Source organism: Bidens hawaiensis, unplaced genomic scaffold (assembly GCF_021521415.1).
Source record: "Bidens hawaiensis isolate Kalapana, Puna unplaced genomic scaffold, B.hawaiensis_p1.1 tig00004685_1, whole genome shotgun sequence".
Taxonomy (NCBI): Eukaryota; Viridiplantae; Streptophyta; class Magnoliopsida; order Asterales; family Asteraceae; genus Bidens; species Bidens hawaiensis.
The window spans coordinates 1,519,717-1,591,805 of NW_027491287.1; the positions used below are offsets into that span (position 1 = coordinate 1,519,717).

The following is a 72,089-nucleotide window of genomic DNA, read 5'->3' on the forward strand; positions in this document are numbered from 1 at the left end:
AGGTTGTAACTTATGACTTTTCTATAAGTCATAAAAAGTTAAAAGTAAGGAATTCCAAACACCCTTCCGTCTTCTAAACGAACTGGACCTAATACCAATCGAGCCTTCATAACCCAACAAATAATTTTTATCTAGACTTAGTGGTATATAAGATCCTTGTACTCAAGGCTATTTCAAGAGTTAGCTTAAATTTTTTGATACATTATATAATAATGTTTTTTTTTTTTTTCTGTTATCTTATTCTTTCTTGTGAAAACTACAGGGTCATGTTCTTACAAACCAAAAATTGCTTAACTTGGATATGGTTAGTTCTTGACTACACCTTCACCCAACCCCACCACTACTCAGTACACACACACATAGTGACAGAAAATAATAGATACAATACAAAAATGGTTGCATTAATAATGCATGGGTATAGTATAGTATACGTATACTAGGCAAAGCTCAACGTGCATTATGTTGGTGTGTCATTGTGAAAAAGACCCCTACTTTGAAATTTGTTTTATCTAAAAAAAGTAGAGGTGTAATAAAACTTTAGATGTGATCAAGAACCGGTTTGACAAGAATCGGAACCGGTTAAAACCAGGTTGGGAACCTGTATGTAGAAACCGGTTAAAAATCACGCATGTTTGAAACGGAATCCAATTTTGTTTCACTTGAAAACGCTTTGCATCCGAAACTGATTTGAACAAAACCGATTGATTTGGAATAAAAACCGGTTTTGTACATCTCTATAGCATGTTTAGTTATAGTTAATAAAAAAACAATATTCAATTAACACTTATACATAATGCATTTTGATAACTATAAAGTTAACTTATTCATTTTTTGAAAATTTTGGTCCCTCTGGTTGAGACGGGACATAAGCGGTCCCATCCCCACCCCCACATAAAAGACCTATGTGCCTTAGACAAAGCCACAAGTAACTTTTAGACGTACAAGACATCGTTCTAACGATTTTAGACACGCTGTTAAAATCAAAATTATAAAATAAATGAAGTAAATTACACAAATACATAAATTAAAAATACTAAATTCTTAGCTTTACAAGTTGCAACTCAATTAAATAAAAAGAAGAATTGTTCAAAACCGGTTTGTAGTTTTGAAACTGGAACCGGGTTAGAACCGTCGGTTCACAAATTACATTTGATCAGGTTCCGCGTCATTCACAAACCGGTTTGGAATCGTTGCTTGGGAATCAATGTACGTATGTATGTTATGTATGTATAATATCTATAAATAATACATTTTATGTTTATAGTTACTGTTCTAACTATGTATATCTACAAAAATAAAAATAAAAATTGACGAATAAAGTAAAATAAAAGGGTGAATAGGTTGTCCTGTAAAGACAACCAAGCAATGGAAGAACCCACTATGAAGTTTAAGTGCTTTCCTTAAATAGAAAGAGTAGTTCACGTGTTCAAATGTTTGACACTGACGTTGTTTCATTTTTTAAGGTTAAATATCTGACATCATAGGACCACAATTATTTCCAACCACTCATCCTTTTTTTCTTTTCATGGTCCCCTCCACACCTAATCAATTCCCAAACTCTTGTTTTTCACACTTACCCCTATAAAGATACAAACTTTCCTATATAACCCAAACTCTCTATCCATCTTTAGCCAATATATAATTTTATACATACATATAGGTGGATGAATATTGAATATAACATCTTCTTATTTTTTACATACTTACAGGGTGTTTGGAATTCCTTAATTTAGCTTCTTATATCTTATAACTTATAGGTTATAAGTTATAAGGTGTTTGAGAAAGTTAGGTTTTGTAAGTGTATAAGACATAAGTTACAACTTTGTAACTTATACATTATACCTTAAATAAGGTATAAGGAGGTAAAATAAGGAATCCCAAACATCCCCTTAGAAATAGGTAGTCAACTTTACCACAATAGATTATCAGGGTAAAAACAAGCCGGACCGCTTTTATACTAGTCAAGATCAGTTCGTTAAAAGCTTGATTTAAATGAATGCTCGTGAAGTTTGGGCCCTAGATTTCAACACCGAGCTCGCAATTCAAGGCGAACATGTTATTTAAATAGATTTTTTTGAACGGCCAAGTGTAATTGGTTGTCGTTGCAAGAGGACTCCGAAAGGCTTACCACCTACCTTACCCGAGTTTGAATCTCCCTTATAGCTGTGATGCCCATACTTCAGAGCATGCATATGAGCCGAGAATTGAACTTGGAACCTCTCGGGCAATAACCTCACATGAGTGGGTAAACCTTCCCACCTCCAACCGGTTGAATTGGACATCATTGGTATATAAATAGATATAACGATACGATTATATACCCAATCTAGAAGATTGGTTTTTGAATTTTCTGAAATATCATATTAACAGTCGTATTTATTGCTACAATAGACATTTAGCTGCATACAATCGATAAATAGCTTTCAAGGTTTATGCCCATTCATCAAAATATAGTTAAGCATCATGTGGTTCCAAGTCAATACCGCTAATCTTATGTTAATAATTCATGTCAACTTCAATATCTTTTTATAAATAATAATTAGAAATGACAATGAGATGGGTATTAGTACTCTCATTCTCAATGTCTCATATCTAATCCTATAGCTGTGTTTCACATGCGTTTTATATTTTTCGGGTATAGGGTATTTTACGCCTTAGTTTGCTATATGTTACACGTTAGAATTTTCAAATATAATTTCACTTTTTTTTATTTTTATATATATACTTTTATTATGCAAAAAGAAATTAGAAAACAAAAATTAGTGGATAAGTTGATTACTTTGTTATCAAAAACAAAAGAAGATGCAAATGAAAAAAAAAAATACTTTAAGGGTATGGACGCATGGTTTAATTAGTAAGCAATTATATATGTTTTGGATAATCAGGTCTAATATCATCTAATACCGACTAGTCTCATGCCCTCTAATAGTTATAAAAATAATTTAATACTTAGTCTTATACATAAATATTCGTCACATATTTCAGTTTTTTGAAATTTTATTCATCACATTCGGGTCTATTTAGTATACCAAACAAAAGTACTATGATTTGAAAGCTATAGACTGCTCAACATCATGCGTGGAACCACCATGCAATAATGGGTACCCAAATTTGGTTGAGAAATTTCATCACATCCGCCACCCCTCCCCCCCTAATGATGCATTATGTATTATTTTTTATATCATTTTTTAATCATCCCCAATAGCTAGTTGTTTGACTTTTTTTTTTAAAATTATGTGGTGATTTAACTAAAAGTGAAAAACGACGTTTGTCAAGTTATTGTCATGTAAGCATAAAGTCTCAATAATTTTCTATTAAAAATGTTTAATTGTTTAACAAATAGCACAAATATTATCTTTATTTATAATTTTTATGTAAAAATTGAATGAGGTAGTGCGATTGATTAGAAAATAGGTTGACGCTACATATTTGAGCCCCTTCCCAATTAAAACACTGGTGTCCAAAGGGGCGATCTACCTTTTGACGCCCCCTTTAGCAAATGTGCAATCGTGTATGGCATCTTACATTGTTGATGTGTCAAGGGCGTTAGCCAGTACACTTGGTTTAAAGGAAAAAATGGTGAAATAAAAGAGAGATATGTTATTTTGTGTATGAAAAATCTCAAGCATTTTTTTAAGTGAAAACGGAAAAAAACGGTTACAGTTTTTTTTGTTTTTTTTTTTTCATGAGAAAGAGTGGTGCCATAATGGAGTGTTGTTAGGTGTTATGTGTAGATCGATGTGATAAATTGAGGAAAAATTCCCGACTCTTTATTGTGGCTTAGACCATCTCCAATGCGAAATGGGTGGATGCCACCAGTCACTCTCCATGTCGGTTTGTCCAGTTCTCTCCTTCTCCCTTCGTCTCTCTCTCTCTCTCTCTCTCTCTCTCTCATGTATCTTCGCTCACCCTCTCCTACATGTCATACGACATCCTTCACGGATCTCCCACGTCCTTGTGCTAGTGTTCGTTCTTACTATTATGATTTTTTTTTTGCTTTCGATACAAATTATGATATAACCTTGAAGAAAGTTCATTTTACCTAAAAAAATGTAGCATCTTTTGATATAACCTTGAAGGAAAATAGTGAGCTTATATACATGCATCTATTGTATATATTGCCCTTGTTACATTATAAAAAGGATAACAAAGGTTTTCAAATATGGTTAGTACAAAAATCTGTGTCATGTGATTGCATTCTATTTTAATGCCATAGTTTACAAACCAAAATCACATTAGAGGTTTGTAGAAGGCCAGAAATGTCGCATCAAAAGTTCATTATGGAATGTCTCATAAATCACAACTCTTCATCTTGTTAGGTAGAGACGGTCAAATAAACTGGTTAACCGAACCGATCAAAAATCAAACTGAAACCGAACTGGTTTAAAACCGATTATGTAGAAACCTGTTTGAAACTGTAGGTTCGAAACTGGCTTTTAATTTTTTTCACCAAAACCAGTTCCAAACTGGTTAACCGAACTGAAACCAGCCAAAACCGAGCAAAAACCGGTCAATAACCGAACCGTAATCGATCGCAACCTGGTCAAAAAACCGGTTTCAACCCGAACAAAAACCAATCATAAACCGATTTTGACTTTTGTTGACCAAACCTGACCGGTTTTGAGTTCTAAACCGGTTTGTGCATCTCTAGTGTTAGGTTAACTAATAGTTACTAAATGAACACAACTTGTTTTATTTTCTATAGTTCAACCTACACTAATTACGATTTTATGTCAAGTAGATAAACGTATGTTTTGATCATATTGATTTAGTTTATTTTGATTTTTTTTAATAAAAAAATCCGAAACTTCCATTTCTAGAAAATGTTTACCACTTTAATAAAGTGGCAGGCAAACGGGCAACAAGCTGCGCCGCTACCCCATTTTGAATAGCAAAGCCAATCCTACTAAAAACGAAGCTTTGAGACCTAGGAGTTGAAGATGTTCCGTGTACGACACGCTGAACCCTACTCAAAAACTTTACAGCCTTTGAGGCCAGGAACCCGAATGTATCAAAAGCAAATTGAAGAAAGACATGTTGATTCTCTAAACAAGCTTTCTCGTGTTTAACAACTTTGTCTGATTCAGCCTTCAACGCAGCCTGACCCACAACAAATCCACGGTCCATGAGAAAGGTATGTTTATTTTGATTATATCAATCTAAATATTAATAAAATGAAAAAAAAATGTGAAAATTACTATTTTTAGATACACTTATATGGTACATAATTTAATCTCTCAAACTGTATTTAACACTATCATATGAATATATATGAAAATAATAATAATAATAATAATAAATAATAATAATAATAATAATAATAATTACTATTTATCTGTAACAATAAAGTTGTCAAACTATCTAGTGCATGATTGGTCAAAGTTCATAATTGACCGATGGATAGAAGGAAGGTTCAGAAAGTAATCAAAGAACTCATGGTTTAATCTGCTGACACGTAGCACCCATTATCATATCGGTTTTAAGGTTTCCTGTTTTCATGATATCTTTGTCCGTCCGATCAATCTAATCATTCACTTTACTCCACCAATCTACAATACCATACTTTTTTTATACCAAAAAAATAAATAATAAAATAAAATAAAAATTGATAGTTTTTGTTGTAGTACCGATGTGTCTATGGGTATGTTTGGCATGAAGCTTTTAGGAGCTTTTAGAAGTTACAAGCTTCAAGCTTTTAAGAAAAAACTTATACTCGATTAAAAGTCTTGTTTAGTTCAAGGAGTTTGAAGCTTTTAGGTCAGGAGAAAAAACTTAAAGCTTAAAACTTCTACTAGTAGCGTTTAGAAAGAGCTACAAGCTTTTAGTATGTTAATTACTTAAATAACCTTCCAAAATAAATACATTTACTATTTTTATTTATAGTCATGCCCATTTTAGTAATTTTATAAATTTTATTAAAAGCTTCAGCTACTCTACCAAACATCTAAATATATCTAAAAAGCTACAGCTTCCAGCCATCAGCTAACAGCTTCCAGCTACCAGCTAAGAGCTTCTAGCTACAGTTACCAGCTAGTTTTGCCAAACATACCGTATATATATATGATAACTTCTAAAATTTTAATATGTCACCGGTAAAAAATGACAAATAAATCAGAATCAAGCAAGTTCTCTTCATACAAATTATAACACGTCAAGCAATATAAATTTTTAATTTTTGTCTAAAAACTAAAACACTTAATTATTATATAATTTCAAAATTTGTAAAAATTTTATTCAGGGCTGTAATCGAGTAGAGCTGAGCTCGATTAGGCTCGAGCTATTTTTTTAAAGCTCAAACTCAGCTTGGAAACTGTTTTTAAATCTCGGGCTTGAGTCTTTTATTATTTATTACTATATACCATTTTTATTTATTTTAAGAAACCTTAAGCAAGTTTAAGCTCAGACTCTATATTTTTAATACATAGAAGTGTAAGAGTGTGGTAAAACTTGAAAATACACAAGCTAGGCTAGTTATTGCTCGACGAGCCTAAACGAGTTTTTTATGTACAACACTCGAGCTCGGCCTCAATCAGGGACGGAGCTTCCTTAGGGCCGGTGGTAGCCCCGGGCCCCCAGGTTTTTTTCCGCGGGAGTGTAAATTGATCGTTTTTCGTCCGAAAACTTGTATACGTAGTGTAAATTTACCTGTTTTATACCAAAAAATTGAGACTGCCCCCCTAGTTTATGATTTTTACAATACATTTTGAGTCCCCCCCTCCCCGACGAACTCGCCCAAGCTTTGCCACTGGCCTCCATAACTATACAAACTTTATTTGAGGCTAGCTCGACCGAAAAAATCCAGCTTGCTTCAAGTTTTTTATCAGTCTGACTTTAAGTAGCTAGCGAATGACTCGGCTCGTCTGCATCCCTATTCAAGATAAGATAACTTTCCATATTTGTTTACCCTTAACTAGTTAATGAAATTATAGATACTAATTTAATATCAGTTACAGTCTTAATATATCATATTAATATTAACTACTTAGTTAACCAATCTACGTCATGCATATACACACAAACACACACATATACATACATACCTACATACACATACACTTTCATTTTCATTCTCTCACTTCATAACACACACACATATAAGAAGTGATACAAGGTAATGAAATCCAAAAAGGCTATACACTAAATTACCTACAAATTTTGTGCTTTAGTAATAAACAAATCCAAGTAGTAGAATATTATAATGGGAAGAGGTAGAGTTGAATTGAAGAGAATTGAGAACAAAATTAACCGGCAAGTTACCTTTGCGAAACGACGAAACGGGCTCTTGAAGAAAGCGTATGAGCTTTCGGTTCTTTGCGATGCCGAAGTTGCCTTGATCATCTTCTCTAATAGAGGAAAACTCTATGAGTTTTGCAGTAGCTCAAGGTATACTTTTGTTCGGTTCGGTTTTTTTGGTTACAGATATGGTTCGGTTAATTATTGGGGTTTTTCGGGTTTCGGGTTTTTTTGCACACGGATAATTGTAGATCTGTAGTAGTTCAAGGTGTACTTTTTTAGTCTACGGTTAGGTTTTTGGGTTACGGATACGATTCGGTTATCAATTTTTTTTAGTTTTTTGAAGGTTGAATCTGCGATTGTGTTTTTTTTAATTATTTTTGTTTGTTACGGATAAGGTTTGGTTATCGGATTTTTGGTTATTTTTTACACGTTTAATTGTTGATCTATGGTTAGTTTATTTTTTATTTTATTTTATTTGGTTACGGATACAGTTCGGTTATCGGATTCTGTACACAATTAATTTAGAATTGTAGATCTGTTTGCGTGTACACACGCTTTTCGAAGTTTTTTTTTTTGTTTACGGATACGATTCGGTTTTCAATTTTTTGCAAACAGCAAATTGTAGATCTGTTTTTTAGTTACAGATATGATTTGGTTTTCGGTTTTTTTACACAAGAAATCCGGATGAAATTGTGTAAAGGAAAAGGTGAATTTGTGGTTGACTTGGTATGATTTGCTGTTTTGGTGAATGTTTTGGTTTTTATGGAACTTCGTGCTGGTTTTGTTTCAAATTGAAAAAAATCAATCAGTTTTGTTACATATAAATATTATTATGTTTTTATGCACATATGTTTGATTACATGTTTATTATCCTTTTCTAGCTTTATAGTTGAACAATTTTAGTCAAATTCAGTTCTATTCTTTCATGGATTAAAATGGTGTGAAGCATTTTTAGGGTTTGAGTTTTGTTTTCATGGAGGAATATTTTCTCTCTCATCTTTTTATTTTAGTTTCTTTTTATTTTTTAATTTTTCTGATATGGTTTCATTATAATTTCTCAGAGTTTTTGCTAGCTCTAATTCTGTATTTCATAAAAATTATTTATTTGTCTATTTTATATTTGTATTTATATTTTGTCTATGAATTTTCTTTTAAATATGATTGATTGAAACTAGGGTTTGTCATACTGTATTAATTATTTAATTATATATTTATATGTTTAGTTGTACAAATTAATTTTCAACTGCATTGACCAGAATTAATTTTCTAACACTTTTATTGGTTTTTTGGATTTATGGGTTGTTTGGTTCATTCAGATCTAAATGAGCTCCTGTCTCATTCAGCAACAACAATAAGTCTGAATGATTCAGACCTAATTTTAACCATTAAGATGTTTTCTGTTTGAAACCAAACAGTCTGAATGAATCAAATGTTTACATCTGAATGATTCTATTCAGATGTAAAAAACAGCCCATTAATCATCTTAAAGGTCATCTTTCTAACACAAACAACGTTTCACTTTTACTTGATTGAGCATTAGTTATCTTGGTCCCATACCCGACTATGAAATAGTATCACATAACCAACCCAATACTTGCCGGGTATTGGGTATGTTTATTTGGTTTGGTTTTTAAAGTACATTTATTATCATTTTATTTTTAAATAGTATTTTATTGACCAACAATATTTAAAATAGCATATCACTCTATTATCTAAAGATAAAGCAATATAAAAATAAAAGAAAAATGTTTACATGTATATGGTTGGGTAAATAGATACGCATATTTAGAGTTTTCAGACCAAATATCACTTAATATCATACTCGTCTCATCCCAGCAATAAAACTTAAAACTAATATCATTTTAATTAAATCCTGTCCAAATATTTCGAGCTTGCTTTATATCGTGCTCGTGTACATTACAAGGTTCTCATGGAGTTTTCATAAGTTTTCGTGGTTAAGAAAGGTATCAAGGTAATTTATATTGATTACATGGGATCAAGGAATATTATGAATTCCTTGGTTAGAAATTGAATCTATATATACTAAAGTTTTTGGTTATTCTATTTGAGGCAGAACATGCTTCTTTGTATGTAGCCTAACATGAAAAGATCTGAGCTAGCTTTGAATATTGTAGGTAGCTTACCTTATGGTGAAAATGTTAATAGCGGAAGCCGTAATCATCGTTAACATCATTAGTGAATTCGTGTTGTTCATGTTGTATGTGTGTGTAAACAAACAAAGCATGCAATCGAATTCTTGTATGAACGAATGGATATTTTATTGAATATCTTGGTAGTTACATAAAGATACAGGAGATGTATTTATACACAATAAATGGCGGGTAACCGTTTATAACGGTTATAGGCAACCGCCATATTCTATCTATATAATATTAATAACAATAATATCCTAGGTGTTATAAATACAAATAATAATGATATTATATAAGAATAAAGATTAGCTTATAATATCTAATAAATGTGTGTTAAATTAGGTTGACAAAGGATTAGCCCTAGGATGACTTAAGTTGTTACTTGCTAGTTAGTTCTTGTTTTATTATCCATTGTTGCTTTTTGCCTCTTTACTAAAACAAGACATGTGGCACCATATAAGTAATTTTTGGTACACAAGTTCATGTAAACAAATATCAAAGATTGGTATATTCAAATTACCAACTTAATTTTTCATTAATGTAATAAACTGTTTTAATAAACATATTTAAATTGCTTATTATTTAAATTTATATATAACACAAACCGAGCTACATCTGGATAATGGGTAAGCGAGCAACAAGTTGCGCCGCTATCCCCCTTTTGAATCGCAAAGCCTATTTTACTAAATATAAATCCTTGGTTCCTCGGGCTCTGAGAGTCACTGTGGAGCACCTTCTGCACCCGCTCCAAGAAGCGAACCGCCTCGGGAGCTTATTATGAAAACAAACTTCTGTGTATTTAGGGGTAGCCTAGTTTGACGCTGACAAAAAAGAAAACAGACTTTGGTAATACTAAGAGTCACATAGTTTGCTCACATCAGTAATTTTTAAACAATATGTTTAGTATTATAACTAATTTTAATTATTATTTTTTTGCATATTTGTTTCCAGCATGCTAAAGACACTTGAGAGGTATAAAAAGTGCAACTATGGAGCACCTGAGATAAATGTATCTGCTAGGGAGGCATTGGTGAGTATATTCCTTTCTATGCATTAGTTGGTTCGGTTTGATTATTGACTATATTTAACTGATGACCAATGTTTCGATTTTTCGATTTTCGTAACGATTAACTTTGGTTAAAAACGGTTCGTTAAATTAGTTATTGGAAAATATGGTTCGGTTAGTTTGGTTAATAGCTGGCTTTTGATTTGGGTAGATTGAATTTAGTAAGGTCAAAAGAAAATATTAGCAATTGTTTTAGTTTATAAATAATTTGTTATTTATAAATTAAAAAAATTCATTAAAAAACCTATAACATAATATTTATAAAAATTAAAAATTTAAAGATTGGTTTTGATGGAGGTTTGATTACCCTATAGATTAATGCATGTGTTGGAAATCAGAAGCACAAAAGTATTTGATAATGAAAGGAAACGAAATGGATATTTATTGATTAATGTAAATATCTTGGTGCCGAACAAAGGGTGTGGGCCCTCACCCTTATATACACAAGGATTTTGGCGGTTAACTGTCAACAAACAAAATGGTTATGACAGTTATAATCAACTGTAATAACTGTCAATATAACCGTTATCTGTTTATAACAATATTAACCGACAACTACTTATGTTACAATGATAATAATAACAATAACCAAAGTACTAATGTTTATTTACATATGCTAAGTATGATAAGATATACAAATGATGTTTACACTAATAACATACTCCCCTAAACATCATAAATTAAGGAGAGGTCTTGTAAGTGGGCAGACTTTGGATTGCTTCTTTAACAACTTTTGTAGCTCCAGAAAAATTGAATTTTCGTCTCTTGAGTATACGTTTTGCTGCATTCCAGTCACCATTGAGATATAATGCATAATCTGACTGTTCATCGGGTGTTGTTGACAAAGGTTGAGATTCATTAGAAGTTCCGCCTTGTTTTCCGTCATGAGATATATTATTTCTTCTTTCTCTTGCAGCACATGTAATGTTGTAATTCCATTCCATCGCATCAAGATAATTTAAGTAGACATCCTTTACCCACATATCATCAGAGTATTCTAATCCCAATTCTTTGGCTATAAGTGTCCAAAGATTATATTCACTTACGTGTTTTGCCCCTCCTTCTTTCTTGACCGCGATGAATAGATCAAGTAAATCAATTTTTTTGTTGCAGTCCATCAATGGAGGAATCGGTTTTGAGAGTTTTAAATAAAAATTAAAAAACCAATCTAACATTTGCAAAAACTTTGTGGATAGTTGATCTTTATATTTGTAAAGATCATCTATACAATCGATTAAATCAAGAAGTGTTATACAGTCATTAAAAGAGTTAAACTCTACCGCTTCAATAATCAAACGTAACCAAAGTGATTCATTTTGGGACGAGTTATTCAAAGAGAGTTCTTGAAAATATGAATTCAAATAAGATTTTTTAAAGGATTCATATTCATTATCTTTTCCTAAGATCACTTTATTCTTTTCAAAACGATTCATTCTTGTTTCTTGATAAGGATCATTTGAAAAATCCTTTTCTTTTTCAAACATGGGATCAATTTTGCATTTGTGTCCCTCAAACTTAATCTTAAAACCTTGTAATCTTAATTGTTCCAAACTAAAAACATTTTTACCAGAGTCTGGAACATAGAACACACTTTCAAAAAATAACAATTTTCCATTCAGATTAAGTGAAACTTACCCAACTCCATGTATAAACAAAATTTCAGATTTTTTTATACGACTTTCTACCCCAAATGATGTCATTATTTTATCAAATTGGGATAAATCATTTGCAAAGTGATTTCGTATGTTTATATTAACATACCATATTCCTGACCAGGATCCTTGGTCAGTTCCTGATACAATGTATTCATTAGTATGATTGTTCATCGCATACTGGTCTTGTATCCCCATATTGAATGTGTCTCGGATTAGAGATGTGGCTTCATCTTGTTCTTTGAGTTTGCAATGTCGGACTTTGTGACCAGTCTCCCTACAATAATAACATAGACGTTTCTCAATGTCTCTAATTCTGCGATTCCTGCTTCTGAAAGATCCTTCCATGTTGTTTGATAAGATTTACGAATTTGTAGTGATGATCGTAGTGGCTTTGATACCAGATGTTGGAAATCAGAAGCACAAAAGTATTTGATAATGAAAGGAAACGAAATGGATATTTATTGATTAATGTAAATATCTTGGTGCCGAACAAAGGGTGTCGGCCCTCACCCTTATATACACAAGGATTTGGCGGTTAACTGTCAACAAACAAAACGGTTATGACAGTTATAATCATCTGTAATAACTGTAAATATAACCGTCATCTGTTTATAACAATATTAACCGACAACTACTTATGTTACAATGATAATAATAACAATAACCTAAGTACTAATGTTTATTTACATATGCTAAGTATGATAAGATATACAAATGATGTTTACACTAATAACAGCATGAACTTACATGTTTTGGATACAATATAGTATGCACTTTGCCTAATATTAATTGCTTTAGGGTAGATGAGTGCAGCATTAGTCAAACTACTTCTGTAAGAACGTATTTTATATAATCAAATTTTAAACTATAGTTTATTGCTTTATTAACAAATAGCAAGTAGCAACCAAGTTTGTTAATCATATTTCTATAGCAATAATTAGTAAATTGGCTAAACATATTTTTTATTAATATAAAAAGAACAGTTTGTAATTACTAATGGTGCAAATGAGCAGAGCTGCTCGAAATTGATTTGTTAAAAGGTCCTATACATGTGACCCGCTATCAGAAAAAGAATTGCAATAGCTAAATGATGGTGTGCAGTATCGGTTAGCCATAGACCTCCAGTTACGGGGTCTAATCCTACACGAAAAGTAAGAAAGTCCCCATATTTTGACCAATTCAAGGTGAAAAATGGGGCTGCTCCCTCGGCAAAACTGGGATAAAGTTGAGCCAACAGATCCCGATTCAAGATAAATTCATGAGGAAGTGGTATTTCTTTAGGATCTACTCCAGCGTTTAGAAATTGGTTAATAGGTAAAGATACATGTACTTGATGCCCCGCCCAAGAGAGAGACCCAAGTCCTAGTAGCCCCGCTAAATGGTGATTCAACATAGATTCTACATCTTGAAACCAAGCCAGTTTTTGAGTAGCTTTATGATAATGAAACCAACCAGCAAAAAACATTAACGCTGCAAAGATCAATGCACCAATTGCGGTACAATAGAGTTGTAATTCGCTAGTTATTCCAGATGCTCGCCAAATCTGAAAAAAAACCAGAGGTTATTTGTATTCCTCGGAAGCCCCCGCCCACATCACCATTCAAATTTCTTGTCAAGGAAGCATCTCGAAAGTTCCGTAATCTATGGTTGATGCCTCACTCGAACTCTATCCCATACCCTACTCGATGCTGAAGCTACTCTGCCTTTGGAACCCACAAAGAAAGCCGGGCGCTTGGGAAGCTATGCAAAACCTGAAAAAAGGAATCTGCTTTCCATCTTTGAGCTCAGAGGTTACGATCGTCTCCTCATTAGGCTATTTTAAAAAGTATAGCTGACTCATCAGCTGAGTGGTTCGCCTCTTGTCCACCTGAGTTGTTTACTTGCATAAACGAGTTTGAGCCCGAGCTCAAGCCTTAAAATAAGCTTGTTTAATAAACGAGCCCAAGCCCGAACTTGACTTACCAAGCTCGAGCTGACTCGCGAGCCTATCATACATAAAATTATGATAAAAATAGCTAAATATTGTAATTTATATTATGTTATACATCAAAAAGTATAATTAAAAATATAAAATGCAAATATAAATATATATATAAATTAATTAATAAATAATAAATGAGGCGAGCCGAGCTTGAGCTTGAGCTTGAGCTTGAGAAATAAAGGTTTCATAACCATTAAATATTTACTAAGAAAACACAAAGGTTGACAGCATGCAAACGGCCGCCATTAGAGCTCAGATATACATACAATTAATACATATATTATAATCCCTTGAACAACTCTTGAAGCTTTGATATAAACTGGTGTATAACTGGGGCATCAAATAGATTTTTAATTAATCCTAAGGTTTTTACACATTACACTGCCATATATAGGTAGGATATAATAGAAAAACAAAGTATAGGGTTAGATTATACACATCAAAATTGATCAATCATATAAATATATATCAATAATTCATCATTTTTCTCACATCACAACTAAAATGTTATCCCTAACGCGTTACAAAGGGGTTATGTTATAGCTACGCCATCCTCATATGATTTCACACCATCATCATATGGTCGTTAACAAAACATTTAGACAATCGTTTGACTGACATGGTCAAACTGTGAAAATTATTTGTCAAAGTTATCGTACGGCCAATGCCTAAACAGGATTTGATGTACCACAGTCAGTCAAACATCGAAAAATATATTATTATTTTTTTGTCAAAACAGCCATTCGATCTGACCATACACAGCCAAACTTTAAAAAATTGGTCAAAAAACGACCATCAGACCTCTATCCTGGACTGATGTTTAAAACGGTGTGAGATAAAATGTCAGACACTATGTGTATAGCTGACCCCTAAATATAGCAAGATTTGCTATGTAAACGAAGAAAAGCTAACAATTATGACCAATAAACAATGAAAAATTAAAAGTTTTACTATATAAGCAATACAAAACCACAAATTGTGTTCGTTGTCGGGTTCAGCACACCAACACGACCTGTTTAACTTGTAGGCAACTGTAATATGTTAAGGTTATGTCTTTTGGATCATAGATTTCATCTAATATTATCCCTTAAATATTTACCTGCATACTCCTTTATCCAAATGTATAATGTGCAATATCTTAACATGAGTATGGTCAGACATTGTTACAAGGGCTATAAATACTAGAAAATTAATAGCATAAAACTATTTACTTTTTACCAGCACATGACACTTTTTAATCATTTATTTACTGCAACAAGGCTTACTCTTTGTTACTAAAATATTACAATCTGTCTTCATTTGATGTAACATATTTACTTTCTTTTTTTTTCACTTCTTAAATTTTTTTAATGCTATAACTGTATAAGTTGATAGGAAATTACAAGCATGTTACATTAAATTATAAAAAAACAACTTATATATAAATATATGGTAAAAATAATTAAATTAAGTGATCTACAGGAGCTAAGTAGTCAGCAGGAGTATTTGAAACTTAAAGCACGTTATGAGGAACTACAAAGAGCTCAGAGGTAAACCTGAAAATATAGAAATATAATATGATATGTATATATATATTTGATGTAAATGGCTGTTATGTAATTATTATTAGGAATCTCCTGGGTGAAGATCTTGGTCCTTTGAGCTGCAAGGAGCTCGAGTCACTTGAACGACAACTCGACACATCTTTAAAGCAGATCAGATCAGCCCGGGTATTATTTATGAACCTACAATATCATACACAATTATATATATACACACATGTGTACATTAAATGCGTCAACGGATTTATAGACTCACTTAAAATCTTGTAACTAGAACATGATAAATGTGTCAAACAGATTGACGGGTTGAACTTATAGTTTTTTTTATTCTAAATTTAAGTAGGCCATGCTTTTTAGTTAAAGAGGTTAAACATGTCAGCCTGTTGTTTGTTAAACATATTAGACATCATCATCGTACTCAGTATATCCCACCAATAGCAATGCTATGGTAGGGTCTGAGGAGGGTAAGATGTAGACAACCTTACCTCTACCCCATAGGGATAGAGAGGCTGCTTCCGATGAGACCCCCGGCTCGATAGTAGTTTTGCATCAAGCCTTGGACATAAGGCACATAGCACTCAATCATCGGGACACCGGCTGATTGATGCATGTGCCCTTGTCTTTCGGCTATCAACACCACCACATGATGCCTGATTAACCTTCCCCCACTTTTAACGTTATTTTCACGAGATTAGTAAAATAACGTCAAAATTAGTGCAATTTTACTTTTGCCCACCCGAGAGTTCACACATATATACATTATATGCGTGCACCGCCAGCAGGGCATGTTAAACATATTAGACATAACAGCTCAAAATCTAGCGCGTCACGTTTAAAAAATGTTACATAAATAATCTAACATTTTTAAATATAAACGATGTTAAGGCCCGCATTTTTAATTAAAGCAAAGCTTAATGTATATGCCTGTTTAAAGATTAAACACAAGCCAAATCAAACCGACTTGATTATAAACAAACAAAATGAAATTGTCACATATGTTAACGCTACGATTTTATATTTATAGACTCAGTTAATGCTGGATACACTTACAGATCTTCAGAAAAAGGTAAGATCATAACATTTTAGATATATATTTAATGTTCAAACAAATATTTTGGATATATCATATTGTTTTATCAATATTCTTGGTATTGCAGGAGCATGCACTAAATGAAGCAAATTCAACCTTAAAACAAAGGGTATGTATATATGTACATATGCATTAAAATTCCATTATTTTAGTATCTATTTTAATTTCAACTATTTGGATTAATTTGCACTAATAGTATTTGCAGTTGATGGAAGGAAATCAAGTAAGCACACTCCATTGGCTTCCTCATGCTCAACACGAAATCGGATATGACCGACAACATGAACCTCAACAACATCAATCTCAATATCAAAACGGTGAAGCCTTCTTTCATCCCCTCGATTGCGGGCCCACTTTACAAATGGGGTAATTCCTCGTTATTTATTTTATTAATAAATTAATAAAAAAACAATTTTAAGTAGAGAACTGTAATATAATTGATATTCTGACGTATCGTGAAATGAATATTAGGTATCAAACGGATCCAATGACGGTAGGAGCAGCGTCAGAAGCAGGGCCGAGTTCGAGTAATTACATGTCAATATGGTTTCAGTGATCATATTTAAAATTAATAATTTAACAATATTAGTTTGAGATTGACGGTCTTGTTTTACTCATAATCAGGCGATGTGTGTTTAATCTTTATTGCAACTCTTTGAACATATATATAAAGACATAATTATAACATACACACATTTTCAACATGCATGCATGTATGAACACACACATATATAGATGTAAATGCATAGAAAACACATTTTACATATTCATGATTTATACATATAAAACATATATAGATTTTAACACACAATTGGAAAAATAAAAAAAACATAACATAGAAAAATTGTATAGAATAAGATTTTCTTCGGTTTTAGTTAACTGATGTAGAGATGGATCTTAACTGCGAACAAGAAGAGACAAATGAAACCAAAGAAAAGCAACGAATGCATCAAGATGGCCGCTCCACTCGTCTGAAAGCTACCAAACTCAACCCACCGTCTATGTCCTGGAAGCTGAAACAGTAACCCTGGTGTGAATAACACGAAGAGCACCACCGGCACAAAAACCGGGCCCCAATCCAACATCTTGATTTGTTATCAAAGACAACTTAATTATGTATAATACTTGTTTTGCAACTTTTGTGTTTTTGTTAGAGTGATTTGAGTTTTAATATAGGATAGATTGGGAGGCATAGACTTTGGTGAGAAGCAAAGGGGTTAGGCTTGTGGTAGAGAACCTAGTGAAGCAAGTAATGTCGGATTCACTACTAAAACATATGCATGCACGTGATAAGATCTTGTTTTAAACACAACTAGGTTTTCATTATTTATAAAACAACGAGTTTTTTGACCCCCCGTGTTGCGGGGGAGCATTTGATAAAGAAGCCAGTTAACATGTTGAGTCACAATATGTATTCACGTATTTGTTGGTGTGATTTTGTCCAAAACCAAGTGTTATCAATGAACGTTATTCTCCAGCAAAACCAAAAAAAGTCTGGTGAAGACACTAAAAACACATTATCAAAGTTATAATACAACGGACTTACTTGTTGGGTTCGTAGGCCTTGTTGGCCCGGTTTATTATATGAAGTCAAAAGAGGAGACGGGTGTGGGCGGTCGGGCCCAAGCCCGGCCCGGTTTAGATTTCTTGCATAATAATTTACTAACCCTAGTTCAGTCTCTATATAAACAACATTATGTACTTGTAATATTGGTCACTCAATAAAGATATACCTAGTTGCCACCCGTGGACGTAGGTCAGTTTAGACCGAACCACGTTAAATCCTCGTGTTCGTTTATTGCTTTCGTGTCGTGTTCGGTTTCGTGTGTGCGTTTAATCCTAGCAAGTGGTATCTAGAGCTTAGGTTCGGGGTCACACGAAGAACACGATTGCAGACGAGTTGGTCGATTAGGGTCGGTCGCTGGCAGCCATAGCCGTTGTACCCAGACATCGATTGAAGTTAAGTTTTTCTTTCAAGGTTATCCGACCCCGTCTAATTGTGTTATTACATTGCAATTAATATTTGAGGTTTATGTCTTGGATCGCACAGTGTTGGTCACATTGAAATTGTGAATTTGTGCTTTGTTCGTGAGGTTTCATCGCAGCCGCCAAAATATATTATATTGTTTTTTTTTTTGTGTTGAAGTAACCTACTACCAACCACTAGATATTGCAATTGATGTGTTTTATTTGTGAGATTAAATATCGTTGACACATACAAATATTAATTAAAACACATTAATTTGTGTTTTGGGAAGCAGACCAGTTTTTTATGATTGAGTAACCAGTTGGTTTATTTTTGAGTGGTTCGGATATGGTTTGGGCAGTGTAGCTTAGTGATAATTATTTTCGTTAAGATCATCTTTGAGCGAAGAACGAGGCAAGAACAGTCGAATCAAGATCCTATTTTTGTTTAAGAACAGTCGTCAAAACAGAAGAAGCGTTAAAGAAACCAAAAACCAGTGCCAACCTCGTTTGTCAGGTTTTATCGTTTCAGTTTAAAGTTTCAGTTTTCTGATTTACAGTTTGTTATTCCGCTACGTTTAAATAGGTTGATTATTTAACAGAGTTTAGTAAAACAGTTGTTAAGTTCAGGCCCGTGCGATTGCTGTGTTTGTCTCTGTTTTATCCAGTTTTTCGTTTTAGTCATTGTCATGGCAGAAGACGGAAAAGTTTCGATACAGAAGTTTGACGGACAGAAGTTTGGTTGGTGGAAGATGCAGATTGAGGCACTACTTTGTCAGAAAGACTTGGATGTAGTGCTTGAGGATGAAAAACCAGAAAAGTTGTCAGAAGCAGATTGGAAGAAGTTAGACAAGAAAGCTAGGGCTTGTATTACTTTGTCGTTGTCGGAAGATGTGGCGTTTAACATCATGAAAGAAACCACAGCACGTGGTATGATGGAGGCGCTATCCAACATGTATGAAAAGCCTTCGGCAGCGAATAAAGTCTATCTTATCCGAGAGCTAGTGACAACAAGAATGAAAGAGGGTGGGTCAGTTACAACTCATATCAATAATCTTAATTCGATCTTGTCCCGCTTAGTGTCAGTTGACATTAAGTTTGATGATGAAGTTCAAGGCCTCTTGTTATTATCCTCTTTGCCCGACAGTTGGTCGCAAACAGTGACTGCAGTTTGTAGTTCGTCTACAAATATTACTTTCGATGGGATTCGAGATCTGATTCTGGGAGAAGATTCAAGACGCAAAAGTTCAGGTGAATCATCAGGCAATATGCTAGTCAAAGAAGGTAGAGGTAGGGGAAAACAGCGAGGCAGTGGGAGCAGGAAGAGGAGTCAGTCTAAGACTCGTAAGGATATTGAATGTTGGGGTTGTAAAGAGAAAGGACACTTCAGGAATCAGTGTCCGAATGGTAAGAAAGAGGTGAACGTTACAGAAGACGACACAGATGACGGGGTCAGTAGTGATGAGGCTTTGGTTTGTAGTGTTGAGAGTAGCGTTGATGCTTGGGTGATGGATTCTGGTGCATCGTATCATGCCACTCACTGTAGTGAAACGATGAAGAATCTTAAATTTGGGGATTTTGGAAATGTTCGACTAGCGAATGATGATATTTTAGAGGTTACGGGTATGGGAGACGTTGATTTGATAACTTCAGCCGGTACTTCTTGGACTTTGAAAGACGTGAGGGTTATTCCAAGTTTGAAGAAACGTTTGATATCAGTTAGGCAGTTGGATGACCAAGGGCACGATGTTAAGTTCGGGAATGGGCAGTGGAAAGTAGTCAAAGGGAATCTCGTGGTTGCTCGTGGCAAGAAAATGGGTTCGTTGTATATGGTCGATATGTCACCGAAAGGAGTGGATCCAGTTTTGGTGAAAGACAAAGTCCGGTTCACAGAATCTCGTGGGCAGAAGAAGGTTCGTTTTGCAAGTAACAAACCCAGAGCCAAAGTGAAGATTCAGGATGAACGAGCTAGGAAGGTTAAATCAGTTGGGGGACATCGTGACAGTGGGAGCACAGGTCGTGTTTCAGTTACAGTCCCAGGTCGACAGTGGATTAAGAAAACCAGTATTCCAGCTGTAAAAGTCTCTCCAATGAATTACTTGCTGAATATGGAGAGTGTTTGTTCTCAGGTTATCTCAGGATCCGGTAGTTCGTTACAGTGGGAGCCGGTAGGGACAGAGAACGGGTCAGGGGCAGTTTCAGCCATGACTGACGTGTTGGAGCTCCGGGGAGCTTCAACGGGCCTTCAGGTTAATTGATGAGAAGGCGGTGGCAACTAGAAGAAGTTTAATGTTCAGATTACAGAAGTACAATCAGGAGTGCAGACGAGAGTACTCAAGGCCTCCGAGTGGGAGATTGTTGGGTTCGTAGGCCTTGTTGGCCCGGTTTATTATATGAAGTCAAAAGAGGAGACGGGTGTGGGCGGTCGGGCCCAAGCCCGGCCCGGTTTAGATTTCTTGCATAATAATTTACTAACCCTAGTTCAGTCTCTATATAAACAACATTATGTACTTGTAATATTGGTCACTCAATAAAGATATACCTAGTTGCCACCCGTGGACGTAGGTCAGTTTAGACCGAACCACGTTAAATCCTCGTGTTCGTTTATTGCTTTCGTGTCGTGTTCGGTTTCGTGTGTGCGTTTAATCCTAACATTACTATCCAAAACCATAAACTACCAAAGAAAGCATACCAAATGGACAAACAATTGAGAAACATGCACAAATAACATAACCAAAGAAAAACAAAGGCTCAGATTTGTAGCAACAAAATTTTTCTTACCCAAATCCACCATGGCTGCAATCCAGTTGCATAACAATTGCCATCTGGATTGCCAAGCCAAGATGCAAATAAAATCTACAAAGACCAATTTTTTTGCTGACCCTATACATTTCATCATCGCCTCGTATACGAAACAAATGAAACCTGACAACAACATAGACAAATCAGCCACTGTCGTAAACATTCACCATCGTGAATGTTTGCCAAACCACCGCCAACACCAAACAACCACCACCAAGGTGCAAGAAAATGAACCATGTAACAATTACGAATAATCTTGTGGTGGAAGTTCACCTCCAACATTCCAAGTATTAAAGTATTAGCAGATACCCTTTAACAACAATAATAGTAATAATCAATATATGATGTAAAACCAATAAATGTGACTCAATGAGTGGCTTGTGAAACATATATACCTGAGCTCCTTTGAGTCAATAAGTTGTGCTCTAAATGTCTTCGATTCCCTTCTTCTTAACCTGTGAAAATCTCCTAATATAAAAAATGAATCAAATTATTGCATAATTCTGCAGGTTTTCTTTGCAAATTCAGCACTTTTTTTGTTTTGCTTAGAAAGAAAATAAGATTACATCATAAAAGATACAATGTTGGATTAAACCAATCTAGTTCCTCTATTTATCGGTTAAGTTGCTTCATTTATCTCCATAAGTAGAAAACACAATCAATTATTCTACGCGATTCCACTACATAATACTTGAAACATAATTTTAAATGGCATATCATCAACATATTTTATTTTTGGATTTAAAGTTTTTTCAACCCTAATAAAAGCTATCTTCAAACTATAGAGTCTCATACACGCGTATGAGATTATACAGGGTTTGCTGTAAATGGGTTCGGGTCGACCCCGCAAACTCGTTTAGCTAAATGGGTCTGGTTTGACGAACCGCCTAATTAGTGAGACGGTTCGTCTAAAAGCATACCCAATTTTATGAGTTTGACGAACCACCTAATTATTGTGGGATGTTATTTCATTAAATTAATATAGATGATGAGTTTAACGCGAGCCGTCAGAATTAGACGATCAGTTTGACATGAACTAATGTCAAAAAACAAAACAAAAAAAACTTTCAGGTCAGATGGGTCGTATTCTTATCAAATTTTCAGGTCCGTGTGGGGTTGGACCAGCCAACCTGTGAATACGACCTGCTCAAAAACAGCATCTGCAAAAGCAAAACTTAATATATTTTACCAAAAATCAAATTAAACTCTAATTTCCAAAATTAAATGCACAAACAACAAATTAACCGGTGAATCTCACTTGGGATCATGGAAGTCATCATCAAAATCAACATTATAATCAAAAGTTCAAAACTATTAGTTGGAATATTGAGCCACTTGTTAACAACCATAGGCCACAACAACTCTACACAGCTGCAATCCCAACATTTTTCAACTTAATTTCTGATATGCAATTGGAGATCATACACACACAAACATATGTTTTGGATTATTATCCCCAAATCAATTGTGCAGTGAATGTGTGATTAGTTGTCCACTGTCTTGCGATGTCGCCTAGGGTTCATAAATGGAACCCAGCAACAACACACAAAAATCGTCCACCGACAAACAATCGCCATCTCAATCGTCGTGCACTGTCGCCTAGGGTGAACCCGGCAACAACACAGATCAATCCGCCATAGCCTTAATCAATCACCTCCGGAACCAATGAGTGGAGAGAGATAGAGGCACGACGTCGCCTCCCATGTAGGGAGCTGTCGCCGGTAATGGTTGTCCATCGGCCAAAGCCGATGAAACCACTGCCGGCAACAACATGCAAACACTTGTTTTCTTTGCTTCTCTCTCTAGAGTCGATGGATTACAGAGGCGAAGAAGACAATGGCGATGGCGAGATCTAGAAGAAGGGCGGTGTAACTGAGAGAGAGAGGGAGAGAGAGAGAGAGAGAAACCGCATGTGTATTGTTAGATATTAGGCTAAAAGCAAACACACGTAGCAAGAGCCAGGTACAGGTGGCAAGAAGGCAGATTACGAACATGACGAAAGCAAGGTACACATATTTGTAGCGCAGGTTACAAACTTACAATACCCAGTGCAGAAAGTCCCCCGTAATTGTAATATTATAAATTTTGTGTCGGCTTCCACAGTTATTAAATGGTTTTGTACTTGATTGAGCACAAAATATGGTAATTTTGTTGGTGCATTTGTACATGATTTATTACTAATATATTAGTCAAAATCAGGGCTGTTCTTGAGAATCGTTAAAAATTTTGAGTCGAAGGCGAGAAAAGTTTTAGGACTTTAGAAAAAATATTATAGGGCTTAAACAATTACTATATATTTAAATGAACTTATTGTTATGATTTGAATTGTGCAAACAGTTTTTTTCTATAGAAATGAGTTTAAATAAGTTGAGTAATTAACTTTAAACATTAAAAATACATATTTTCAAAACCGGCCTTGGTCAAAACTTAAAGTGGTGATCATTACCATCCGAATGAACGTTGAAGAGGTGACTACTACCTTTTAATGAAGAGGTAGTTACTTTCTTAACATTGACTTAATAGTGAGGTCATCCGTTACGGTAGTGTGAAGTATGAAAATAAAAGTGACTCTACTTAGACAACACATATGTAATAGATGGTTTTTTATTTAATAATATTTGTCATAAATAGATGAAATGTGAAATGCGATGGTGAGGTAAGTTGCAAACAAATGGTTGGTTTATATTATTGATTAGAACTGAAAAATAAATAAGTCAAACAACCCAACACTCGTGGTCTTCTTCACCGGTGCGCCCCCGCACCTCTCGTGGGTTTATTCACCATTCACCATTGTTCCACGCCAACCTTCCGAGCATGTCGGGTTAGCGCCCATATCCACAACGCATAACCTGATGATCAATTAAGTTAACATTTAATGAAATGTCGAAATGTTTCTACCAGGAATCAACATTAAACACAATAAATGTCAACAAAATCGTTAACAAAATATTTGCATATCAAGAGTACACACAATGAAAACAACATATTAACACTTACAAGAATATTTATGTCATGTATTCGAGTTTTAGTTGATGAGTCTAAAATTGATTTTAAATTCTTGTCTATTGAAGTCCTAAACTAAATATACTTTATTATTTCTTTTATTCGTTGTAGATAAATATTGCATAGAATGTTTAGATGTCGATTATTGAATAGAACATTAGAACGAATAACATTGTTGTCTAGTATGAATAACGAATTCAAATGAATAGTGAATTGACAGTTGACTAGCATGAATAACCAATTAAATATTTGATTTTTTAATAATCAAATAAAAGAAAAAGAAAAACAAGATAAAGTTGCATAAATAGTCCTTGTGGTTTGAATAAATTGCAAGTTTGGTCTACAAATTTTAATAATCACAAACTTAATCCATGCATGTCTGAGACGGTTGCACGTTTAGTCTTCGATGTTAATCCCAGTTAGTTTTCAACGAAAAAATTATAATAAAATCGAAGGTTCGATTTAAAACTGAAAGTGATGAGAGCTTGAATGAGCGGAGCCCAAGCTCGACTCATTTTGACTCACGAGAGCTTGAACTTGGCTTGTTCCAAGCTCGACTATGAGTTGTTTTTCAAACTTCTGTTTGACTCGTTTATTATTTTTAATAAATTTTCATATATTTTTATCTATTTTTTATTCATTTGAAGAGAAAACCCTTGACGAGCCTAAGCTCGGCTCGAGCTCATGCAGTTCCTTAAACGAGTCAACCTCAGCTCAGGCTTGACTGTGTAATGTAAAAATAACACAAAGCTCGTTACCGCTTGATAAACCAAAACAAGCTTTATTCGAGGCTCGAGTTTAGCTAAAGTAGCTCGCGAGCGGCTTGGCTAGTTTACAAAATTACATCCCTAGTGATGAAGTTAACATTTGAAGTTCTAAACTAATTTGCTATTTTCAAAACTCGAAAACCAAACTTGCAATTTGGTCAAACTATATACACCATTTTATGCAGTTTTCTCAAAATAACAATTTAGTATTTATTTACAGTATTCAGCAAGTCGTTTTTGGTCAATGCTAATAACATTTATAAAAGTAGACCAAGTCACCAAATCCATTTTTAATACACACATTATGCACGATTAATAATATAATAACATATTATTAACACAATACTAATAATAATAATAATAACTTTAAAAATTTCCTCAACGTAACTAACCACCTTCCGGCGTCCTTCGTAACCACTTCGCCGGAGTATCCACCGGACCACTCCACTTATACGTTATTCCGATATCATCTCCACCAGTATTTGAATAATGAAGTTAAGTTAGTTACTCTACTGAATCCAGTGATCTCAGTTAGTTCGTACAGTAACCGTCAGATCAGTTATTTCGAAGCTTCGTGTGCACCGGATGATGACGTCAGGTGAGATTTTGATTCCGAATTTGATTACCGTTAGGTTTTTGAGTGTTGATTATATCATTTATATGTTTATGTTTGAATGATGAGTTATTGAATAGTTTGTGATTGAGCTTAATTTAGGTCAACCGTGAGTCAACACTGTTAGATCTGTTTCCGGCGTACGGTGTGGTTTTCTAACGCTCGGAACTTAAAAGCTTCGTGTGCACCGGACGAGTACTAGTAACTGATTTCTCAGTGTACGGATGATGACGTCAGGTGAGGTTTCGGTTCGAAATTGATTTCTGTTAGGTTTTTGAGTGTTGATTATATGTTTATGTTCGTATGATGAGTTATTGAATAGTTTGTGATGATAGTTATTTTAGGTCAACCATGAGTCAACACTTTAACTGATTATAGCTCCTCCGGAACTGTTAGATCTGTTTCAGGCGTACGGTGTGGTTTTCTAGGTTCCTCCGGCACTGTTAGATCTGTTTCCGGCCTACGGTGTGGTTTTCTAGGGCTCGGAACTTGTTTTGAAGCTTTGTGTGCACCGGACGAGTTGTAGTTTCTCGGTGGTTGTTTTAGGAGAGTGCATAGTGTACGGATGATGACGTCAGGTGAGGTTTTGGTTCGAATTTGATTTGCGAAAGTTAATCGAAGTGTTTTCGTTAGGTTTTTGAGTGTTGATTGTGTCTATAGGCTTCGTGTATTGACGTTTACGATCGTATGATGAATTGTAGAATATTTTGTGATTATACTTTATTTGATTTTTCATTTATCCATGATTCAGCACTTCAACTGCTCTTAGTTGTTTGTAATTAGTTAATCATGCGCAGTTAGATCAATCAGTTTGGTGATTTCGTTGTGATGTGTTGTTTTAAGTAATCCATATGCTAAATAAGTAATGTAATGAGGAGTTTTCTTATATAGATAATAGTGATAATAACCAAAGTGTTCATAGTAATAATAGGCAAATAAAAATAGTGGTATTAGTAATGAAAAAGAAAAGGATAAAAAATTACAGAGTAATATTTACAAGCAACAAAGAAGCACAATAGGCTATCCTTGGTTGTACCTCACCCCCTGTTAGTCTGTTATCGTCTCATATGTGTATGTTGAACAAGCAGTTGTGTTATTTTCAAACTATCTACATTTTTGTTCCTTGAAACAGCAAGATGTGTGCATAACTGTTACAGGTTTATGTGCCACAAGTATCATGTAACAACATTTATGTTTCAATTTTCAGGGTATAGCATCACAGATCTTGTTCAAGAAGCACATATCCGGTGGTTAAAGCCTGGGGAGGTACTCTTCATACTGCAGAATTTCGAGGAAACACAGCTTACCAATGAGCCTCCTCAAAAGCCACCCAGTAAAACTCTTCATTTTTACCTAGTCTTAAGTTTTTTCAAAGGTGTACGTTTATTACAATAGTTTGCTGATCTCTACCTTATTTTTTTAATGAATTCCTTTTCAGGTGGTTCTTTGTTTCTGTTTAACAAGAGGGTCCTTAGGTTTTTTCGTAAGGATGGGCATAACTGGAGGAGAAAAAAGGATGGAAGAACCGTTGGTGAAGCGCATGAACGTCTAAAGGTTTTTTGTTCTCTTTTTGATGCATGGTTATTATTCTTTTGACCAGAAGTCAAATGTAGGTTTATTGGTGAATTGAGTTTCGAATTCTTTTCAAGCTCTAGATTTGTAATCTCCAACTTTGTTGAAGTATTTTCAACATGCTAGATCTATTCTTGTGGGGGAAAAAAAACTTTTGTTTATAAGAAACTTGGTGCAGTCTGGTCTTTGTACACCTATAAATATTCAAGTTTGCTTTGTTCACACAAATAGACGATAAGTCGTATAACTTTTTACTGCTTCTCAACTGCTTTTGTTCAAACAATTAGATAATAAGAAATGTTTTAAGGGCTTGGTGTTTTGTACAAAAACAGAATACATACCTTCTGGTTAATTGTTTTGATACCAGGTTGCTTATTGATGTAAAGCTACATCTGTGCATATCATACAGTATTTGATTAAAACATAATGACCTGATGTATAGTTTTACATTTGTTTTGGCGTAGGTTGGAAATGTTGAAGCTTTAAATTGTTATTATGCACACGGTGAGCAAAATCCAAACTTCCAAAGGCGTTGTTACTGGATGTTGGATCAGTGAGTATCTTTCATCTCTTTGTGGAATTGCTTGTATTACATTTGGCAACTTAGTTTTACAAACAGTTTCGTCCTTACCGTTCAGTCTTAAATTAAACTAAAACATTTATTTAAATTTGAAAATACTTTTTGTGCCAACAGACTTCATTTTTTGTTATATTGGTGACAGGGGAATGGATCACATTGTACTTGTCCATTATAGAGATATAACCATGGTAAGTCTTTTGATTTCATATAAATAGTGTAAGTTACCAATTGACAGTATATAGTATGACCGTTGACTTTTTGTGTGGGATGCAGAGTGGGCATAGTCTTGGATCCATTTCAACATTCTCTACAGGGTCCTCTACTCTTATTCAGGGTTCAAACTCCCATGCTTCTCAGTTTACTCAATCTACTGGTGTTTTTAGTCAATATCGGGAACCATATGACAACACCTCAAGTCCAAGTTCCACAGAAGTTAGTTCAGAGGTGGTTACTAGGTCCAGTGTATCAGGTCCTTTGAGTTATACACAGGGAATTGAGGAAGTTGGTGGTTCACCTAATCCTGAAGTTAATCAAGCATTGAGAAGAATCGAAGAACAGTTGAGTTTGGATGAGGATAACTTGAAAGATATTAGTGCATTTTATTATGCAAATGGGATATCAAATGGATCAGAGTTTTCAGCTGATGAGCAAACTTATGGAGTGATGCAAGATGGCTCAAACAATTTTGCATCTGAACAATATCCAGGTTTGTTTCCTCTGTTATCTGTTATATGTATGAGTCAAGTAACGGGTCAAAACGGACCGGGCCGAGTTTGGTGACCTGCAAACTTTCTTTTGTCCATCTCTAATCATCATTTTTAAATGATTTTTGGGTTAAGAAAGTGATACTATCAAGATGGCAATCTGAATATTTGAATAACAAAAGGTCAGGAGATTGAATGAAGTAAAAATAAACTTTGGGAGACTTTCAACTCATTTGACCTGTTCCTCTTGTAGCTAACCCTGTTTGTTTGACTCATTTAAGATAGGACACAAACAAAATTGACCTGTTCATAAGTAAACAGGTTGAATTATCACATCTGATTTTAAGATATCATCTGTGTTGAAACCCTTTTCGAACTCCATATCTTTTTATTATGTGTGTTTTCATCTGCATTTTATGTCACATTATGATAAATTTAGATAAGGTTGATTGCAAAATAACTGAAAAAAGAATATGTAGGAGGGTATGTGAGACCATATCAGTACCAGCAACAATCAGAAGCTGAATTTGCTATTACAAGTCAACAAACTTCACTCTGGGATGATGTATTAAAACATAATGGGAATGCAGTAGGTGATGGATCTCAACAGAATTATGTATACCCTTCAGACAGAAATGTAAGCTTATATTGATCATCTTTCTTAAGAAGTATTTAACTATTTACCATCTTGACGTAATTTCTTTTAAACAGGGAGTACTTTTACCTCAACCAAGAACAGATCCAGTGAAAGAGCAAGAAAAGTACAAATCTGGATATACTGGTGCAAATAATAACTGTAAGTCCAGTATTATATCCAGTCTATTGATTTCAATATTCTAAATACTATTTTCACAATTATGGATTTTGAAATCTGTCATATTATTTCCATTTACAGCAAATTTATTGCTGCCTCATGAACCTGAAGATTTCAAGTATTCTGCATATACTCCTGCTAGAAATTTGTCTGAAAGTTACCCAGACTTTTACTCAACAATGTTTGACCAAAGTCAAAGTGGATTGTCTCTAGAATCAGATTCAAGTTTGACTATTGCACAAGAGCAGAAGTTTACTATTCGTGAGATTGCCCCTGAATGGGGCTATGAATCTGAGCGTACAAAGGTATATCCTTTGAAACTATACAAGGATTTCTTCCTGAATTACCTGTGTCTGTTTCATTTAATACAAAACTAGCCCTTTTATCATGATTTTTGAGATCAGGGTTGCAGTGAGCTGAAAAAAGTTATGATTGTAGTCATCTTAAAATGTTTGTAAAAAAAGCCTATATACTTTTGATATATCCACATAAATGTCCCTGTACTTTTTGCAAGATTAAATCCCTAGTCTTTTAAACTTCAATGGAAAACTATATTAAAAAAGTTTAGGGACTTGATCATGCAAACGAAACCATTTCCTTAAATTTCGAAAAGTCTAGGGATTTTAATCATGCAAAAAGAACTTTAATGTCAATAATAAAGTGCATGGACTTTATTGCCAAGTTTTAGAAGTTAAGGGATTCAATCATGCAAAACTAAGTCAAGAGACCTAAGTGCAAGTTTAGCAAAAAGTCACTTAATCATGCAAAACTGAAGTCAAGGGACTTTCTTTATATTACTTTAGACTTCCTTTTTTAGTAATCGGGTTGAGTTAATACTTCATATAATACACAATGATTCAAAAAGGTTTTTAATGTTTTATAGCTAGTATACAACTAGTTATATTAGATGATTTTTAATTCGATTATCATAAAAGGTCTACAAAACTTTTGATATTAATTGGATGATTTTAATTGCTACTTACAATAGATTTTTAATATATTTAGGAAACATAAATTTTATATAACTGTTATATTTACTTTTATTTGTTCTATTGTTGTGCTTTTTTGTGTCGGGCGTGCTCATATTTTTGCACCTTTGACAACTAGTAATTGAATACCTAGTATAACTCCCTTTGTATTATGCTATGATATTTTGTTTGTTACATACATAAAGTAATTGAATACTTATATATGCTTGTTTTATATCTTTACAAGTCAAATATGTGCATACTTCTTCATGCAGGTACTCATTATTGGGACTTTCACATGTGATCTATCCAATACACAATGGTACTGTATGTTTGGTGAAACCGAGGTTCCTGCTGAAATCATTCAAGATGGAGTCCTATGTTGTTACACTCCCACTCACTTACCTGGCAAAGTAACTCTTTGTATAACATCAGGCAACCGAGAATCTTGTAGTGAAATCAGGGAATATGAATACCGTGATAAACCAAACAATGATACAAATAATAACTCCACTGACAAAAAATCTAGAAACTCAGACGAATTATTATTACTTGTGAGATTCGTGCAAATGCTGTTATCTAGTCAAATAAAGTCAACAACTAGTGAAGAAGACTCATGGTCTCAAGTCATTGAAGCTCTTTTAGATGGAAGTTTGACTTCGTTTGATGCAAGTGAGTGGCTTCTAGAAGAACTGTTAAAAGATAAGTTGCAACAATGGCTTTCTTCTAGATTGCAAAACAAGAAAGGTGCTGCAGGTTTGTCTAAAAGAGAACAAGGGATAATACACATGTTTTCTGGTTTGGGCTTTGGATGGGCCTTGAACCCGATTCTTAAATCTGGAGTCGGTGTTAACTTTCGTGACATTAATGGCTGGACTGCCCTACATTGGGCTGCTCGTTTTGGAAGGTATGTCATTTTTTATATATATGGTCTAGTAATCTTTTGTGATTATTAATAATAAATTCATGACATTTAGAATAGTAGAGGTGACCATTTTGAACCATTTACTTTAATGGGTCAACAATTAGGATTTTTTTCTCATCTCTAACGGGTCACACAAGTATGTAATCCCGTTTTATTCAAACATTTAGATTATTGTTGTAATAATATTTGTAATTATAAATAACATATTTATTATTCCCTTCATCACAAATAGTTTCCACCTGTCTATTTTAGGTTGTCCAAAAAACGTCCACTTCCAATATAAATTTTCAACTTTCCTATTCTACCCTTAATTACACTCTCATTAAACTGCATTAGTTAGAGGTGAAATTGGCATTTAGCTATTACATAATACAATATAACATTAATTATAGATTCTTAAAACCGTATATTATTAAACAGGTTATATATGGGTCTATCCAAATCCGTTTATACCCAACTCTTAACTATATTTGTGCATCCGGTCTGTTCTGCCCATTTGCATGTTTTAGATCTCCAGACCTTTAAATAGTTTCTCTTGATATATAAAAACAGGGAAAAAATGGTAGCTGAACTTCTAGCTTCGGGTGCATCTGCTGGAGTAGTTACTGACCCAAGTCAACAAGACCCGACTGGTCAAACACCAGCTTCTATAGCCGAGGCATGTGGACACAAAGGACTTGCAGGTTACCTCTCAGAAGTCTCGCTAACCAGCCATCCATCTCTCCAACAACAACCTGAACTTTCTAGATCCGCTGCTGATATTGAAGCTGAAACAGCAGCAGTAAACGGTATCTCAAAGCTAAATCTTGTAAACAATGATGATCTTTCTCTCAAGGATACTTTAGCTGCGGTTAGAAATGTAACTCAAGCAGCTGCCCGTATACAGTCAGCTTTTAGAGCTCATTCTTTTAGAAAGAGACAACAAAAGGAATCGTATGCTAGTGGAGATGAATACGGTATACTTTTAGGTGACATTGAAGGACTTTCAGCAGCTTCAAAGTTGACCTTTAGAAATGGAAATTATAATAACGCGGCTTTGTCTATTCAGAAGAAGTATCGAGCCTGGAAAGGCCGGAAAGACTTTCTTGCCCTTCGCCAAAAAGTAGTCAAAATACAGGTGGGTTGGGTTCGTTTAACTTTAACCGAACAAACGATTGAACACGAACAATTAATCGAACGGGTTTTCTTGTTCGTGTCCGTTCGTTAAGAAACTGAACGCGTTCATCGTGTTCGTTTATGTTGCTTCATTAATGGTATAAACTAAAGGTTCACGACCATAAATGAACAAAAGTAAATAAATAAAACATACATGAATGAACATGACTGAGCTAAAATCAATTAAAAGTAAACGTGAACAACAATGTTTTGGCCTAAAAGGTAATTGCAATTAGACTAATTGTTATAGGCTTATAGGCCTAAAAAAATTAAATAGACGTAAACGAATAGACTTTAACAAACGTAAACTTACGAACATAAATGAAAATAAACGAACGATCTAAATGAAAGAACAAGACACGTGTTCATGTTCATTCGTTTAACATGCCTGGTTACATAAATGAACTTCCTGCCGAATGGTTCATTGAATGTTCAAATTGTTAACATGCCTAGCTACAATAGTTAATGTGTTAAAACATAATTACGAAAACTTTTTTCGTAGTTAGGTTTAACCCACCACCACCACATACTTTATGAATAGTTAATGCGTTAAATAAGATTACAAAGATTATATTACTACAGTAATAAAAATATATTGAAATACATTGTTGGGACTCTTCTGATTATTCTCACATTTTTGGTATTCGGCAGGCTCATGTAAGAGGTCACCAAGTAAGGAAACACTACAAGGTTTTCTGTTGGGCGGTTGGTGTAGTTGAAAAAATAGTGCTGAGGTGGCGCCGTAAGGGAGTAGGCTTACGTGGATTTAAACAAGAGTTAGCTGCCATTGATGAAAATGAAGATGAAGATATTGTCAAAGTGTTCCGGAAAGAAAAGGTGGATGTTTCTATTGACGAAGCTGTCTCACGGGTGCTTTCTATGGTGGAATCTCAACCCGCCCGCCAGCAGTACCGTCGTATGCTTCAAAAGTTCCGACAAGCCAAGGTGGGCCCCTCTTTATATGAAAAATGTTTGTATGGTTGTAAGTTTAATGATATACTAAACAAGTAAACATGAGTTAGAAACAATAAAATATACAACAAAATGCTATAAATAATTGATGACAAAACTTTTAAACTATTAGTCTATTAGACTAGGGTTGTAACGAACTGAGACATTTAGAAAAGGGAAGTTCGTTTATGTTTGTTTCTCAAACAAACGAATGTTAACAAGATTTTATGTTTATTTAGTAAAAGGACCGAACATGAGCAAGTTTTTGTTCGTTTACGCTTGTGAACGTTCGATAAGCCAAGTGTTTATTTATTTACAAATACTATATATATAAGTATATTAAATATGTTTAATAATATATTGATGCCTAGACGGACAAAAGTAAACTAAGGTATAAGAAAGTAAATATAATTGTTATTATTATTATTGCATATTTTAACTTATATTTTTATATCCTAGTTTTTTAAACATTTTATATTCTTTCTAAATGTTTGTTTATGTTTGATTTATTTTTTAAATGATATTCTCTTTAAGACAAACAAGAAACTTTGTTTATTTAAGTGTTCATGTCCATTTGTTTGTTAGGTTAACATAAACAAAACGAACATGAACAAGCCTCACTCATGTTTGTCCTGTCGTTTACAAACCCCATAGTAGACACACTTAACCAATAGATGATATTGTATATGACATGAACCGGCCCGTTTTTAGCTAAGTGTGTCAAAAATCCCTCTTCTCATCTTCTAGATGATACAATAATAGTTTTTGTTATTGGTGGTTTATGATGCAGGCCGAACGTGAAGTTCTGGAGAATGAAGCAGCCTCAAGTTCTCAAGCTGATGCAATGAATATGTAGAAGGAATTATAATTAATTGGCCTAACTAATATTGAGTGTTTATGTGGTAGATCATCAAAGGTTTTATGGTTTTGTTTGTGTATATAGACATGAATTTTATTTTGCTTTGGAATTAGGTATTTGCATAAGTGTAATTAGCATTAATACTTAAATAGTATTCTTTAATTTTCGTTGCTTGTTATCTTATCCGAATAGCTAATACTTGGTTAATCATGATCGTGTTGTACCTTTATAAGATTTTAACTTTTTTATTTTTATTATTTGTATTTGAAACAGGGTTATCTACAAATTTGAGTTTCAAAGTTTCTGTTTAATTTATTTGATTAGTTTATCTTTTGTTAGTATTATCTTTTGAGTTTGTTATCTTGGAGTCTTTAAGTAAATAGGATGATGTTAATTGGACTATAAGTTTGTGATTGAATTTGAAATTATAAGAAGTATGTTGCTAAACTTTTTGAGACTTTGATTAAGTAATCGTTCTTGAGTCATTTGATTGTTTTTGTAACCGCATAAGTAACATGCATTTGCATGCCCGCCTTTATAAGGATGAGTCGACCGACACCTATGGTTAAAAAATGTTTGCATATATACGATCTAACACGAGTCATGCCAAAAATTTTTTTTGGCAAATTCCCATTATTTTTATTATTACTTTTTCAACAAAAATGGCAATCTATATATTCATTTATAAACTTTAAAAATTTTACAAATATCAACTTATTAGTTGTTATAAACTAATTAACAAATGTAAAATATAAAGCTATTATTAGTTGATAATCGGGTGTATATGCACTTTGGTGTGTTGTTTTTGGCTAGTATCTTGCTAATCAATTTCTTTTTTTTGGTTTCTAATAATAATTGGTTGTTCTAAAAAAAGAAAAAAAAAACTACCCACTAATTAATCCATATAAACAATTAAGTCCCCGGGGCCTTACCCAACATTTTCAAACCTTCCTATCTAGAGGTGAAAAAAAACGAACTTGGAACCGTACCCGATCAAAATACCCAGAATCGGGAATTTTTAGAACCTGGAACCAATCCTAATCAGAAACCTTAGATTTATATTATTACACGAATAGGTTATTAAGAAGCACAAAACCCCTTGATTACTTAGGTCCTATAAAATCATATATGGAACCTAAACTACTTCTGAATGAATTATATACAATGGAAACAACATATGCCAATAAGCAACAACAAAACAAATCAAATTGCAACTTCAAGAAATGTTAAGACTCAAGTAACAGGAATGAGTTTCCCACCAAAAAAATATCAGAGTAAATTGAAAAAGTAATTGTTTTCTCTCGCCCATGTACCTCAAACCTGTCATTCACACGGATATACACTTCACACTCAGCGGAACTCCTTGACAGATCCTCCAACTCGTCACGCACCAACGTCACCTCTTGTGGTGGTACATCATTATTAAAGGTGATCAAAACTTTCTTTAAACCATTAGCATTCAACAACACATATTTCAAATCCTCAACCTCTGGGCTCCCCATGCCGTTGTAGTGTGTAAACTCCAACGTTCTCATTCTCTCCACCATGCATATCGGCGCTGAAACGTGTCTATTCCACTCACCTTCTTGCAACAAATCAAATATTTTAAATAATAGCACCTTTCATATCGAAATATTCCAAGAATGGACAAAATTAATCGCTACATGGTCCACCGAGCCATTGAATGCCAGCCTCTTCTTGACTTTCTAGATGATACAATAGATTAGACGTTTTGTGGCTTTAGTTTTTGTTATTGGAGATTTATGATGTAGGCCGAACGTGAAGTTCTGGGGAGTGAAACAGCTTCAACTTCTCAAGGTGATGCGATGAATATGTAGAAGTTAACTATTTATTGTTGATTGACATAACTAATATTGAGTGTTTATGTGGTAGATCATCAAAGGTTTTATGGTTTTGTTTGTGTATATAGACATGGACTTTAATTTGCTTTGGAATTAGGTGTTTTGTAAAATAGTATTTTTTTTGTAATCTTCATTGCCTGTTATCTTATCTGAATAGCTAATCCTTGGTTAATTATGCTCACATGGACCTTGCTAAAGTAGGTTTTTAATATTTTATACTTGTTACCTAATCCGAAGATAAACTGTAAGAGCTAGGCGTTAGCTTTCGTCTCTCCGTGTTAGCCCAGCAGAGTGCTTTTGTCGTTTGTGTTCTTTCCAATCTTTATGCATTTCACTGCTCCATCGAAAATTCCCTTTGCCCATACCATACTCCAACTTCAGCTTGATAGTTTCCAGTTTTCACTGCATGTCCAGAGTGAAGCCGGATCCAGGGTCAGGTAAATACCTATATAAAACCACTTTGATGGATGGATGGGTATGAATTTCTAAACCCAACCTTTTAGGTGGGTTTGAACTTTTACGGGGTATCGATCTCATTCCTTCGGACTCATACATAAGGATGAGATCTATTTCCCAAATACCCGTATCCGTTTTCAACCAAAATTTCGAGCCTTACTTCCTTTGGTTTATGATTTTTTTAATACATATCAAGTATGCCCCCTCGATGTGTATGTCCAAGCTTCGCCACTAAATGTACGTGGTAGTAAGACGGGCACAAGAGATAAATTAGTAGGTTAGTTGCATTCATATATACACACTTGGGAAGGAATATGGGCTCTAATCCTAATGGGCTATCATTTACCTGGACTTTCCAAAATTAGGCCCATTTGGGTTGGGTTAACATGTTAGGCTTTGATCCATATATGGGGGCAGCTCATCAATCCCTAAAGTTAATAGTGAACAAATATGATGAAATTAACACATTCATAATACTTGCAGAGTTATGTTGAATAGTATCAAACATGTAATACCTGCATTGCATAGTTCTAAAACAATGATTATTGTAACGTATGGAAAATCCACATATTCACATATGCAAGTAAATATATTCATCTAGCACATAACTTAAAACTTTATGATCCATGATTCAACAATTGGACATGGCTCACATTGTTGATTTATTTTATTTAAGTGAGTCACCCATTTACAACCCTCCATATCATCCTTTCTTTTCTTTATTACTATTTATTCCATTAAGTACAAACCTAGTAAGGTTAAGGTGTGAAACCACTTGTGCCTACTAACGCCTATTCATAAGCATGTGATCTAAGCATGCATTCATAACTATTCATAACTAAAAGACATTCAACAAAATGTGCCCATCATCAATAACCAATAAATGAACCAAAACTCAACAAATCATCCAAAACCTAGGTAACTTGGAAAAAATTAGCTACTCATGATCGGGAATAAAAAAGTAGGTTTAAGAACTGAATTCATAATGAAAACAATAAAATCAAACCGGATAATAATGGTATGGATAAATAGATATTGAACTCCAATGGTCTCTATTCGAATAACAATATATATAAAAACAAGTGAGGCTTATTTGTGTATATGGACTAATAAATGTGAAGTTTTCTAGTTAACTATCACTTTATAACAACTAATAAGTTATCATCCTTATCATGGTGGGTACACAAATGCATATACACACACACTATTATCGGCGTGGGTATGGAAGCAATCAAATGACTCAAGAACGATTAGTTAACCTAAGTCAAGAAGATTCAAGAACAAAGTTATTAAAATTTCTAATTCAATCAAAAACTCATAATCCAATCATCATAATCCGAAATTAAAAGAACTTTGAAATTCAAATTTATAGATAACCTGCATCAACTACAAATAGTAAAAATAAAAAGGTATTTTAACCATTGGGGTCCCTTAAATTGTTTTGATTATTTCAGAAAATAAGTTAACCACCAAATCTAACAAATTGACTCAACTAGTTAAGAAAATGAAAAGGTTAGCCCTCAAATATTGAGACTTTATCATATCCTTTAATGGAGATAAAAAATAATATTAAAAGAGGTTAACAAAATAGTGATTACATCGAAACAAAAGGCAAGCGGACAACAAGGTGCGTCGCTACCCCGTTTTGAATTGCAAACTCAATCTTTTAAAAACCACATTGGCTGATCTTAGAGTAGCCGAATCACAGCCTTCCACATCATCCTTTATTAAACTAGTGAGTTTGAGATGTGAAACCACTCATGCCTACTGACGCCTATACGGCATCACATTATTTTTTTCGTCTCACATCACCATAACACATAACTAGATATTAAACATATTACTTAAATTATATTACGCCCTAAGTCATACTATAGTGTTAAAACAAAAAAATAGGAAGACACAAAAACCAAAAAAGCACTATGCACTATTCCAAAGGGCATTTGATATAATCCACAACCATGCATTTAAAAAGACAAATGAACTTTACCATAATACATATATATACACAAATTTACCTAGTATGTGCAATAACCTTTCAATGTCCTAAACAACCTTCAACCTAAAAATTGTACCTCAGTATATATATTACTACATAAATACATACACGTATCCGTCCTTATTCTGAAGTTACAACGATATATACTTTGCCCGCTTTGTGGGGATGCATCAAACTAATGCAAACTAAACAGCACAAACCGAAGACGACCAAAGTCCGAGAGTTGACCCTAAAAGTCAGCGATCGAGTTTGTTCCATCTTCTCATAACTTGGGAATATGTATCAAAATCTACAATGGAGGCAAATGAGTTGACTTGTTTTTCTGTATCTAAACTTGCTCTACAAAATGAACATATCTCCACCAATAAATGACTTTTTTATGTACATTATAATGTCACAACCACCAGTTTCCTGAAATAAAGATTGTTAAAAAAATTAGCACAAATCGAATTCAATGATTTAAATATAAAAAGAAATCGTTAAAAAATAAAATGGTGTGTATTGGTTTAGTCTCTAATCATATTTAACCCTTTAATCATGTTTCATAATAAAAAAATAAAAATAGGGAGAAAACCAGAAAAAAAAATATTTCTGTTCAACCCAACTTGACGTAAGCCAAAAATTAAGAAATTTATAATTAATACATATATTAGTTAGCAAAATGTCATTTTTTCCCTAAATACTAAGACATCAACTGACCTTAAGAAGTTTGACAACTTAACGATAAAATAAATTAAGGGTAAAATCGGGAAATCACTAAATCATAAAAAAAAATCTGTTTTGAAAGCATATAATTATTTTGGGACAAACTAAAATATAAATATAGACAAATAAAATTTTGATAAAAATGGTTATGAAACTTGTGAAGAATTCATGTATTAATTAGCAAAATGTCAATTTTCCCCTTGATACGTTTAAGAAATCAATTGACATGGAAAAGTTTCACGACTTACCGATAAAGAGTGATTAAGGGCAAAATAGGAAACTTACTAAACCATAAAAAAGCATCCATTTTTCAAAAGCGAACAACTAATTTTGGGACACAAGGGAGTATAACAAGATGACATTTTGATAATTATAATAATAATAACAATAATCATAATATAATAACAATTATGAAAACTTACCCTTGTGAAGAATCTGAAGCATTCTGACCCCCGTTTCCAACACGCCTCAAAAAACAAGCGCGGTTTGGTTAGTTTCTTTGTGAGGTCCATTGGCGGCTTATAAGAAAAATCTTGAAACTTCTTGATAAAGTTGATTAGCTTCAAATGGTTTAGACACATAGCCATCCATCCCGGATCTAAGACATTGTTCGTGTGTAGCTTGGATTACATCAGCAGTCATGGCTAGAATAGGTACATGCCACTTTGAGATATATGCATAATCTTGCAACAACAAATCCCCGTTCTGGATACGATTATTAATGGTGTGTTCCGTCTTGCGTATCATTTTTGTTGCTTGAAATCTGCATTTAGAGAGAAAAAATGTGGTTTCAGCATGAGTAGTCTTGGCATGTCAAATACCGAAAATACCCTTCATCGAGAAGGCAGAGTGAAGAAATCTTGAAGGGCGAAAATGTTGTTTTGAAGCAACATATATTTGTTTCAATACATTTTAAAAAATAAACATTATGCCATGTATAAAACACCGCCGCCCGTGCAATCCTTTGATACATGAATGGCAAGACTTTTTAAGTCAAACCAAGAAGATATTTTGTGATACATGAATATACTTCTTCAATTTGAACTCGAAAAATTCATGAAATTGACCTAAGAAAGTCAAAATGTATCTCTTGTTATATTTATAATTCATGGATTAAACACCTAACGTTTTACTTTTTAGGTCAAACCGACACTATAAATTAGAATTCTCTTTCAACTTGAATAGTCATGAATTTAACCTAAAACTCAAAAACAAAATGATATTATATTATCCTTACCCGTCCATTTCCGGCATCTGAATATCCATAAAGCAAGCATCAAACGCATGAGGTGGTTCTAATAACGAAATAGCTTTCTTTCCACTATCAGCACATGTAACCTCGGCCCCATATTTCTTTAAAGCACCCGCAGCTACCCGCAGATTTACATTATTATCATCAACCACTAATATTTTCCTCCCGATTAACAATTTTGATAAATTTGGGATTTCTCCGTTTCTAGCATTATCTTTATAACCGCCCATAGCCCGTTGTAATGAGCCCGCCAACATGTTCACCCTTAACGGTTTGGTTATGACAGGTGGCGAAGAGAAACCGTTACATTGGCGGGGCCCACCGATCGAATTCGTTAAAAGAAACAACTTTGGTGGAACCTGGTGATCTAAATTTCTCAACTTGTAAACAAAAGCCGATGATTTACTCAAATCTTGATCCCAAATGTCCTCTTCGACTAAGACCACGTGGACCGTTTGACTTCCCTTGGTCAACAATGACCGCATACCGGTCAAACTAGGGACGATTTTCACATGCATTCCTAGCGGTTGAATGTGATATCTTGACACCTCGGCTCGTATGGGCCTCTGGTCAACGATAACGGCTAGCATGTTGCAAAACTGTGAGTTTGACTTTGACTGACCGTTGACTTGCTGCCCATTAGGATTTAAAAAGACAGCGGTGAAAGTGAAAGTTGACCCAATGTTGGGAACGCTGCTGAACCCGATCTCACCATTCATTAAATTGACCAGGCATTTACTGATGCTTAAACCGATACCAGTTCCTCCATGAATACGGGAAATAGACGGGCCCACTTGCATAAAAGGTGTAAAGATTCTATTTTGTGCATCTAGAGGAATTCCTACACCGGTATCTTCAACTGATATGATTAATGTTATGGATTCAGATGGGCCTGCATTTTGGCCCATGGGCCTAAACACTTCCCAGCTTCGGTTTCTATCAGCTACAGGCAGCCCGCTTAATGTGTCTTTCGATGATGATTCGGACTCTACATCTATTGTGTCCATAACTTCCTCCTGAAGGTGCACCGTAACAAAGATGTGCCCTTTCTCGGTGAACTATAGCCATTGAAACAACAATATTAATTAACTATTACACGTATTATATGACACTTTACATTGTTTACTTAATGGGTCGATTTAGGTTAAGTTTTATCTCTAACAGGTCTCATGGGTCAAACAAGTCAATGTGTATAGTTTAAATACAACTTCATAAATCGGCTTATGCAGAAAATTAGACAAAATAATGTAATATTTTGATCATATTTGAAAATCGGCGAGCTTAGATTCTATTTTATTGCTTAGTGTTAAAAGTGATGTAATTATAAATTCGACTTAAAAAAAGTCAAACAGGTTAATTGTCACTTTTGGTTACAATAATAATTAAGATTATTTATGAAAAAAGGTGTTACCTTAATAGAGTTACCCATGAGATTTGTGATAATTTGACGAAATCGCCCTGGATCACCGATTAATGTTTCCGGGACCTTGTCAGACACGTAGGCCGCCAGCTGTCATCATCCAAGATAGCAAAAGGAATATAAGTTCAAACCTCAGTAAATTAAAACTCATTTGTAATAGAAAAATATCTTTAAATATGTAAAAATCCTTACTTCAATTCCTTTTTCTTGAGATTTCCCTGAAAATAAAGACAACACATCATCCAAAATAGCCCGAAGCTCGAAATGAACAGCCTCGAGCTCGAGTTTTCCAGATTCAATTTTAGCTTGATCAAGAACAGCATTTATTAATGAAACAAGAGCTTTTCCACTAGCTTGAGCCGTTCTAACATAATCTTGTTGTGTTACATCAAGAACGGTGTCCATAAGCATATCCAGCATCCCTTTTTTTTAAAAAAAAGAGAGAAAAGAAAAACCATATATTAAATTTTCAGAAAATTCAAAAAACTCTGAAGAAAAGGGCAAAATGCACAAAAAAGTAATATATTTCACAAAATTTATCATAAAAGGTAAACAACTTCTCTTTTTTTTCTTTTTCTTTTTTTGTTTTTTTTTTGGCTCAAATTAAGATAGCCTGATTTCAAGAATTACAAAAAAAGTTAAATAACTTCCAACTTTCCATTAAAAAGTTCAACTTTAGCGAAAAAATCCATTTTTGCATGATCAAGTCATAAACTTTATTAAAAGGACTTGTTTGCTAAATTTGAAAAGACTAGGGGTTTGGTCATGCAAAAATTAAGTCCAAGGACTTGTTTGTTAATTTAGAAAAAGTCTATTGTGCTCTGTTGACAATTCCTTTATAAAGAACTGAAAATTTGTTAAACTAATTTGAGCAAAAAAGTAGATTCCTTCAAACAAATTGTGCATTTAACCCTTTATAAAAAATAAATAAATAACTTACCAAGAACACCATTCATAGGGGTTCTAATTTCATGGGAAACAGTAGCAAGGAACTACACAAATGCAAATGTAACAAAGATTTAGAATAGTTAAATAATCAATTAAACCTAGGACTAAAGTCAAGATTCAATGTTTGGTCAACCAAAAAGTACCTGAGATTTTGCCAAGTCAGCATCCTCGGCATGCTTTTTGAGCACCGACATCTCGTGATAATCATCTTCAACTTTTGCTATTCTATTAACAGTTGCATGGAATATATGCCCGACAAGCATAGTAATTACAAATATACCAAATGATGTTGATATTGCCAAGATTTGCCACGGTGGTACTTGTGTAAATCTGTGTTGTCAAAATAATTTTAATACTCCATAAGCCCAATTTTATACAAATGTGCGCGTATACTATATGGAAACAATTAGTCCTACAAAGTTTCGTGATTTAGCACATACACATATCTTGCATTTCCAAATGATAATCTTTAGTTAAAACCCGAAAAAGATAACATACCCCTTAAAGCAAAATATAACTCGGCGATTCTTAAAAAGGGTATATTGGGAAAAGTGGAAAAAACATGTATTTGACAACTATATTTTAAAAAACAGATCATATTTAATAGAAAGGAAGATGTAAAAATACAAATCATGGAGATAACAATCACCTGCAACGCATCTCATGCTTTCTTGATGGATCACCAAAGTTAAGAGGACTAACATGTTCCAAACCGGTGTCCGGAACATTGGTACCATACATACTAATAGGGTTTGATATATTAGTTGTATCATAAACATTCACATAAATGGTTTGCTTGCTTGCAAGTTGTTGAAGTAACTTCTCAACCAATGATCTAATATCATACACCCCACCAAGGTACCTGATTTTCACCAAAAGTTAATATTAAATTATTCGGGCACAAAAGTTATTCTTTTTTTTTTTTCATAATATATTCGAACTTAATGAATTTACCCGTCGGTTGCTTTGATTCTTTCCCCTTGGGTAGCATTAGAAGGTAAATCTCGATTATAAACCGCAAAAGTCAAAATAACTCCGAGGCGGTTCGACTTTACAAGATCCAAAGGAGCCGTGAGCACCCCTTTTCCTAATGCTCGTGCACGCAACACGTTTTCACGATCTTCCTGTTGATCATAGCAAAGAAAATAACAGATGGTTAATGTTTGGTGTTCGGATATGATGAACGCCCCTAGGCCAGTAAACGAAACGAACGTTCAGCAGGAAGTTTGTCTGTCTTCGTTTATCAAATAAACAAACGAACATGAAAAAACACATTTTGGTTATTTAGTTAACCGAACATCAACGTATGTCTCGTCGTCAATTTATGATTGTGAATGTTCGTTCGTCAATTTTGTTTATTCAGTTCGTTAATGTTCATTTATGTTCGTTTGTTTACATTCGTTTATATATATTTAATAAAAAAATATAGGCTCATACTCCAGTATTGGTAACTTTTTTGGCCCAACACATTGTTGTTTACGTTCACATTTACTTGGTTTTAGCTGGGTTATGCTCATTCATCTATGTACGGTTATGTTCGCTCATTTACATTCGTGAACAGTTCGTTTCGTTTACACTGTCAAAGAACTAACAGAAACACACACAACATCCCTCCCCCCCCAAAAAAAATAATAATAAATAAATAAATTCCATTCTTCCATGAAATATTAAGATATTAATATACCTTTCCGGTGAACATATCAAGAGAAATCACGTGAGCAACGGTTTCTTGTGCAAAGATAACAGGGGCATATTCTGGTTGAATCGGTGACGGCTCAAGTTCTTCAGGGTTATATTTGTCTTTTTTAATTAGGGGCATCTTCTTTATGGTCCATCCTTGCTGTTTCTCAAATTGTTCTCTTTCTGAATGAAGTACCCTCACTGCATATGCCACCCCACTTGTTAGTGGTCTCTCAAAAGCGGTTCTTTCCGTGTACTTTGCAAATGTCTCCTGTTAATTCCACAAATAATTCTCCAATTACAAACACTAATCCAATAAAATTAACCAAATTTTCGGTTCCCTTTTTAAAGACACCAAAAAGAACTATATAACCTTTGAGCAACTGAAAAAAAAACTATTAAGCTAACAACATAACTAAGCACTAGAAACAAGAAGTTTCTAACTTTATATAAAAACAGAGGACCTAAAAACCTAATTAAATGGTTAATTAGACTAAATTGTCACACTATGAGACCTAATTCTACAAAATTAACCAAATTTGTTAATTTTACAAAAAGTTTCCATTTTAATAGGAAAGAAAAAACAGAGTGCTTCAATACATCATTGATTGCTTAATTACACTAAATTGTCCGATCACGAACCGTAACACTTCAAAAAATCAACTGAAATTTATCAAAAAGCATAAAAAAGACTTCAAAAGATTAACCAACTCAAAATCCCCAAATGGATTTAAACCACAATTAATCACTAAAACCAAAAAAAAAAAAAAAAAAAAAACATTTTTTTATATAAAAACAGAGTGTCTGATTGATTGATTGCTTAATTGCACTAAATTGTCCAAATACAAACCCTAATTCAACTAAAATTGATCAAAAACAACAAAAATTATTCAAAAAATGAAGCAAATGAAAATCCCCAAATGGATTTAAACCACAATTAACCAACTCTAACCACTAAAACCTATAAAGTTTCAATTTTTATACAAAAGTTAACCAACTGAAATTGATCAAAAAGAATAAAAAGACTTCAAAAGATTAACCAACTCAAAATCCCCAAATGGATTTATACCACAATTAACCACTAAAACCTATAAAGTTTCAATCTTTATACAAAAACATCATTGTACCTGATCAATAGCAGAAGGGTTTTTCCCATGATGAAAAGTTGAGATCAAAATCGACATCGCCTGAACATGATTCATACTAACATTAAACTGATCTTGAAGCATTCTAGCCCTCTCATCACACATGTTTCCTAATGTTTCTTTCCTTTTTTCCAAAGCTTGAGATCTCAAATACCAAAAGATCCATAAACAAACAATTGTACCAAATGCAATCCACAAGATTAAAAGCTTCTTTAACCATGTCTTTCTTAGCTTTCTTGAACCAATATGTTGATAATTATGAACATTGATCATAGAACTATACTTTGTAAAAATCTCAACAAATTTCACCCAAAGCTTCCCACTTTGATTTAACTTCATTTCAACACTTGTAATCAAACAACTCATTGAGCAACATAACATCAAGATAAAGTGTCCCACTTTTAACACAAATCCAATCAGATGAATAAAACTCATCCACAGTTTGTATATGTTAATATGCAAAAAGGGTTCCACTTAACAGCTGGTTTCTAAGGAATATATATATATACACACACACATAGACTAATAAACTAAATTAAAATATTATAAAAATAAAAAATAAAAAAAAGGAACAGGAGAACTTAGGTCACACCTTATATAAACTGTCTAATCAAGAATCAAAATTCAAAATTTTTATAACTTGATAATAACAAGAAATGGTTTTTATTACATAATAAGAGGATCAAGATTCCAAAGGGGGGTGTGGGTAATAATATTTATTAACAAAAAGATAGATTCTTGAAAGTCTGCTTAAAAATCAAGAAAATAATGAGACCCTAATTAATGTTTTGAAGTAATTATAGGATAAAAATGGGTAATTATTTGAAGGGTTTGACTTGGATCTTGAGTGAGAGTAATCAATGATGGAAGAGAGAGATAGTTGTAGTTGTATGTGTGTGTGTAGAGTTGCAAAGCATCTGTAAAAGAAAAGATGAGAAGAATATGGTTGTAAAAATGTCCTCTAGTACACCTCTATTATCCTATCCATACATCCGTTCTTCAAGAAAAAATAAATTATTTTCAAATATTACTTTTTTATGTTATTATTATATGTTTGATTGAAATAATATTGTAATAGTGATGAGGGTGCATTGGAAAAAACATCATGAAAATCCATAATGGGAGGTGTGTAGTGTTTCACAAATAATAAAGAAATGATATTAGTATAGTGTCAAAAGCTTGAAAATTACTCAAAATTTTAATAGATTTTGATGTTCTAGTATCAAATAACTTGAGTTAGATGATATTAGTAATGATCCAACCATACAACAATTCCTTTTATCACCTAAACTATGTTAGATACATTTAGATTTGGTTCAAAGGTTTGATTATGTGTTCTAACGTAACAAAACTCAACTCTAAACTAAATCCTAAACCAGTGACCTTTTGTGATTTTTCATTTGAGTTACAACGATTACGTGATCAGTATTATTTTCAGGGAAAGCCTTATGGTAATGAAAATCCAAGACCTCAAAAATCTTAGTTTCTCCTAAAACGTTAATGTCTTTGCTTGTTTTCTTCCCTTAAGAGATTCACTATGACGTAGTTGACTAGCTGCAAATAATTGTACCTTTCATTGTTAATGAAGAGTTGATCCAAAAGTTAGCAGACTCTTATATATGAACCAGCTTGATGGGAGAAAACAAAGCGAAAATAGCTTAAATTTTAAAAAGGACATAACTTGAATTACAAGTGGAATTATGGGCTAAATACCGATCAATGGAAAGGTCTTAATGAATCGAAATTTGTGGCAAACGACCTGACCCGGTTGTCAGATCCAAATTGTATCACCTATCCTGTTCCAACAAATAATAGTTTTTCCCTAATTTTCGACACCTTTAATCCTTTCCAAAATTAGCTTTACGTGCTTTCTAGTTGTCTTACGTAATTTAAGCTTTAGTTTAATGTATTACTTTCAGTATCCCACTATTGTATGCAATTCCGAATCATCTTTATAAGGGGCTCCATTTTAATGGTTTGAGCCTTCATAATACAAAAAAGTTGTTTTTTTAGAATTTTTTCTGATATATTTTATCGTTTATGTCCTGCATCAATTGTCTTCCACCTTTAATCTTCTATATTTGACACAAAGCATGGATGTATTTAGAATAGGAATAAAGATTATAGGTTGGGTTGAGATATTAAATTAGCATCAAGACTTTAGAGCCAATTATGTATGATTTGCTAGGGTTGTGATGTGTTTAATCTAGGTTGGGTTATCATCTTGTGGGGTTTAATTTGTGGTTATAACTTATAAACCATGGTTTTATAATTTTAGGTAGAGATTAAGATTTGGGTTTTGGGGTTGATTCTATATAGGAAAGGACTTGATTGCAACATCACATGTTTTATCAAAAGATTGATTAAATATAAGTTATTAGAAATTAACATACAAAATTCATGGAATATAAAAGATTAAAAATGAAGATATTTTTATTTTATAAAATAACAAGATGAATGAGAAAATTAATATATAAACAAACCAAAAGCATCTTGTTGGAAATTTTGTAGTCATGATTCCACCCTAAAAAGACATGCAATGTACATAGTAAATTACTTAAGTACCCTTAAGATAATAAGAAAACAGCTATCAAGAGATGATGAGTGTGAATGAATGTATGGATGAGTAGTTGAAGGTGAGGCCCCATTATGATGGTTACCTCTCAAAAAAGTGGTATTCATTTGCTTTCCATATGGTAACTGCCTTGCACTTTCTTCTATCATTATGTTCAATTTTCACACACTCAAACAAACTAAACTCAATATATAATATTCTTTCAAATATTTATAGTGTAAACAAATAATAATTATTCCCTCTCCTTCTAAGGAAAGAATATTTGATTAAGTTGTAACATAACATCTTTTTGTGGACAAGTTGGTTTTGATACTAGTTTTAAGTAACATACAAGATATACGAGTCCAAGTATGAGTGAAAAAGAAAACCCACATGGTACGGAAGAACTTATCCAAGAACAAGTGTTATGGTCCCAATGAGCTCGATTTACCTCTCAGGTGATGGATCTTGACTCTTGAGCATGCGTGGATTAGTTAAGGCTTATTAACCTTTAACTTTAAAATAGTTTTGTAAATTAAATGTTTGTGATTTGTTTGTTTTATGGGTACTTATTAATAGTCAAGTAGTTACAAAGATTGATTTGATTGCTAGTTCAATATTAGAAGCAACATTCTACACAAAATCCAAACATCATATGGATGGAGATCATCATTATCTTTAATAAGTTACAATGAAAACAATGGAGATATTGAAATAGGTCATTGTAGTTCCAAATGATGCCAAGTAAAACATTTCTTAGAACTTTAACTCTCGACTCCCGCGTCACCTCGCGAATAGTCCAAAAAACCCTTCACCTTTTGTATTGCCTCGCTAACTTTCTTTCTATTGTTCAATTAAATAATAGTTCTTTACACATTAATTATTATTTTCTCTCTCTTTTCTACTCACAACCATTTTCAAAAAAAAATTAAAAAATTATACGATATGAATCGTGGAACCCCAAAATTAACTTTCATGTATAACATATTATATCTCCTCTACTCACAACCACTCATAACCATACCATATAATTTACAAAACTCACTTACATAGTTATAGGGCACGGGATGAGAATGCTCTAATGAAAGTAGACTCGGTAACTCATATTTGTACTTCGAGTTACCATTTTAGCGGTTTTGTAATCTATTATCAAGTTGAATCACAAGTTTGAAACATTTAACACACTTGTGTTGCATAAATAATAGAGAGGGTAACAATTATTATCTCATCTTAACCTTAATTTTGTTTTCTTTCCTCATGTCCATGTCTTTAGATAATTACATATTAATTTTGGATATTAATCATTGTTACCATTTAAAGTAGTGAAGAACAACTAAGCCATAGCTTGCAATTCGTTCCATAAAAACTCCTTCATTTATTGGCTTGTATAACCTTATGACTTGCTCAATTAATTTGAGATTGTTGGAAGATATTATTTAAGACTTGCAAAAGAAAGCGCACAAAATATTAACATAAAAGCGAGAAACAGCCAAGAGCCACAAGTCGGCTTTAGTTGTATATGAGTAACGAGTCTGGCATGTGCTCAACTTCTAGCTCGGATTGAAAATTATGACCCATACAGCCGAGGCCAGCTCACTTATTAAACGGAGGACTATTAAACAAAAGATTGGGCTTGAAACATGAAAGTTGAATATTAAAGGATTATTTTTTTTAATTAATTAAAGAAAATAACATGACTAATAGACCAAGAACTAACATTTTAAGGGGGTGTTTGGCCTAGCTTTTTTAGTGAAGCTTATAGTTTTTTTAGCTTTTTTTACAAAATAAGCTTAATTTAGTGTTTGGATTAGTTTTTTAAGCTTATGCTTATTAGCTTATATAGGCTAATGTGAAGAAGCTTATTTGAAGATGATTTTTAGCTTATTTGAATAAGCTTATTTGTGTAAGGGTGTAAATTACTTGTTTACCCTCAAATGATGGTGGATTAATGATTATTGAAGCAACTTATTAGTGTAACAAATTAAAGAATGGTGAATTTAACAATTTATTAAGAAACATAATTAATAAGAGACAAATGGTGGATAATTAATGAGGCAAATGGTAGAATTTCATAAAAGAGACAAGTTGGTCGAAGTTGGTAGATACTGATTAATACGTTGGTGGATGATCGACTCTTACCAATAGGGATGAAATCGGACCGTACCGGTCCCGGTCCCGAAAATCACGAATTCTTGGTACTAGTATCGGGACGGTACCGATATTGAAAGCAAAAATTCGGGAAATACTGGTCCCGTACCGGTACGAAACTCAAAACTTTGATACCAATTTCGGTACACCAACCGGTACTAGTACAGATTTTGCTAATCCCTACTTACCATCAATCTACAATTTCTCAAACCATTAACTCTTACCTTAAAAAATCCTATTTATCAAACACCCATATCTACCATTTATCAAGCTTCCAAAAAATTTGCTTGAAGTGAAGTAACACAAATCTATTTTCATATAATAAGGTAATTTATTTTCTTCGTTTTTTACTTATTGAATTGGTTTCTCTTTGTTTTAATTTCCAAATTGTTCTCTTCGTTTGGCCTATTTTTATGTCTTCCTCGATATAAATTTATCCAAAAATGATGGTATAACTGATGGTCGGGTATTTTGTATATATATTAGTGTATTAATTATGTAGTTTTATTGAATATATTGTTAGAACTTTGGTACTTCATACGTGCTTTTGTATTTCAGGTCATTGATCACTAAAGATGCTAAATTGGAGACTTGTACGAGCATGGAATGATATCTCGGGAAGACCGAAGCATGATTTGATGTCTTGGGAAGTGTTACAAGGATTCGGGAAGAGTATGGATGAGAAATCATAAGCCGATGCTAAAACTGAACAAGAATGGTTGACAAAATGCGACCTTGAAGTAAAACGAGCATATCCTGAGCTAGGAAATGAGTTACGGGAGCCATAATATATGAATTTTGGGTTTCTGACGGGTGGTCCATGGGACAACCCTTAAATGATATAAAAGCCGTAAGAATTATGTTTTGAATAAGTTTATTTTGTGGAATTAGATAACTACGGTTTTGTTGGTGAATTGTAGGTTCAAAGATGGTTCCGGGGCTATTATGGTGGATACCGAGGCAACCGAATGGACCGAGAATGTGTGAGATTAAAAAATGAAGAAAACAAAGAGTTTTGGCTGAAGACCACCGTGACCCACGGTCCAACCGTGGTCCACGGTCCAAATAAAAAATTGAAACAGAAGCCACCGTACCGTGGCCTCTGACTGACACCGTAGCCTCAACCGTGACCCACGGTTCAACCGTGGGCCACGGTCCAAAATTTTCAGATCACCACCGTGACCCACGGTTCAAACCGTGGGCCACGGTCCAGCATTTCCAGAAGAAAACCGTGACCCACGGTTTGAACCGTGGGCCACGGTGCGCAGTCGTAACTGCTGTTTTATTATTGTTTATTACTCGTTTTTGGCGAGACTTTTCATTATCTTTTCATCAAGAACTACCTAGGGGCGATTGGGAGAGAGCAAGAACGATATTTTGGTGATTCTAATCAATTGTTTGGGTTTATGATTTGCTTGATTAACCTAATCGATATGGTGATGATTCAGACAATGTGTGGCTAGTCATCTTTATGTTCTCTTCCAAAGTAAGGTTTTCAATTAGATACTTGTGAATCGTTTATGTTAATTGTGGGATAGTCTTTTGATCTTATGAATATATTGTTTGGTGATTGTGAGTTTGTATTGTAATTGTTAGTATTGTTTGATTTCGTGTTCTTGACTATCCGTTCTTGGTGCCATAGGCAATCGAGATTTAGTAGAAGAGAATTAGGGTTGATAATACTAAACTGATTTTTGAGTGACAACCTTGCGTTTGTGTAATCCAAGTACTTAGTCCTCGTTTATCACAATCAATTGAATTTTCACAAAACTATATTCGTGTAGTTTGTTCCATAAATAAACGTTAACTTGATTTACATTGGAAACCTGAAATTGGGAGAGAGCATTGTTTCTCTTATTGTTTAAAAACTTGTTTAATTGCTTAAGTTCTTTTTATTAATCAAAACCAAACAACCAAAATACTTGATTTTAATATTTGCATTTAGTTTAATTTAGATTAATTATCAAACTACTAAGTAACGCATATTCCACAAAACACCCTGTGTTCGATACCCGCTTACCGCTATCTAATTAGTTGTATTTGGTTTATTTTTGAGTGAGTCTTCGACCTCACGTCAAATTTTGGCGCCGTTGCCGGGGAGTAGTGCGCAACGTGTGTTAGCTTTAGTAGTTTTTGTTTGTTATTTTCGATTTTACGCTGGTTGTGTTAATGTGCAGGTACCTACAGGTGTATGCATACTAGAGGCTCTAACAAGCTTCTTGGTTCTTCAACTGCATCAAACAACAACATGGATTCACCAGCTCCCACAACCGCTTAGATGATAGATCTTACTATATTTTGCGGCTCTATTCCATGCATCTTGTGCAGGGAGCCACTTCACCCTTGTATTGGTTGCCATGAGGCCCGATTTAGACGGGAAAAAGCAAGATTTGAAGATCCACTAATGCCTTGCCATGAGAATCCTTCCCCTCCTCCATATTTCTATGATTCTGATACAACGGTGGAGGATGGTTATTACTCTAACATATGGGATCGGGACGAGGCTGCTTATTATGAGCCAATAATGGATGGACGATGTTTCTGTTGCGGTCGTGATCATACTTTTGATTATGATGTGTGCTCGGTGTATTTGGAAAATTCAAAGTATTGGAATAAAAAAATGATGGATGCGTACATCTCAAGACCGTATCGGGGATACCAACAGTATCATCCCGAGGAATATTCTGTGCCCGAAGGTGTCTATACTTATCAGAACAAGGAGGAGAAAAGGCTTGCTATGTTGGAAGTGATTTTGTCCAAACTCGAGCAGTATTTATCAGCACCCAACCTTTTTGATGAAGATCGAATCAGCTGTCTAGTTTCCAAGTGTCAGAAGTTAAAAATGAAGATAGAAATAGAAGAGCGTCTCTCACCATTACCTGATGATATTAGAGATTATTCTCACATGGAGGAGACGGCTGTGGAGGATAATACCACACCAACAAATCCTTTATTTGATGAAGAGTCACGGGTGGATCAGATGGTGTGTGAAGATGACGAGGCAGAGCAGTCTGATGAGATGAATATGTATACCGAACCTCTTCCCATATCCATCATTCCAATTAATAAGTGTGGGGAAGAAGGTTCGGGGAAGAAGATGAAAAGGGCGAAGCTACAAGACATCGGTGTATATCTCGTGAAGTGGATCAGCGAAAACCGCAGGTGCTTTCTAAACATGCCAGTTATACCGACAAACTTATGGAGATGGCATGTAAATTTCTGGGCATTCATTGGAAATACATGTGACAACTGCCCAATCCGACCCGACCCAGGTAACCGTTTTCGAATCCGATTCTTTTTATAATTTAAATTTGATTATTAATCTTTGTAAATTTAACATTAAATAAATCAAATATATATATATATATTTTTTTTACTTTTATATTACTTACTAATAATAATAATTCCTTTCCGCCATCTCGCCCTTTCTCTCTTGTCGCCATCTCGCCCTTTTTCTCCCTTGTCGCCGTCCCGCCCCTCTGCTTAACCCTTACGCCTTGAACCCCTTTTCCTCTTAACTCTTTGCTTGTCCTTTGGTTCTTCCCGCCTAAGGATGTCTGCGCAGCTCCACGCGCCAGACTCCTTACAAGGAAGCCTGCGTGAAGATCAGCTGTTCCTGCGATACGCGAGGCGAACTGTTCCCGCAGCGCGCTAAGAATGGTAGTTCTTCCCGCGGCGCGCTAAGGACTGTAGTTCTTCCCGCGGCGCGCTAAGGACTGTAGTTCTTCCCGCGGCGCGCTAAGGACTGTAGTTCTTCCCGCGGCGCGCTAAGGACTGTAGTTCTTCCCGCGGCGCGCTAAGGCTTGTTCTCTGTCTGCCTTCGCCCTCGCGCGCGCGCTCGAGTCTTCTCGCGCTAGACCTTAAGTCTTTTCTTCAGTTTAGGTCAGCCTGTTTGCTTTTGAAATATCTTATCTTTGGTATGAGCACTGTAGGTCAGTTCCGACATCTGTCCAAAAAGCCACTTTCGGCGCAGCATGCGCACCAATCCTATTGGTTGACAGAAAAAGTGACTGACATAATCTTTTGAAATCTTCCTTTGCATGTCTTGAACAGTGCTTTATCTGACACATCCCATGCTTTGATCTGTAACCTGTCAGCTTTTCCCCATCCCCTGCAGCTGCCGGCATATCTTTTTAATATCTTTTGCTTTTGGATTCTTGTGCTTTTTAATATCTTTTGCTTGATTTGATAAGATCTTTTCCCCCTTTCAAGGGATTGTGTTCCCTTGGGTTTTCCTATAAATTAAGCTAATTTCTTGTTTATTAACACTACACACACTACACTTAAACACTCCCCAAATCTCTCTCCCTTTGCTCTCTGCCGTAGTTCCTCAGCAACGTCACTCCTCTCTTTGCCTCCGTCTTCTCTTCTGTTCTGCCCAGAATCTCGGTAAATATAAATATATATATTTTGTTTTAATTTGTTTAACTAACAAAAATCGATACTTACTGCATATATTCAAGACATAAAAACCAATCGTTAAACCAATAACCTCTTATTTATAGGTTAACTTGTGCTTGTTTAAAAGTTGGTTCTTGCATTATCTTTCAACACACCTTTTTCAGGTGAGTGATCTCGTACTTAATCCCCTTTTATTTTTAACGTTTTGGGATGTTCATGTGTTCGTACAACTTGAGTCTTAAACTTGTTTATGAAATTTATGTGCGCAAAACCCCATGTGTTATGGACGTTTACTTGGCTGTTTATTTGTATGTGTGAATCATTAACCGCTTTGTTCGGCCTATTCCGAAGTTTTCATGGATCCATTAGATGAACACGGGAGACCTATCGTTTACGGTTTTCTTGTTTTGTTTACACATGCACGTATGATTATTCGTTTTTGTGCTCGATTGGGAGCACGGATTGAACTATGAGCTATGATCTATTTAGACTTGATCACAATCTGATTACACCCTATGTTAAACCCCAGTTAAGCACATGTTGCGCGCAGTGTTTGTTATTATCTATTTATATCTATTAAACTTGATTTCTCACCGACACGCAAGTGTTGACGTTTTATTTTAACACATGTTCAGGTTTGCTGTAGCTGCTTTTGGGAATCTCAAGGACACGTAGGATGTTTTCCTTTTCTTTGGACCTAGATTAAAATGTAACAAGACAATTTATGTTATTTGAATATTTTGAGTTATGATATGATTTATGTTACTTTACGATTTGTGTTCTGCGCGTGCGCAATGAAAATGTATTTAATAAATATTGACACCCAAATAGTGTCACGAGTAATGAAACAATACGTGGCGCCCCGATGTATAATCCGCCATCGGTCGGGGTGTTACAGATTGGTATCAGAGCTCCGTGACTTTAGGATAGGTGGTTAGACGTAACGACCTAGAATACCTAAGAGTCCCTTCTCGCGCATGAGAAATATCTCATGTTTGCGCGCTAATTGTTATTTACTCGATATTTATAAAATATGCTTGCGCATACGCAGCACATGATTTCGTGTTTTATCCGCGATCTTTCGATTTTTATTGTTAAATTTCAATTTATCTCTTTACTTACATATTCGTTTGTTGTTGGGATTTGGCATTGAAAATCCGAAAAGTCATGGTGATACATGAATAGTTGATTTTCAATCCCCATTAACTTTATGTTTTAAATTGAAGATTTGAAAAGTCATGGTGATACATGAATTGTCAATCTCCAATATTCATTTACTCGATATTTTAAATTGAGAATTCGGAAAGTCATGGTGATGCATGAATTGTCGATTTTCAATTCGAATTCATTACCTGTATTAAGTTTGCATTTAAATTCATATTTTACTTCAAAATTCGATAGCATTTAACTCCGCGAAACAAGCTGTGCGACGATATACTTTGCGCTAAAACGATTTCCCATACCAAGATGTTAACAAAAACTAAAACTTTTATAGAATGCCTCCGCTATCAGCTCGCCGTCATCAGAGGAGAGAAGCCGCGCGCAGACGTATGCAGCGTCGTTCCCAGGAAATGGCCGCCGCAATAGCCCAAGCCTTAAACCAAAATAATACCAACCCCTCCGGATACAATATTAAATCCTTTAATGCTGGTAACCCTCCGAAATTCACAGGGCTTGAAGGAGCCACCGTAATGCTCCAATGGCTCGAGAAAATTGAGAACACCTTCCTCCATACCCAATGCCCTCCAGACCGACGAACCTTATACGCCTCAAGTGTCCTAGAATCAAGGGCGCTTACTTGGTGGAACGGAGTAGCTCATGCGCGTGGCGCAGAGGCTGCTTCTAGCATGATCTGGGAGGAATTCAAGGAACTTTTGACTAGAGAATTCTGCCCTCCCAACGAAATAAAGCGCCTTGAGGAGGAATTTTGGAACTTGAAACAGTACAGTGGCGAAGCGCGCGAGTACGCTACGCGCTTCCACGAACTAAGTTTGCTTGTCCCTCACCTAGTTACCCCTTCCCGCCGAGCCATCGAGAAGTTTCTTGGGGGTCTCCCCATGGAAATTCAAGATTCTGTATGGGCCAGGAACCCAGCAACCCTCTCTGACGCCATCGAGTTGGCCGCTGTGCTCAGCGACAACCATGTCAGGGCAGGAACCCTGTTCCTGCGGGGAGCCGAAAAGACCAAACTCACCAAGACTGTCCCAGAACCAACAGAAACCAAGCCAGAACCCTCAAACCGTAACAACCTCAAGCGTAGGCGCAGACCCAATCATCAAACCTATGCGCTTACCAACCCGCTCGTTGTCCAGCAACCCACCTACCAACCTCCAGTATACGCTCCTAACCTACTGTCAACCTACCCAACATCCCCTGTAGTCCATAACTATGCCTTAACCAATCCCGCACTCCCTGCCCCGTCAACTAAGAAACCTTACACAGGAAACCAACCCTTTTGCCCAACCTGTAGACTTCACCATCCGACTCAAGTCCCGTGCCGACAATGTAACCGATGTGGCCGTACTGGTCACACTGCTGAGAACTGTAGAGTCCTTCCCGCCAACCCAATCGCGCAAACACCACCAACTTACCCGCTAAACCCACAACCAACATACCCTAATCCACGACCCAGGTCGTGCTATAACTGCGGTGACCCCAGTCATTTCCGGAACGCGTGCCCGAGACTACAAGTACAAATTACCCAAGCTAACCCGGTTAACCAAATTTCAAACCAGGTGACGCGCGGACGAGTTTTTAATATAACCGCGCACCAAGCGCAAGCAAATAATGACGTGGTTAATGGTACATTTTTACTTAACGGACAATATGCATCTATACTTTTTGATACTGGCGCCGATAGAAGTTTTATTTCTCGCGCATTTGAACAAAAACTTGCGCGACCGCGAGTAAACTTAAACGAAAACTTTTCAGTTGAATTGGCTAATGGTGAAACTATTTTAATAAACTCCGTGATCAAAGATTGCACGCTTAACCTTAATGAACATGATTTTCTAATCGACCTCATTCCTATGCCTCTTGGAAGTTTTGATGTGATTATTGGAATGGACTGGCTCTCGCAAAATCGCGCCGAAGTAATCTGCGCCAAGAAGTTGATTCGCATTCCTCGAGAAAATGGTCAAGATCTTCATATCTACGGCGAGAAACCATCTAACGGTCTTAAACTTATGTCATGCTCTGAAGCCCGAAGACTTTTGCGAAAGAAATGTGTCGCGTTCTTAGCTCATGTGGTCAAACCCGATGAAGGAAAGAAGAAACTTCATGAAATCCCCATCGTGCGTGGCTTTCCTGAAGTCTTTCCCGATGATCTTTCTGGTTTACCTCCCGCTCGGGAAGTCGAGTTTCGTGTTGATCTTGTCCCTGGTGCATCCCCCGTAGCCAAATCTCCTTATCGACTTGCACCCGCTGAAATGCAAGAATTAGCAAGTCAACTTCAAGAGTTGACCGATAAAGGATTCATTCGCCCTAGCTCTTCGCCGTGGGGTGCTCCGGTGTTGTTCGTTAAAAAGAAAGACGGTTCGTTTCGCATGTGTATCGATTACCGCGAGCTGAACAAGCTCACCATTAAGAACCGGTATCCCTTACCGCGTATTGACGACCTCTTTGACCAACTCCAAGGTGCCTCTTGTTTCTCCAAAATCGATCACCGTTCTGGCTATCACCAGTTGCGTATCCGCGAAGAGGATATTCCCAAGACTGCTTTTCGAACCCGCTACGGTCATTTTGAATTCTTGGTCATGCCCTTCGGTTTAACCAACGCACCCGCTGTTTTCATGGATCTAATGAACCGGGTGTGTAGGCCTTTCTTGGACCAATTCGTGATCGTGTTTATCGATGACGTTCTGGTATATTCCAAAACCAAGGCCGAGCATGAACAACATCTTCTGTTGGTGTTGCAAAAGCTTCGAACCGAACAACTCTATGCCAAACTCTCCAAGTGTGAGTTTTGGTCGGATGAAGTACAGTTTCTTGGTCATGTTGTAAACAAGATGGGTATTCATGTCGACCCATCCAAAATTGAAGCAATCAAGAACTGGATTCCACCGACCACTCCTACCGAAATCCGTTCCTTTTTGGGCTTAGCTGGTTACTATTGGCGATTCATTTCGAACTTCTCAAAAATCGCCTTGCCTTTAACAGCATTAACGCACAAAGGCAAACCGTATATTTGGGGCTCGAAGCAAGAAGAAGCCTTTCAAACGCTCAAACGATTGTTGTGCGAAGCTCCTGTTCTAACGTTACCTGAGGGTACTGACGACTTTGTCGTTTATTGTGATGCCTCCAACCAAGGTCTCGGTTGTGTACTTATGCAACGAGGCAAGGTTATCGCTTACGCGTCTAGGCAACTCAAAATTCATGAAAAGAATTATACGACTCACGACCTCGAACTTGGTGCAGTTGTATTTGCCTTAAAAATCTGGAGACACTACCTCTATGGGACTAAGTGTATCATTTACACTGACCATAAAAGCCTTCAGCACATTTTTGATCAAAAGGAACTTAACATGAGACAACGCCGATGGAACGAACTCATCAGCGATTACGATTGTGAGATCCGATATCACCCTGGAAAGGCTAATGTGGTAGCCGATGCGCTCAGCCGCAAACCCAGTCAACTCAACTGTATCTTGCCGCGCACGCAGCTTCATTTTGCGCCGATCCAAAGCGATCTTGAATCGCGCATTCGCAACGCGCAGCGCGCATCGATCAGCAAAGGCAACCTACGCGCCGAGTTAGCGTGTGGTGCAGAAGCGCATCTAGTCCCTAACCTGAATGGAATTCTCTGTTATCTCAATCGCATCTGGATCCCCAATGATGAGAATCTTCGCTCTGTCATACTGAGTGAAGCGCACAAAACTCGGTATTCCGTTCATCCTGGTGCTGACAAAATGTTCAAAGATTTGCGCCTTTCTTATTGGTGGCCTGGTATGAAAAAGGATATTGCTGTGTTCGTAGCTAAATGCCTAACTTGTTCTAAGGTAAAAGCTGAACATCAACGCCCATCTGGTTTGCTCGAACAACCTGAAATTCCTACGTGGAAATGGGATAGTATAGCAATGGACTTTATCACCAAGTTACCCTTGACCGCAAGCAAACATGATAGCATTTGGGTAATAGTGGATCGATTGACCAAGTCTGCCCACTTTCTGCCCATTCGTGAAACCTACCGTGTTGAACAACTTGCGCATCTTTATGTCAAAGAAATTGTCTGCCGTCATGGTACTCCCTTGAGCATCATATCCGATCGCGATGGCCGTTTTATATCTCGCTTTTGGAAATCTCTCCAATCTGCGTTAGGAACTCGTTTGGACATGAGCACTGCATATCATCCTCAGACTGACGGACAGTCTGAGCGAACCATCCAAACCCTTGAGGATATGCTTCGATCTTGTGTTCTTGATTTTGGAGGTAATTGGGATTCACACCTACCTCTGATCGAGTTCTCTTATAATAACAGCTATCATTCCAGCATCGGTATGGCCCCATTTGAAGCACTTTACGGTCGAAAGTGCCGCTCGCCGATTTGTTGGAACGAAGTGGGTGAAGTTCAAATCACAGGACCCGAACTAGTTCAAGAGACAACCGATAAAATCGCCAAGATCCGTGATCATCTGCTGACTGCCAGAAGCCGACAGAAGAGTTACGCAGATCGCAGGCGGAAGCCTCTCGAATTTCTAGTTGGTGATCTTGTTCTCCTCAAAGTGTCGCTCTGGAAGGGTGTTGTCCGCTTTGGGAAGAAAGGTAAGCTCGCACCTCGTTAGGTTGGTTCGTTCAAGATTCTTGCGAGGGTGGGAAAAGTTGCCTACAAACTGGACCTGCCGCCCGCGCTCAGCAATGTGCATCCAACTTTCCATGTATCCAATCTCAAGAAATGTTTAGCTGACGAGAACCTCCACATACCACTTGATGAAGTTCAAGTTGATGAGTCTATGCATTTCGTTGAGAAGCCTGTTGAGATTATGGATCGCGAGGTAAAGCAAACCAAGCGCAGTCGCATCCCTATTGTTAAAGTTCGTTGGCAGTCCAAGCGCGGAGCCGAGTTCACTTGGGAAAGGGAAGATCAAATGAAGATCAAGTACCCGCACCTTTTCTCTGCGCAACCTACTTCGAGATAAATTTCGGGACGAAATTTCTTAAAGTAGGGGAGACTGTGACAACTGCCCAATCCGACCCGACCCAGGTAACCGTTTTCGAATCCGATTCTTTTTATAATTTAAATTTGATTATTAATCTTTGTAAATTTAACATTAAATAAATCAAATATATATATATATATATATATATATATTTCTTTTATATTACTTACTAATAATAATAATTCCTTTCCGCCATCTCGCCCTTTCTCTCTTGTCGCCATCTCGCCCTTTTTCTCCCTTGTCGCCGTCCCGCCCCTCTGCTTAACCCTTACGCCTTGAACCCCTTTTCCTCTTAACTCTTTGCTTGTCCTTTGATTCTTCCCGCCTAAGGATGTCTGCGCAGCTCCACGCGCCAGACTCCTTACAAGGAAGCCTGCGTGAAGATCAGCTGTTCCTGCGATACGCGAGGCGAACTGTTCCCGCAGCGCGCTAAGAATGGTAGTTCTTCCCGCGGCGCGCTAAGGACTGTAGTTCTTCCCGCGGCGCGCTAAGGACTGTAGTTCTTCCCGCGGCGCGCTAAGGACTGTAGTTCTTCCCGCGGCGCGCTAAGGCTTGTTCTCTGTCTGCCTTCGCCCTCGCGCGCGCGCTCGAGTCTTCTCGCGCTAGACCTTAAGTCTTTTCTTCAGTTTAGGTCAGCCTGTTTGCTTTTGAAATATCTTATCTTTGGTATGAGCACTGTAGGTCAGTTCTGACATCTGTCCAAAAAGCCACTTTCGGCGCAGCATGCGCACCAATCCTATTGGTTGACAGAAAAAGTGACTGACATAATCTTTTGAAATCTTCCTTTGCATGTCTTGAACAGTGCTTTATCTGACACCTCCCATGCTTTGATCTGTAACCTGTCAGCTTTTCCCCATCCCCTGCAGCTGCCGGCATATCTTTTTAATATCTTTTGCTTTTGGATTCTTGTGCTTTTTAATATCTTTTGCTTGATTTGATAAGATCTTTTCCCCCTTTCAAGGGATTGTGTTCCCTTGGGTTTTCCTATAAATTAAGCTAATTTCTTGTTTATTAACACTACACACACTACACTTAAACACTCCCCAAATCTCTCTCCCTTTGCTCTCTGCCGTAGTTCCTCAGCAACGTCACTCCTCTCTTTGCCTCCGTCTTCTCTTCTGTTCTGCCCAGAATCTCGGTAAATATAAATATATATATTTTGTTTTAATTTGTTTAACTAACAAAAATCGATACTTACTGCATATATTCAAGACATAAAAACCAATCGTTAAACCAATAACCTCTTATTTATAGGTTAACTTGTGCTTGTTTAAAAGTTGGTTCTTGCATTATCTTTCAACACACCTTTTTCAGGTGAGTGATCTCGTACTTAATCCCCTTTTATTTTTAACGTTTTGGGATGTTCATGTGTTCGTACAACTTGAGTCTTAAACTTGTTTATGAAATTTATGTGCGCAAAACCCCATGTGTTATGGACGTTTACTTGGTTGTTTATTTGTATGTGTGAATCATTAACCGCTTTGTTCGGCCTATTCCGAAGTTTTCATGGATCCATTAGATGAACACGGGAGACCTATCGTTTACGGTTTTCTTGTTTTGTTTACACATGCACGTATGATTATTCGTTTTTGTGCTCGATTGGGAGCACGGATTGAACTATGAGCTATGATCTATTTAGGCTTGATCACAATCTGATTACACCCTATGTTAAACCCCAGTTAAGCACATGTTGCGCGCAGTGTTTGTTATTATCTATTTATATCTATTAAACTTGATTTCTCACCGACACGCAAGTGTTGACGTTTTATTTTAACACATGTTCAGGTTTGCTGTAGCTGCTTTTGGGAATCTCAAGGACACGTAGGATGTTTTCCTTTTCTTTGGACCTAGATTAAAATGTAACAAGACAATTTATGTTATTTGAATATTTTGAGTTATGATATGATTTATGTTACTTTACGATTTGTGTTCTGCGCGTGCGCAATGAAAATGTATTTAATAAATATTGACACCCAAATAGTGTCACGAGTAATGAAACAATACGTGGCGCCCCGATATATAATCCGCCATCGGTCGGGGTGTTACAATACATTGGGTAAGTGTGCATTGAGACCACCATAGCGTATATCAGGTACGGTCTGGCTGAAGACCTTTAAACTTAGCGCTCTCGGGAGGCAGCCTAAGGATGTAGAATAGTGTATTTTGTTTGGTTTTTTGTTTTGGGTGTGTTTGTGTTTTGACAGGTTCTGCAATTCAATCATCATGGATGCAATAATTCAAGTGTGGGGATGTTTGCAATATTCCCTGTGAGATATCAAAGAGTCTATGAAATGCGTTTATTCCGGTTAAAGCACAACAGCCACATCATTACAAACACATGATCAGGTGCATGTGTTTATCTATCCTGTGTCTTATTTGTTTTCGTGTACTTGGTGGTGTGAAATTTTTGTGTTGGAAATGGTGTTATTTTTCGAGTCAATTAGGTTGTTAGCCGTTCATGGTTTGCGGGTGGTATTTCTTGAGTTTAGATTATAAATTGCATCATATATTGGGGACAATGTATCCCAAGTGTGGGGATGAGGAAAATTCTGTTTGTTTTGAAAAACTTCGTTTTAAAAAAAAAGAAAAGAAAAAAAAAATCAGAACAATTGAAAAATTTTTAAAAAAAATGTGTTTAAAGAAACCGGAAAGTGGTAAGATGGCAGAGTGAAGTTTTGGTCCCTTTTCATGGTCACAATTCCTTAAGTTATATGTGCCTAGTTGCTTTTAAAAAAAGAAAAGAAAATTAAAATGGACCGCTTAGAGGGGATAACGAGTCAAGGGGACGGGTATACATGTTTCATATCGGCAGCCCATTATTCCAGACATATTGTGAGATGGCCCCTATACTTAATACACATATTATATAATAGATATGAAACATGTCTTAAACCATTGATTGAGGGAAACCGGTATGTTTTACAGACTTAGAACTTGCTTGTCACATGCTTATCGAGATCTTAATACCACCATCTGTATGGAGATTAGGATTTTAGAAAACCTTTACATACACTTTTCCTCCACTAAATAAATTTCCTTACCCGACATAATCCCCTTAGGAGCCCGTTTTGACCTCATTCCTGTTTATTTGTTAAACCAAACATTACACACCATTTCAGCTTTGGCCTTCATTATATTTTAACCTGTGTGATGAAATCCAGTTCATTATTGAGTTGTATATAGTCAGTTGTTGAGTCAGTTGTTGAGCATACTACACAATGTATGTATGTCTTGGTTGAGTTGTAAATATGTGTTTGTCAGAGTTGTATAATTGTTTGATTCAGTGTATTGTCTATCAGTAAAAAAAAAATCCAAAAAGAGAGTTCGTTCTTATTCAGTTATGTAATTAGCAGTCTGTTTATATTTGATTAGTTGTTTGGGTATTTGTAAACTGGGTTTCATTCACCTTAGTCACTAAATATGCCTATTTCGCACCCAACCTAAGCCTCAGAAAAACCCTAATCCTAGTCTTTATGCAACCGGTGGGTAATGGGTGGAGATAAGACAGGCCTGCAAGCTTATTAAATTGTAACTCATACTTGGTTTTTGAGGGCAGAGACATATACTGGCACATTTTTTTTGCTAGTCCAGATATTAAACCGAGAGGAGTGTTGATAGTGTGAGGGGTATGAACATTTATACTCGTTTAGGCGGTTCCATAAGTTTTAAATGGTAACATCAAATTATTTGGTGGGTTATCAACTTTGATCTAGTGCACCCGATAAAAAAACAAAGGAATGGGGTATGACTTGGGACCTTAACTGAACCGGACTTGTGGTAAGATTGGTGGAAACAAGTTGAATGTAATCGGAAGTTGTTTTGAGATGTTGCTTGAGGACAAGCAACGTGTAAGTGTGGGAATGTGACGGGTGGTCCATGGGACAACCCTTAAATGATATAAAAGCCGTAAGAATTATGTTTTGAATAAGTTTATTTTGTGGAATTAGATAACTACGGTTTTGTTGGTGAATTGTAGGTTCAAAGATGGTTCCGAGGCTATTATGGTGGATACCGAGGCAACCGAATGGACCGAGAATGTGTGAGAGATTAAAAAATGAAGAAAACCAAGAGTTTTGGCTGAAGACCACCGTGACCCACGGTCCAACCGTGGGCCACGGTCCAAATAAAAAATTGAAACAGAAGCCACCGTACCGTGGCCTCTGACTGACACCGTAGCCTCAACCGTGACCCACGGTTCAACCGTGGGCCATGGTCCAAAATTTTCAGATCACCACCGTGACCCACGGTTCAAACCGTGGGCCACGGTCCAGCATTTCCAGAAGAAAACCGTGACCCACGGTTTGAACCGTGGGCCACGGTGCGCAGTCGTAACTGCTGTTTTATTATTGTTTATTACTCGTTTTTGGCGAGACTTTTCATTATCTTTTCATCAAGAACTACCTAGGGGCGATTGGGAGAGAGCAAGAACGATATTTTGGTGATTCTAATCAATTGTTTGGGTTTATGATTTGCTTGATTAACCTAATCGATATGGTGATGATTCAGACAATGTGTGGCTAGTCATCTTTATGTTCTCTTCCAAAGTAAGGTTTTCAATTAGATACTTGTGAATCGTTTATGTTAATTGTGGGATAGTCTTTTGATCTTATGAATATATTGTTTGGTGATTGTGAGTTTGTATTGTAATTGTTAGTATTGTTTGATTTCGTGTTCTTGACTATCCGTTCTTGGTGCCATAGGCAATCGAGATTTAGTAGAAGAGAATTAGGGTTGATACTACTAAACTGATTTTTGAGTGACAACCTTGCGTTTGTGTAATCCAAGTACTTAGTCCTCGTTTATCACAATCAATTGAATTTTCACAAAACTATATTCGTATAGTTTGTTCCATAAATAAACGTTAACTTGATCTACATTGGAAACCTGAAATTGGGAGAGAGCATTGTTTCTCTTATTGTTTAAAAACTTGTTTAATTGCTTAAGTTCTTTTTATTAATCAAAACCAAACAACCAAAATACTTGATTTTAATATCTGCATTTAGTTTAATTTAGATTAATTATCAAACTACTAAGTAACGCATATTTAATAAAACTCCCTGTGTTCGATACCCGCTTACCGCTATCTAATTAGTTGTATTCGGTTATTTTTGAGTGAGTCTTCGACCTCACGTCAGTTTCTCGACGAGAGGAATCTGAAAATGAGGTTTTCTTAGGTCACGATACGCGATGGGATGGTCATATGGCCATCGCGTATCGCGATGGACATAAAATACAGGAATTTTAGGTTTATATCTCATTATTCATAAACAAGAACCCTAACTCCGTATTGACGACCAGCAGCAACTATTAGGCGATTTTGGGTGAATTACAGGGCTACCAATCATCTCTTGATCAATCCTAATGGTCTTCCTCATCATAATTGAAGATCTATCGATGACGATGCTCGGCTAGTCTTCTCCGAATCATACCTGGGATGTAAAGTTTGTAACAATTTCAGTTTCCTTATGTGACTAAGAACATTTATGTATAATTGTTTATGGTTAATCTATGATTATTGATGTTTAGTATTTCTGTGTGTTCAGTCGGTTTAGGTTTACTTTGATCTGAACGATTAGTTACCAGTTGCTATAATAATTGATCATAGGGTTGTTTGATTAGGTTGAATACGACAAAGCATATAATTGCCCTTAACCGAGTCACACTGGCAGGGACCGTTTGATAACCAGTGCCGTGTGTAAAGCAATTATTGTTGCCTAAGGTTTTGTCTAGTTGATCAGTCTGTAGTTAACCGTTAATGATTAATCTGTTAAGTTGCATGAGATTACTGTAAGTTACCTACTTGAAGTCCCGGGTGTGATTTGCTTTGTTAATTGATTGAAACTCGTTTACTTGTTTGTTTGCTTAATTCTCTAAATTCAACTTAATTGCTTGTGTGATCAGCACTAAATCTGTTACTTCATAATATTGAAATTGTTTACACGATTACATTGACCACATACTTCTGGTGGATACGATACCTTACTTATCCTATCTATATAGTTTAACTAGGTTTTTGATTGACTCAAACGACGGTCATCAATAACTCATAAAAACAAGGTAGATACATATACAATATAAAATATGTGATAATATATAACCATGCCTCTTTTGGTCATTTTACTAACATAAGCTAAATAAAAAAAGCTAACACAAACACTTAAAAAGAGCTTATCAACTTGTAGAATATAAGCTAATCCAAACATTTAAAAAGGGCTTATTAAATGATTAAAAATAAGCTATAAGCTTCAAAAAAATATAAACATAAGCAAAAAAAAATATAAGCTAGGCCAAACACCCCTAAGCCATTTTTTACATAAATTGTTGAATTGTGGTTAACAAAAACCGAACATTAAGATTGATTGGAAGATGTGAACAGGACCAGCCAACAAAACAAGAATTGCCAAATACATATTAGTCTATTAGCCTTAACATTTATTTAACTATTTATGTGGAAACCAACAGATGTTTCGGTCAAACACGAGAGTAAGGGACCCATATACCACAAATAAAATTATTTCAGCTATAATATTGTTATTTTTAATAACTTTATAAAAAATATATATATATTATGACTATATGTCACAAACACGTATTTGTGTTCTTTAATACAAAAAAGGACCTAGTAATATTATACATAAAACTTAATACTTTTAAGGATGAACCTACTTTACTACAAAAAAATTTGTTGTGCTTTGAGTTACTTCTCACATTATAGGTGTCGAATGGTTTGAATTACGTCGAATTATCGATCATAATTATAGACTTATAGGGGTTCAACCTTTTCAAAAAATGAAACGGTGTGCAAATTATATTTGACGAGTCATTCATTACATATTGGGACGAGTGTGTTTTGTTACCTTTTTTCATGAATATAAAAACTGAAATATTATGAACAACAATATAATTAATAATAAATATGACTATTCGATAGACTTTCGAAAACTTTCAAGCCATTACTCGTCTTTTCTAATGATCGACTAATGACAATATATCTGCTTCGTCTGATAAAGAAAACATGACACTTGTCGACTTATTTATTGGTAAAATAATTTAAATACGTAATAAAAAGAAAAGAAAAACACTAGAACTACATAAAATAAATTAAAATGAAAAATATTCTATATGGAATAATAGTTATAAAAATAACACTTGTAATATATGATACTATTCTATGCTTATAAAATAAGTTAAATAACACTATAAGTCCATTATTGAATAGTTAAGAACTAAAGATAGTGCACAAATCGTTGCTTTTGTGGCATGCGATACGTGGGGGACTCCACGTGTGTCGGTATGGCATTGGTCAATATTATTTATTACAATTAAAGCATGTCCTTTTTGACACCTTGTTTTATTATATAGGTTTTTTTTTTATTTTTTTTAAAGCATCTTCAACTCTTCCATCCGTTGTTAATATGAAGCTAGATGAATAAGAGCTAACCGAGCATCCCGCGTCGTAGAGCTTTAGTCCGGCTTGAAGGTTTTGGGTTGTAGACGGATGATGGACGATGGGGGTGGGCCACCAGTCTCACATCACTCGCATACAAATATTTATGCATAATATTTATATTCTTTTAACAATTTTTAAATGGAATTTGTAAAGTTTTGGTGTTGAAGTCGAAATATGATGTTGCAGTTGTTTTGATGGCGTGTGAACGTCTAGCGTCGAAGATTCTCTTAAAATGGGATGGAACATATGAGTGGCCTTTTGTTTTATTTTATGTTTTTTAATTGAGGTTGCATTGTGTCAACAACTTAGCATGGTTATATTGATCTTGTGATATATTAAAGACTAAAAGTGATAATACAATAGACGTGTTTTATAGCATGAGTGATGCCGACAAAAAGTATGTCAATCAAGCTGTTCTTGGGTGACAAACACGATGAGTTTCTTCGGGTTATTTACAAGTGAACGTTAAATCTGCTAGTTCGAGTTGAGTAAGAAAACAACTCATGACGTGTACATAGAGGTGGGCAAACTAGGATTTTTCAAGAAGCAGGACTGTGTAGGAACCGGTTATGGGCATGGTATGTTTTTGGCTGATTTTGCTCAGTTTTATCGGGTTTTGCCTGGGTATGGTCTAGATTCTGATCGTGGAACCGATTCCAGTGGGTCCGAGTGTCGGTTTCGGGCCTGAGTAAGATAATTTTGATAAACCGAAACCTGGTTCATACCTGCGGGTCGGGTAGGACCGAGAGTTTTTTTCCCACATTTACGTGTAAATAGTCTAGGGTTGGCTATAAGAAATGGACAACAAACTAGGAATATAAGGCCTCATTTTTTTAAGTCCGATCAAACAAAAAAGATCAAGCTTAAAATTGAGTTCTCTTTTTCAGTCTTCCTCTCTCGCAGTTCTAGCACCTTTCGGCTCCCAGATTTGTTATTTCGAGAGAGGAGACGAGAAATCATGATTAGAGGCTTTAACTTTTCGTTACGAATTCATTTTCTGTTATTTATATGAAACTTTAAACGGAGTTTGAAGTGATTTGATCCAAATTATAATACTATCTTGTGTTATTGTTGGTGATCTAATGGCATAGATAAAACCTCTTAATCATGTAAAGATCTTGGATTCCAAATTTCCAATCCTTGGAAGTATATATATTGTTATTAAAAAAAAAAGAATACTTTTTTTGTGAAATAATAATGTGTTGCATTCCGGAGTGATGTGAGAATAAAGTTTTAAGAGTTCAAAAATAAAAAGTACATTATTCTTTTTGAATCGTGTTAAAAAAACATTATTCCTTTTAATTAACCTTGATTTAAATTGTTATGATGAATAATTGAATATATAAACAATTTAGAAGAAATTATAATATTGTCTGCCAACGTCATCCTAATTGCCACTTGTATGGAAGAGTTCTAATTCAACTTGTACCATTATTTTACAAAAAAAAAAAAATTCTCGAAAGGTAAAACTTTAATAAAAACGACAAAAAGCGCAAACAAAACATATACAATTATAATATAATTACATAATGTTGAACTTACACCAATCTAACCATGAAACTGATATAGATTTGAACAGTTTTCATCGGTTTTGCTAGATTCGCATTAAATACTGAATGTGCCTCACTCACTCAAAATCAATCAAGCTATTAGCGCATGGTCCATTAGTGGTGACCATGATGGTCCCTAGTTTCACCCATAAAAAAGGTCCATATGTTCGTAATTGTGCATATGATGGTTGGTGATTCATGGTTTCACTAACAAAAATTTTCATCAAAGCCCAAATTTGAAACATTAGCATTTACTAAGAACAAAAAACATATCTTTACATATTTATGGTGGGTCCAGGAACCCATTAAAAGCACCTATGATGGCAATTAATCCACGTGGGAAAATGTTAATTTTTTCATATGTCATGTTGTTTTCTTATTTGTGTTTGGGTTTCTTTTAAGACTCTAACCTAACCTTTAATAAAACATTCTGCCTAACTTGGGAGTACTTTTACAGTAGGTTTTGAGGCACAAAAAGCATTATTATATCATATTACTTTAGGAATCTAAAAGGGTTAGTAAACATCCCTATCTACTCATTATTATTCTATTCTATTGTCAATTAACTTCAACTAAACCTTTAAACTTAAAATTCATTTTTCCATCAAAAATTGTATTTTACACTTTTATCCGATTCAATTACTTAACAATATCGGATTCTAAAATACAATTTTTGATGGAAAAATGAATTTTAAGATATCGGATTCTAAAATACAGAATATGAATTGTGTCTATAAATCATGCCTAAGGGCCCAAGGGGCAGAGGTATGAGACAAGTGCCCTTCATTATATGTATAGCTTCAAAATTATATGATAGAAAGTTAGTATGAAATTTAATCATTAGTACTAAGTGATTATCGGTAGTAACTTGCCGTTGGTTATCATGGTGATTACCAACTATAAATTGGTTCATTAATGGTAAGTGATATTAACAATAGCAAACGGGATAAACTTATCATTAGTGGTAACTAGTCGCTATTTAAAACTTGACATCAATGACATGAGAGATCAACACATGGCATAGATTGACAAATCACCAACATTAACTAAGTTACTACCAAATAAGTTTTTGTTGACATTTTCCCGTGTAACTAAATAATCGTCAACTAACACGTTCTAGTTGTTAGTATTGACGTTGTTTCAACTTAAAAGTTGTAATTGTCCCATTTACTATAAAAGGGAAATCTTTAGTTTAATTATAATTATGTTTTTATACACAAACTATACACGATTAAGGAAGGCTATCTAGAACATTTGAAATTACGAAACCTGCAAGTTAATTTATATAAGTTATTATATTATTATGTAATTACTATAAATAAACCTTATGTGACAATAAGAAGAATAAAACCTATACCTTTCTCTAATGAAGTCAATATTTGTGTAACTTCATGAATTAAATAACATAAGGGTTTTACGTAATTACAAATTTCAAATTTTATAATACTAGTTATTATACATTTACACACATTCATAATGTAATTTAAATATAGGTATAATCCAATTAATTCAAGATTAAGGGGGTGTTTGGGATTGCTTATTTTCACTAACTTATAACTTATTAACTTTTTAAAAAGTAATAAGGTGTTTGGGATTGCTTATATTGTGAGAGAAAAACTTGCATAAGTTACACTTTTGTAACTTATTAACTTAATGAAAAATTATAAAGAGGCAAAATAAGGAATCCCAAACACCCCCTAAGTGCACTCTTTTGGTCACAATTTTGCTATTATGCAAAGTTGGTTTTGTTTGTTACTTACACATAAAACTTTACCACATTTGTTAATGTGTTGGGTACATGTTCACTATACGGTTTAAAAATGATATATTTTCACAAACATGTAGAGGTGTTCATGGTTTGAATGTTTTTACGCATCTCATCAAATGAAATATCCCTAAATATAAGGGTGTGTTTTTTTAAGCAACTCATGAAGGATCATCTCATAACTTTTATAACAACTATC

General features: G+C 35.1%; 4 protein-coding genes across 10 annotated transcripts; 2 read left to right on the top strand and 2 right to left on the bottom strand.

Annotated features, from left to right (window-relative positions):
- Positions 1–7,102: 7,102 nt before the first annotated feature.
- LOC143627639 (agamous-like MADS-box protein MADS4) lies at positions 7,103–17,398 on the top strand. 2 transcript variants are annotated; one of them, XM_077097419.1, is made up of 8 exons: positions 7,103–7,383; positions 10,341–10,419; positions 15,553–15,620; positions 15,701–15,800; positions 16,657–16,698; positions 16,790–16,831; positions 16,919–17,088; positions 17,194–17,398. In XM_077097419.1, the coding sequence occupies exons 1-8, from the start codon at positions 7,199–7,201 to the stop codon at positions 17,276–17,278; spliced, it is 771 nt and encodes a 256-aa protein (XP_076953534.1). In that variant the 5' UTR covers positions 7,103–7,198; the 3' UTR covers positions 17,279–17,398. The 2 variants fall into 2 exon arrangements, with proteins under 2 accessions (XP_076953534.1, XP_076953536.1); XM_077097421.1 differs by having other exon boundaries at positions 16,928–17,088.
- A 49-nt stretch (positions 17,399–17,447) lies between these two features.
- On the bottom strand, positions 17,448–17,807 carry LOC143627640 (uncharacterized). Its single transcript, XM_077097422.1, has one exon. It carries the CDS (start codon positions 17,805–17,807, stop codon positions 17,598–17,600), a length of 210 nt encoding a protein of 69 aa, XP_076953537.1. The 3' UTR covers positions 17,448–17,597.
- A 7,969-nt stretch (positions 17,808–25,776) lies between these two features.
- LOC143627642 (calmodulin-binding transcription activator 4-like) lies at positions 25,777–36,258 on the top strand. 6 transcript variants are annotated; one of them, XM_077097429.1, is made up of 14 exons: positions 25,777–25,793; positions 26,301–26,450; positions 27,080–27,205; positions 27,311–27,426; positions 27,909–27,997; positions 28,167–28,212; positions 28,298–28,730; positions 29,208–29,365; positions 29,440–29,524; positions 29,624–29,847; positions 30,786–31,417; positions 31,988–32,552; positions 33,242–33,535; positions 36,173–36,258. In XM_077097429.1, the coding sequence occupies exons 2-14, from the start codon at positions 26,438–26,440 to the stop codon at positions 36,236–36,238; spliced, it is 2,847 nt and encodes a 948-aa protein (XP_076953544.1). In that variant the 5' UTR covers positions 25,777–25,793; positions 26,301–26,437; the 3' UTR covers positions 36,239–36,258. The 6 variants fall into 6 exon arrangements, with proteins under 6 accessions (XP_076953544.1, XP_076953541.1, XP_076953543.1 ...); XM_077097426.1 differs by lacking the exon at positions 36,173–36,258 and adding an exon at positions 34,332–34,503 and having other exon boundaries at positions 25,778–25,793; XM_077097427.1 differs by lacking the exons at positions 25,777–25,793; positions 26,301–26,450; positions 36,173–36,258 and adding exons at positions 26,001–26,019; positions 26,069–26,109; positions 34,332–34,503.
- A 2,282-nt stretch (positions 36,259–38,540) lies between these two features.
- On the bottom strand, positions 38,541–46,394 carry LOC143627641 (histidine kinase 3-like). The gene is made up of 11 exons (XM_077097423.1): positions 45,850–46,394; positions 44,727–44,993; positions 43,997–44,166; positions 43,692–43,904; positions 43,186–43,372; positions 43,035–43,086; positions 42,287–42,516; positions 42,086–42,184; positions 40,660–41,732; positions 39,845–40,185; positions 38,541–39,128 (listed from the first exon to the last, which is right to left on the bottom strand). Exons 1-10 carry the CDS (start codon positions 46,300–46,302, stop codon positions 39,942–39,944), a joined length of 2,988 nt encoding a protein of 995 aa, XP_076953538.1. The 5' UTR covers positions 46,303–46,394; the 3' UTR covers positions 38,541–39,128; positions 39,845–39,941.
- Positions 46,395–72,089: the final 25,695 nt, after the last annotated feature.

Excerpts from the sequence above, each read along its gene's own strand:
- LOC143627642 (XM_077097425.1), top strand. The coding sequence starts at position 27,064 with ATGTTTCAATTTTCAGGGTATAGCATCACAGATCTTGTTCAAGAAGCA. Across the intron at positions 27,998-28,166 it reads TGTTACTGGATGTTGGATCA|GGGAATGGATCACATTGTAC; the intron begins GTGAGTATCTTT and ends TATTGGTGACAG. Across the intron at positions 33,536-36,172 it reads AAAAGTTCCGACAAGCCAAG|GCCGAACGTGAAGTTCTGGG; the intron begins GTGGGCCCCTCT and ends TTTATGATGTAG.
- LOC143627639 (XM_077097419.1), top strand. The coding sequence starts at position 7,199 with ATGGGAAGAGGTAGAGTTGAATTGAAGAGAATTGAGAACAAAATTAAC. Across the intron at positions 15,801-16,656 it reads AGCAGATCAGATCAGCCCGG|ACTCAGTTAATGCTGGATAC; the intron begins GTATTATTTATG and ends TTATATTTATAG. Across the intron at positions 17,089-17,193 it reads GGGCCCACTTTACAAATGGG|GTATCAAACGGATCCAATGA; the intron begins GTAATTCCTCGT and ends AATGAATATTAG.
- LOC143627640 (XM_077097422.1), bottom strand. The coding sequence starts at position 17,807 with ATGTTGGATTGGGGCCCGGTTTTTGTGCCGGTGGTGCTCTTCGTGTTA.
- LOC143627641 (XM_077097423.1), bottom strand. The coding sequence starts at position 46,302 with ATGAGTTTTATTCATCTGATTGGATTTGTGTTAAAAGTGGGACACTTT. Across the intron at positions 43,373-43,691 it reads AAGCATGAGATGCGTTGCAG|ATTTACACAAGTACCACCGT; the intron begins GTGATTGTTATC and ends TTGACAACACAG. Across the intron at positions 41,733-42,085 it reads TCATGGGTAACTCTATTAAG|TTCACCGAGAAAGGGCACAT; the intron begins GTAACACCTTTT and ends CAATGGCTATAG.